Source organism: Apus apus, chromosome 1 (assembly GCF_020740795.1).
Source record: "Apus apus isolate bApuApu2 chromosome 1, bApuApu2.pri.cur, whole genome shotgun sequence".
NCBI lineage: Eukaryota > Metazoa > Chordata > Aves > Apodiformes > Apodidae > Apus > Apus apus.
In genome coordinates, this window is record NC_067282.1 from 82,167,941 (window position 1) to 82,240,029 (window position 72,089).

At 39.1% G+C, this 72,089-nt stretch overlaps 2 protein-coding genes across 5 annotated transcripts; one reads left to right on the forward strand and one right to left on the reverse strand.

Annotated features, from left to right (window-relative positions):
• The first annotated feature begins 30,234 nt into the window (after positions 1-30,234).
• Positions 30,235-42,838, forward strand: POU1F1 (POU class 1 homeobox 1). 4 transcript variants are annotated; one of them, XM_051626028.1, is made up of 7 exons: positions 30,235-30,376; positions 33,068-33,217; positions 34,320-34,437; positions 35,538-35,779; positions 37,606-37,770; positions 39,212-39,272; positions 42,584-42,838. In XM_051626028.1, exons 1-7 carry the CDS (start codon positions 30,235-30,237, stop codon positions 42,795-42,797), a joined length of 1,092 nt encoding a protein of 363 aa, XP_051481988.1. In that variant the 3' UTR covers positions 42,798-42,838. The 4 variants fall into 4 exon arrangements, with proteins under 4 accessions (XP_051481988.1, XP_051481997.1, XP_051482004.1 ...); XM_051626037.1 differs by having other exon boundaries at positions 33,152-33,217; XM_051626044.1 differs by having other exon boundaries at positions 33,152-33,217; positions 34,320-34,433; positions 35,534-35,779.
• Positions 42,839-46,463: 3,625 nt separating this feature from the next.
• Positions 46,464-59,557, reverse strand: CHMP2B (charged multivesicular body protein 2B). Its single transcript, XM_051644047.1, has 6 exons — positions 59,424-59,557; positions 55,415-55,506; positions 52,396-52,590; positions 49,551-49,653; positions 48,480-48,586; positions 46,464-48,327 (listed from the first exon to the last, which is right to left on the reverse strand). The coding sequence occupies exons 1-6, from the start codon at positions 59,455-59,457 to the stop codon at positions 48,214-48,216; spliced, it is 645 nt and encodes a 214-aa protein (XP_051500007.1). The 5' UTR covers positions 59,458-59,557; the 3' UTR covers positions 46,464-48,213.
• Between the last annotated feature and the right edge of the window lie 12,532 nt (positions 59,558-72,089).

Here is a 72,089-nt window from a genome sequence, read left to right on the forward strand (position 1 = left end):
TCCTCCTGGAAAATCTGCTAAGGTATATGGAAAATAAGGATGTGATTGGTGACAGCCAAAATGGCTTCACTAAGGGCAAATCCTGCCTGGCCAATCTGGTGGCCTTCTACGATAAGGCTACAGAGATGGTGGATGGTGGCAGAGCAAATTACATCATCTACCTGGATTTGTGCAAAGCATTTGATACTGTCCCAGGTGACATCCCAGTCTCCAAACTGACAAGACAGTCAGGATTTGACAGATGAGCCACTTGGTGGATAAGTAATTGGCTGGATGGCCCCACCCAGAGAGTGGCATTCCTCAGGGGTCAATAGTGGGACCAGTGTTGTTCAACATCTCTGTTGGAGATAGGGACAGTGGGATTGAGTGTATCCTCAGCAAGTTTGCTCACAATACCAAGCTGTGTGGTGTGGTTGACACCCTAGAGGGAAGGGATGCCATCCAGAGGGACCTTGACAGGCTGGAGAGGTGGGCCAGTGCCAACCTCATGAAGTTCAACAAGGCCAAGTGCAGGGTCCTGGACCTCGGTCGGTACAGCCCAGGCACAAATACAGGCTGGGGGGAGAACGGCTGGAGAGCAGTCCTGAGGAGAAGGACTTGGGGGTGATAGTTGATGAGAAGCTCGACATGAGCCACCAGTGTGCGCTGGAGCCCAGAGACCAACTGCATCCTGGGCTGCATCAAAAGAAGTGTGGCCAGCAGGGCCAGGGAGGTGATTCTGCCCCTCTGCTCTGGTCAGACCCCACTTGGAAGACTGTCTACAGCTCTGGAGCCCTCAGCCAGCACAGGAAAGACATGGAGCTGTTGGAGAGGGTGCAGAGAAGAGCCACAAAGATGACCAAAGGGCTGGAGCATCTCTGCTATGAAGGCAGGCTGAGAGTTGGGGCTGTTCAGCCTGGGTAAGAGAAGTCTTTAGGTGACCTTACAGCAGCCTTCCACTACTTGAAGGGGGCCTACAGGAAAGCTGGGGAGGGGCTTTTCGTCAGAGAGGGCAGTGATAGGACAAGAGGTAATGGTTTTAAACTGAAAAAGGGTAGATTTAGGTTAGACTTCAGGAAGAAATTCTTTACTATAAGGACAGTAAGGTGCTGGAATAGGCTGTTTAGGGAGACTCTGAAAGCTCCCTCCCTGAAGGTGTTTAAGCCCAGGTTGGATGAGGTTTTGTGCAACTTCGTCCAGTGTGGGTGTCCCTGCTCATAGCAGGGAGGTTGGAACCTGATGATTTTTAAGGTCCCTTCCAACCTTAACCATTCTACGATTCTAAAAACTAGCTTATCTTCTGTAAAACACCCATTTTGGAAGTTTTGCCACAGTATTTGCTTTTACCTAAGAAAATGTTAAGCAGAAGTTTAAATATTCTTTTATCATTATTTGTTCCTGGGTTTGCTTCTTTCTTTGCTTCCATGTATGAGAAGTGCATTTGGAGCAGGCGTTGATATAGCAGACATTTCATAGCTCACCTTCTGTTGTTTTATGACCCATCACAAGTCCATGAACTACATACTGAAAAACAATTTGACACACTGGGCTGGAGCCCTCTCCCTGTTTTACCATGTGGAGCAGTAGGACCAAATTTTGGCCTGATGTTCAAAGCTGGAGAGAAATAGAGGGAGAGATTTGACTGACCATATCTGTTAGTGTGCCATGAGTCCTGGTTTCTTGGCTAGAGGGTAAAGATAAGCTCATTCCTTGCAGAACTAGAGGATTTGCTGCTTAGCTGTCTTGTGCATAGGCTGAAGGTGCCTACTACAGAGTACACGCACTGTTCTGTATGTCCTTATGGATGTTTTTATATGTTTTAGGAAGCCTTTGATCCATAAGTAATAAACAATGTTTTATACTTAAGTCCTTATTCACAGACCTGGTCATTTGTTCTTTGGGGTATTAATTTATTTCTCACTCTTTCTTTAAAGCATTCTAGATACTAGTATAACTCCCTGGAATTCTAATTGTTTTCTTCTTCATGAGCAGGTCACTTTGCTAAATGACTGAGATATGAAAAGTGTTCCTAGGGCTTCAGGTATTGCTCCTCCAATATGCATATGTATTGTTTTGTTTTTAAAACTATTAAAACATCAGTGAATTTTCAGGTTATTAATTTCAGTTGAAGGTCTGTTTTCAGAGCTCAGAAGGGATAATAGTTTCTTACTGTGGAGCTGGGAGGTCAGGAAGGAGTTTACAGAGTTAATGAAAGCAGAAGTAAAATATATCCTTTAGGGAAAGGGTCAGGGGAAATAGCCATGGTTCAGTAGATTTCAAGTCTAGGGAAATCCTCAGCAGGGGAAACCTGTGGATCAGTATGGTAAAAGTAGGATAGTCTTTCTTATTTAAATCTTGGGAAGCTATGAATTTCCTAGCATCTATGCTCTTGCGATTGGTCTCTTCTCTGCCAAGCAATTTGTAATGCTTCCCTGCCCTGTAACTGGATATCACCATCATTTAGATGTTGTAGCCTTCCAACAGAAAGAAAACTGACCAGCCTTGCCTGGGAAAAAACAGCTCTTTGAGCTAGTCATGCCCTTTAAAATTATAAAGGTAGCCAGCTGGATGAATAGTCCAAGGAGCAGAAGCTTAGAAAGTTGTCATGTATGCTCACATCCTGTGTCATCTCTTCTGATTATACAGTCAACTCTTGCTGCTTCTGTGTTTTATATTATGGAAGTGAATCAGGAAGTTATGGGTTATTTTAAATCTGTATGTAACTTCTGTCAGTGTAATTGTCTAGCTGAGATTAAATAGACTAAATTGTATTCAGAGCACAGATGCTGGCATTTTGAACCTTAGACTGTTTAGGTCACTAAGAAGAGTTGCTTGAGCCGTAGTAGTTACTCTTTTCTGATGTCTTTCTAGATGGACTAGTATCTAAATCAATAGATGAATATCGGGTGAAGTATCAGTTGCAGGGAGACAGATAGTTCTAATATAGATTCAGTCATGCATGTGAAAAAATGTTATGGAATAATGAAGGTAAATGCAAAAACAATTGAGGTGATCATGTTTGTCTCTCTCTTTTTTTTTTTTTTTACAGTTCATAAATTCTGTTTTCAGTTATACGTGGTAAGATATCATACAAGGACTAATCATCTTCCTATGAACATCAGGTCCTTTCAGCAAGTATCTATAACTTAAATATACCTTGATGGGTTTTAGAAATATTAATAGTCAATCAACATGAGCCACAAGATTATTTTATCTGATGGCCTAAAAAAGAATGTAAATGAAAGAGTATCTCTAGGAATTGACAGAAGGAAGGTGCAATGTGAAGCTCAATGTAAATCTGTCCACTTTCTAGAGGAAGCTCCTTTACTATTAAGCAAAATACTTCCAGTGATCCCCACCCTGCCAACTCTGTTCAGATTTTTACTGCAAACCTGATTGTCTGCTTATAAATGTCTTTAAAGAGTCTCCATGCTCCAGCACTAAATTTTTGTATCTCTAACTTACAAACCTCAGCCCCATTGACCTCTCTAGCCCTGGGTCAAGCTCTGAGTAGCTTTTCCTGCTTTTGAACAACTCAGGTAAAAATTAAAATCTTCATTATGTTAGTAGGATTAGGTGTGGGTCTTATTTTTTCAGTCTGTGCCTAGACTAAATAGCATCTTTAAAGTTCTGGATATTCTTACACACACAGAAGGGATTTGGTTGGTGAACTCCTTCCCCTCAGCCCTCTTACCTTGTGAACCTGCAGAGGAGGAGGCAGGCCAGGAGTCAGCATCCCCAAATAGTCCTGACACCAGGGTCAGCCCTTTCCTGTCAAGACAGTGCATTTGGACACCTTCTGCTGGGTTGCTAGAAGTTTCTAGTTAATGGCTTGCTCTTATCAATTCTACCTTTCTGACCTCATCCCTATTCCAGCTTCCTCTTTCAGCTGATCTTCTAGGAAGCCCAAGATGGCTATTTCCTGAATATGACAGTTAATGCAGAGATAATTGAACCATACTTTCCATTTTCTCACCACAGATGAAATCAAAGCTTTACTTTTTTTTGCTCTGCTTACAAACTAGGGTTTGTCCATAAGATAATAGTTAGGAACTGATAACTGCTCTTTTTTCTTCCCCCTCCCCCAAATCCATCTTTTGTTAGTGTCATTTTGGAAGGAGAATGTCTTCGACTTCTGAAAACTCTCTTTCCTTGTATAACACACAAAATGACAACCTTTCTCCAAAGCCATTCAAGGCTTTTGAGTTAATGAGAGCCGTGTTGTTATTTTTTCTTTAAATCCTAGGGTTTAATTTATTAACTCTGAACTCTAGCGAGCACCAAGAACTTTAGGTTATCATTTCTCTATTAACAAAGAAAGCACACAGAATTTTGTGCATAAGAGATTCACTCAAGAGTAAGGTATTGTGGCTAAAAAAAGCCAGATCAGAAGACAGTAGTCCAGCCCTAGCAGTTAATTAATGTTGCAATACTTGTGAAATATTATCTCAGACTAATGATGTTTGCTATTGCTTGTTATTTATATTACAGATGTGACAAAAGAAATGCAAATTAACCTGGATGTTTATTGATGCAGAAGTTAGTTATGAATGTAAAAAAGTTACTGCCTTGTAAAATCTGCAAACCTAATGGACAAGAAAGAAATTAAAGTTTATTAATTTTGATGAAGTAAGCAAAATTAAAGGATTACCTGTATGTTGCATAAGAAGCCATTAACTGAATATCAAATTGTCAGGCTAACCCAGGTTTGAATAGTCTCAGATGCTGTAACTTCTAGTCTTCTAGCACAAAATAATGGAAAAATGCTTTTTTAAGTGTGGTTAGCTAGCTGGCTTTCCTAAAGAAATGAGAATTTGCAGTTCTGCTGGTTTAGTAGTTTTTGAGCTCATTGGCCTATTTCAGTCCAGTTCGGTAGGAGGCTGGTGGTCTTAGAAAACATAAGAATTCACTAAAAAAATTCAGATGAGTAAAATGGAGCTGCAGAGTTATCATATTTGGTGTTAAACACTGGGGAATGAAGGGAAGAAAAAAACACATAATAATAAAGGAAAGTATTCACACATGAGCGGGCAATCCATTGGGAAGCATGACTACATTTGTCTTATACAGGAAATTGCTTGCTTTTTTCTGAAGAGACTGTAAATGTTTGGAGCCACTTGAACTGGACTTTTCACTTGATTAAACTTGTGTGCATTGTGGTGGGTGAGAGGGAAATCCAGGTCAGGTATGAGATGAGGCCCATGCTCTTTTCCCCCCTGTTTACTCCCTGAAACTGTTAAGGCTACTGCAATGGAGCATCCCCTTCCCAAAGGCAGGGTGATGGAAGAGTACAGAGAAAGTCCTTGCTTGACTCCAAGCAGGGAGTTTCAGCACTCTTTGGATCAATCAGTGTAACCTGTGCCTCAAGGGTCTCATTGTAAAGAAACGTAGGGTAATGTATTTTCTAAACCCCAGCAGGCAGCATGTAGTGCTAGGAAAGGACTTGGAGAAGTATAGGTGACAAAATCTGAGTGGCTGTTATACCTTAACCTATACTTTCAAAATTGTCTTTTTAATGAGGAGAAAATTAGGGGCATTAGAGAACTCAGAACTGTACTATTATGATGTCCAAAATTCGAAGGAGCCAACTACCACTGTAGTATTTATGGCACCCCCTTAAAATAGCATTGTGATTCTTTCCAAATAATCAGCCATCTTAGAAATGTAATATGAAACACCTTTTTTTTTTTCTTTTCTTTTCTTTTTTTTTCTTTTCTTTTTTTTTTTCCCCCTAATATATAACAGGGATATTTAGACTTTTGGGTTACAGCCACTGTCATAAGAATCAAGCAGTGAAATTGCTGCTCATTGTTTTGAAACTGTGCTTTGTGTACCCTCTTTGTGTATCTGTGCGCAGATACTTAGCTGCTATCACCCAGTTTTCTGCCACAGACAGGCAGACATGAAGACAGGGATGTATTAAGAGTCGGAAAACAGATCTGTTAACAATAAAGAGGTTTCCACTTATTTGTGAAGTCCTTCTTCATATCTTGCCATGAATGTCATGATTCACCAAAACAGCTCTTTTTTTCCACATAAAAGACAACAGGACATTTGCAATTTAACCTGGTAAGCAGCTGTGTGTATGCTGGAAGCAGCTGCAGGAAGGTCTGTGTGATCAGAGGATGGTTCATAACTGATGTGAGAGTGTACAGATTCCTTTAAAGAGAGGGCAGTAAATGAAATTCTTGGACTTTTCCCCCACAAACTAGCACACACTGATCTTTGTTCTCTTTCAATGCTGGAGGTTTATGTAGGGAACAGTGGCACGGAGAGCTTAGTCTCGTAACAGAATCAAGAAGGTATCTAGTTGTCTTGAACATTATTACTGACCCTTAAAATAAGACATTGATTTAGCATGAATTTAGTAAAGTGGTACTGCGATTATTGCAGTTTGCATTGAACATAGTTTGGAAGTACTGCTATAGTGATCACTGTAGTGATATAGTGCCCCCTTTTTGGCCATAATTAAGTTTTATTGAGTATTTAAAATTCTCTTTCTGCCATCGATCTGTAGAACAATCAGTGCTGACCAGTGCTTGTTGATGTTTATAACAGCTGTCTTGATTCTTTTAGACAGTGAGGAACAGTACAATGTGAAAAATACCATGCTCTCCTTGCCTTTGACTCTTCAATATCAGAAGTCTTTTGAAAGGTTCACTGACACTTCCAAGACTTGGCTAGTTCTAAAGCATTTGATTCCTCACAAAATGAGCATGCACAGTGGCAGCACGTGAAATGATGGTCTGTGCAGAAATCTGATGGGGAGCCAGAATCCTGCCTGCCAACAGTTGTTTGGAAAATCTCACTGGTTATGGCTAAAGGCCTTGCTAAATATCTATAAGGGAGAATGTACAATTGTACAGCTCCCTAGCAGAAGTATCTTTTATTACTCTCTCCCTCATACCTTTCTAGGCAGCAAATGTGGAAGATACTACATATAACAATTTCCGTTCACCAATTGAACCTAAAGGAAAAGCTAGAGCCAGCAAAAATTTGGCTAAGTTAGCTGCACTGAGGATGGACTTACAGACACACACTGCTTAGGAGGAGAGCATAAGCACCATGTGCAGATTGTTCTCTGGGACTTCTACCTTGAAGTGATGATTCTAGCACAGTAGACAAGACTTTCAGTAACAATTACTGGGAATGTCCCTGACTGCAATAGAGCTGGGACTGACTTGGATCAAGTGTTTACAGGGTGCTTAGCTCATCTCAATAAGATGTTGCTAGGTGCTACTGTGATTAGAATAAATACTGTATTGAAAACTGAATGGACAAAGGGTTGTAATTGTGATAGGATTGAGATGTATTAAACTTTTCCCACAGTTTTGTCAGGTTATGGTCAATGAAAGAGAAGTGAATGTAATTAGCTAAACATCATGAATGAAGATACTTTTCTTCTCGGTGACCAATATACTTTTGTGAGAGCAATAATGACTTAGTTCTGGAAGGCACCAAGTAAATATAGCTTTGAGACCACTGATGATATTTAAGACTTTGGAGGATTGAACCTTTTGTATTCAGAACATCCTCAAAGGCTAAGAACTTAGGCCATGAGAAAAATCAGTTTGTCCCATTCTTTCACTACTTTTTACCCTAAATATGTGCATGAGACACTTCTATCAAAGTATTAAATTAAATGCTTAGAGGCTAATTCTCTCAGCTTTGCTGAGGTGGTCAACTTAATTTATTGACCTTGGCTTATACAGATGGCAATTCTCACCAGAGTTAACCTATTCTCTCAAGAGGTGGCTACATAATTAAACTGGTTTTTATTGCAATTAGGTACTCCATATAAAGTGTCGAGATTTGCCTGTTTGCCAGGAATCACTCATAATTTAAACCAGTGTATGAAAGCATTAAATGTATTTGATGGAGGGGAAAATGGCTTAAGATTGGTGGAGAGAAGTTTTATTCCTTGGAGCACCTGACCTCTGTACATGGGCAGTCCTGCTTCTTCAACAGTCTGTCACACTGAAGTCTGAATATTGGTTCCCTTGACATGTCACCCTTGTTTTGCCCCTGCTGAGATGATACTTCAATTGCACAGATAAAATAGTGTTGCACCGTATGTTCCTCTGCACTATTAGCCCTTCAAAAGTTGCAGCCGTGAGTCACTGTTGGCACTTAGAGTAACCATGAGGGAAGTTGGTAAAAAAGGGATAAGGACCTACTGTCTTAATGCACTGTGTATTTGTATAAATAACCTTTTAGTGCACATGAAGATTTCATGGAAAAGCTCTCAAGACAAATCAGGTACTCTGGGGATAGGAGAGAAATCTCCACCTGCAAGAGATACCTCTGACAGAATAAAATTATGGAAAACAGTCCTGGGCCTCTTCAGGCATATTGTAACCTGTGACAGTTGACCAACAGTACACTGGTATACCTTGAGTAGCTTCCTGAAACACCATGTACGTGTCCCAAAAAGTAGCATTAGGTTCACACTTTCTTGCTTTAAAAATACAGATGGTGTTTTCACATGCCTCTCCTTGTAACACTGCACCTCTTAAAACCTTATCTGAAAGATGCTTCTTTTTCTGGGGAGGTGGAGAAACATTTTATAGGCATGTGGCTGAGTTGCTTCTGAACTAATGATGTTAATGGTGCAGAGGAGTTACAATAGCTTCTGAGAACTCTGGCGGAGGGAAGGTTTCACTCAGCAAATGTGTATGTAGGCATATTATCTCTGACCTGTTTGTCCTGGATCTGCTTTATGGCCAATGGAGAGAAACAGGCACTTCTTGTTGCTATTCATCTCATCTGGGATGAAAAGTAATCTAAAACATCAGATAATTGGGCTCTAAAGTAGTTATTTCTCACTCTTGATTATGAAGAGGGTCTAAGATGACAGGCTCAGCTGCTGATAATTTAGCTATAAATTTATCAAGCAAAATAAGTCAGCCTTGGAAATAAATGGAAAAATTAATCCCACTTTGGACACAAACACAATTTTGTTTCTTTTCTTGACTCTTTGAACTTTAACATTGGACTCTTTTATGTACTTCCTTCCACCCTGAAGTACGCACCCAACACTAGCCAGAGAATTAAAGATGAGCAAGCTCTAGTGGCAATGAGATTTCCCACTGATTCTCTGGATTTGTAACTTTCTTACAGTCTGACAGGGTTTGGTTTTGGTTTTGTTGTTGTGTTTTGTTTTGTTGGTTTTTTTTTTGTTGGTTGTTTTTTGTTTGTTTGTTTTGTTTTGTGTTTGTGTTTTTTTATTGTAGGAGTTTGCGTTTTTTTGGTTGGTTGGTTGATTTGTTTATTTGAAAAAAAAAAAAAATTAAGAAAAAAATATCTTGAGTCCTGGAGATATTTTAGAGCTAGATGGATTTGGAGGTGATGGTTTTGCCTCTCTGGTTGGTGGGCATTGGTAAAACTCTTGCCTGTTCTGGAGGCTGTGGACTAGGAAGCATCAAAGGGCTCTGGGCAAAGCCAAAATGGTGTCTGCTGAAGTACTGATCTTATCTGACACTCGAAACTCTGAGACCTGAATGAACCTGCCAGGGTCCGGTGTGAATTGATAGACTGAGCTCTGTGCTCAGCTGCTTTAATTTTGTCGTCACATCTGGATAAATACGTATTACTGAGAGAGAAATGATGTGCAAACAGATGTGCACAGATGTCTTGCTTCACTGAGAACCTAAGCTACTTGTTTGTTAGCTCTTGCTTTGGGGGTTTTTTTGTTGCTTGTTTTTTGGGGGGTTTTTTCTGTGTGTGTATTTTGGTATTTTTCATGTTATTATGTTTTCCCGAGGAGAAAGCCCGGGGAGACGGGAAAGCAGCAAAGTCGTAGCGCAGTAAATGTAATCACATGGGGAATGCGATGCTTTAGAGCTATGGCTGCTTTCTGAACGTGACCGTGTAAAACGGCGTGTGCCCCTGGAGCAGTCTGCAGTGTTTTGCTGCCTGTTTGAGGTTGCCACCTGCTGGTAAAAATGCTGCATAGCTTGTTTTCTCTTTCTGGAAAAAGACAGCAGTACAAATGAGCTACAAAGTATTTTTTTTATTATTATTATTTTATTCTACTCCACCCTTCTTATTAAAATATCTCCTTTTATTTCCTTGGAAAATTGTTTTGAGTGTGGCTATAGTTATTGTGTTTCTCAAATACAATTTGTGTAGTTTTACTGCTTTTTAAATTATTATTACAGATTATCCAAATCTCGAAATATTCAAAGAGCAATGCTGAAGGAGCAATGCTGAAGTTATCCTGTACATTGCCGAGATCCAGTTCTTATTTGTTGTGGTTTGTTTTCAACCACTGTGACAATGGAGCTTTTAAAGGCAACAAGAGGACCTGAATTTTGTGGCCCTGTTAAGAATTTCAAATTGCCTACAGCAGCCTTGGAGAACACATCTGAAAGTGCGTTTCAAAAACTGGTCAGGACAAAAGAGCGTTTTTTGTGCCCAAAGTTGAATTCACATGCAAAGAAACCATATATTGCACAACTTCTGTTTTGCCCAAGGAAGATGCCTTTCTTGTTAATTTTTCAGGTTTTCAAAATAACATCCTCCAGAGCATGACTGAGATGTCATTAGGAGGTACATGCTCTGAATTTCCTTCCAGAGCTAAGTGTGACCACTGTTGGTTTTGTCTCAAGCTTAAGCACACAACTTGTGGTGATTTGCTAGTTGTCACATTAGTAGTGCTACTGTAGTAGCTGCCCTTGGAACATACTCTTGCTCTGCTGGCTCCCTCTGAGTACACAGCCTCTGCTAGCTTGAAGATCTTATGCACCACATGGTATTAAAACTTGCATCTCTGCTGTTTGAATTCAGAGATGTGTAGCAAATGTGCCAGGGGGGTTATTTTCTCAGAAAGGTGTAAGGACCCCACGGGAATTGCTGCTGGTGTGTGCTGCAGCTCTGTGCTGACAGCTGCTGGACGACATGGATCAGCTTAGGGTTGCCAGCCCTTTTCAGGAACTAATCTCATTGTTTTCTGCAGAACGTGTACTTTTGCACAGTACAATAATTATCAGCTATCTCCTGGCAGTTAATAATTTAAAACCCTGTGGAGTGTGTGCCATTTTCTGCTTGAGCAGAGATTTGATGACTTGTGAAGCAGGAGCTGTGTACAGGTGAAGTCTGAGACCTCTTCTGGCAACTGCAGGAAAGGGGAGACAATTCAAACAACTTGTGTAAGGACCTGCAGGTCAAATGCTTGAAGTGGACTTGCCATAGCAGAGCGGTCTTATTGAAGACCATGTGCTGCCTGGTCCTGTTCCACACCATTGTAGCTGCCTGTCATTTACCCCTAACAGGCACAAAAATAATTTTCAGAAGTATCTGAGCATTTAGGCTCATGAGGGTTCTGCAATGGGACCTGCTTTCCCTCCTCCCTTCTCTGTATAGCTACAGGGAGAGGGAGGACATGGGGTTCCCTCTGCATTTTTTTAATTATTATGATTATTCTAATAATAACAATAATAACTATTATTACTATTATCATAATAATCATAATCATAATAATCCTTCCTCTAATTTGTGAAAGGGTTGGTTTTGACTTCTCTCCCCTGATGAAAAAAATCAGTTGAGTTATAGCTAGGGTTTCCTATTTTTAAGGCTGTCTAGCCCTTTGTCTTACAGTATTTTGCTTGTAGTTATTTATAACTGTCAGGATTTGACAATTCAGGATGAAATTTTTCATGCATAGTGGAAGTCTCAAAATAATTTTTATGGACACTTTCACCACTTCACCTTATTGTAAGAGAAGAGCAATGATTGTGTTTGAAAACAAACAAACAAAAAAACAAATTAAGCAAAAAATCTCTATCTTGAATTCCTTCTATTTTTGTCCCCAAGATTAAAACTTGGAATCTGGATTTTATTTTGTCAGAGAGATGTGTTTTAACATATCTTTGAAAGCTGGTCTGTGTTTGGTCAATGAAATAGCACTGCAAAACTAGTTTGCTCCAAACCAGCAAACATTTTCTGGAGATTAAAAGGATGAAATAATGAATATTGATGAATCTTCTTGAAGAGAATGAAGTGAGTGCAGCAGATGAAGAGCCACAGGTATTCTGAATAATATGACACAGGGGCAGACTGGAGAAGATAAGTCAAAAAGGGTTTAAATGTATAAAGAACCGACAGTAGTGAAGCCTACGAATGTTAATGCCACTAAAGTCTTATTCAGGACATGTTCATTTTGAAGTAGTTGGGTGAAGGTATAATTAGTTTTGAGATATCTGCATTTTGAGTATTTGACTTTGCAGATGTCATGTGTGCCTAAGTGGATACTGGTTTTGGTTTGCTTGTAACCAGTAGATCTTATGGTAAGCAAAACAAGTTGATTCATTAGTATGCAAGAAAATTTACTCTGAACTTAAGGTTAATTTTTTTTTTTTCTTGAATATCTTTATTATTTTACAATATAGCCAATGCCACAAAGATTACTGTTCTGCCCAGAATAAAATGGAGGTGCATGTGAGAAACTGCACACAGAACTGGGCATAGCCCCAGCAGAACTGGAGGTCAGAGGCTTGATGTTAATGCAACTGCATCAAGCTACAGTAACATTTGTCACAGTGGCCGGTGCTTCAGCAGAGACCATAGACCCCTTACACTCCTCACTGCTTTGCAACGGAGGAACATGTCTGACTACAGAACGTTTCAGGTCTGATACATGGCACTGACTTTGGATAGATACTGAATATGCTATTTGATTGAGGAAGAGGAGAATTGAAAGAAAGGTGTAAGGAAAACCTTCTTGCTGGTCACAGGAGAACATTATGCTCTTGCACTTGTGTTTTAATTGGCAAATCTCCCTCTCCTTCACTAAATGCAGATGAGATACTTTTTAAAAGCAGTCCAAATAACTACCACTGTAAGCCCAAAGCTTTCAAAGATTATGTCTTGGTGTCCCCCTAAGAACTGTTGCTCACCAGTAAAATACAGTCATCCTCAGACTTAAGTCCCAGGCCTCTAATCCCTGAATATAAATGACCCAATTTTAAAGGCTACAGTGCAGTGAGTGAGACTGCAGAATCCAGAAAGCTGATGCTCTCAGCAGTTTGCTCGTGGGTCTGGAGCTGCCCTTGGGGTATGGTGGAACAACTACCAATTTCTTAGCTTTCAGAACAAATCACCTGCTCCAGGCATGCATGTTACCAGTGGTCCTGGATCAATAGGTAGGAGTAAAGGGTAACATTTCTTTATCTTTCTTAGATAGCAACCCACTTGAATTTAAGATCAAGTCTTTTCACCCTACGATCCAAAAAAATTAACAGAGACCATCCCTTACTTGTTTAGGATGGCAAAGCCCACTGTGGTAAACAGCACTGCACAAGAACATGGTTTAGTCTTACTCAATAGTGACGTGCAGCTTTATGCATGTCTCTGCTGTCAGGAGTGAGGTCCAAATCATGAGTGGTCCCTGTTGAAGGAGGTGAACTTGAGCTATGTCAATAGGCATCTTCACTTGTGCCATTAGTTTGTAGCTCTACTTTCTAAGAAGTGGAATAGCATGTTATGAGAGAGGTATTTAGATAAGACTAGCTTAAGTATGTATGATGTTGGGAAAGAAAAGGTATGCGACACTTGCTAAAGCAAGAGGATAAGAGTTGGGTGATCTGAGTTTCCATTTCTGACTAACACTCATTATTTTGTGAATCCTGACCTAAATTCTGTAGAGGAGCTTGTAACAAATCTAGGGTAACAGTTCCTCAAGTTGTGGAGTGGGTAGGTGTCAGTACAGCACATCACAAAGAATTTCTTGCTTCTGCCTGAAGTATTACACTAACATAAAAGAGAAGACAATGAGACTAGCCTATAATTTTTATGGTATCTGATTGAGTTTGAGAACTAAACCTTGTCACTCTATTTTATCCCCTATTGTTCTAAAATGAGAAGAGAAATGGTGCAAATGTACACCTAAAATCTCTGGGGGGTAGTATATCTGGCCCTCTATAGAAAAACTAAATGAAGACTACATGGAATCGAACATTGGATTGATTATGAGGGGGTTAATTTATGCACTGTGCTTTAGTTTGAATATAGATACAAAATGCCTGCTGAAACAAAGGTCCCTTACTTTTGATTTTCAATGTGCCAAAAATTCAAGCCAATGCTATGGAAAGAGTACAAATATAGAGGAGATTAGTGTGTGTGCACGTGTGCATGAGTACACAACTTTTCATAACTGATGTCTTTGTAACATCCGATTCATTTTTACACTATTTTTTCTATAGAAAGGATTCTGGGTTGTAAAATCTGGCATTCAAGGCATTCTGAATACTGCCAGCTACTTCTTTTTATGAAAGATGAATCTAAAATCCATTTTGTCCCTCCTTCATTTTTCAATTACTAAAGAAAAAAAAAAGCCAAGGAATTTGGTTTTATTAATTTAACCCTAATTACCGAAGTTTTTTCTAAGTATTTGATGTGAGTTTATCTGTTACATGTGTCCACAAGTCTATACTCTCTCAAGTAATGATCTTAATACTGCAGTATCTGAATATCTTCCTTCATTTTATTGACCACTGTGGCTGACTGGTGTTGTTAATCATCAAAACGTTGATCACTAGTTCATTAAAAAAAAAAAAAAAAAAAAAAATCTTGCAACTATTTAAGCCATGGAAGAGTAATTCTGAGGTGCTAACGGAGAGTTTAAATACATGTGTGGTTTACATTGGAAAACTGAAAGTAGATAGGTACTGAGTATACTTAGTGAGATTTGTGAGATTTCATTCTGTGGTAAACCAGTTGCTAAGGAAATTCTGTATATTACACAAATAACCTTTTTTCCTTAGTGAATTTCATTCAAAGGTTATACTTAGAGATCACACTGAACCTCAACCTTTGGTGATTTTTAAAGTATATTTTGAGATATTGTATTTAAAGTATGCAATAGCTCTCACTACGAGAAAATGCAAAAACCATTGGCTTAAATCCACATTTATGTACATATTCTTATATCACTTTTTGCTTTTCAAATTTCAGTTAAAAGAAGGTTGTCATACTTAGACATTCTCAAAAAATAGACAAATGCTCAAAAATTGGCATAATGTGGGTTTTTTTATAAGTTGGCCTTTATTAAAATTTTACTCTCTGTAGGAATTCAGGTTGACAGCTGAGGAAAGTGGAACTAGCTGATATGTTTGAACAGACTTGTAGTCCAGCTTTCACATAATTCACTTTTATCCAATTAAGGAAAGGGAGGGTAATTCTTTCCTTGTTATATACAGATTTCAGTGTTAACTTGACAAAAGCAAACTTTATGCAAAATGGTGTTTGGGGATGCTTGAAGTTTGGAACAGAAATTCTGAAATCCCCACTTCCTAAAGTGTGGCAAACTTTAAAAATGGAAGATTTCAACAATATTTTCTCTGAAAATGGTATTGAAAATAATTATTTTGAATAGTATTCCAGATTTAATTTGCATTTGTGTAAGAACAGTAAAAAAAGAGACTTGTGTGGCAGTTAACTACAAATGGATATTTATTTTCTGTACCAGTTATTGTGCTGGCCTCACATGCCCTGGTATCTCAGTGCTCTCAATACTTTTCAGATGTGTACTTAATGATACGAATGAAAATGTGTTAAAACATTTCTTTTGTTACTTCTACTATGTCATTTTTGCTGATATTTTTGTTTATTTAGCTTTTCTCAGAGTGGCTAAGATTAATGAAAATTATTAAAATATTAAGTCAGAGTGTCATTTCATGGAACTAACAAATCTCTTAATTTTGAAAGAGGCTGTATGGATATTAAAGTTTCTTTGTTTCAGCTGTTTTCATGACATAAGCACACAATCAGCTCCATTTCTCTGTCAAAAGCAAAGCTGTGAAGTATGCCTATGTATTTGTATATAAACAAATAGATACTGTAAACCTTTATCATTTTTGCCTATGAATTTCCTATGCTTACAAGATGATTTTTGATCACGGAAAAATTCTGATCTTGCAGAAGTTACCTTCTAGGAGTTGACAGGTCCGCAGTGAGAGCAAAGCCAAAACGATTATTAGAATAGTACCCTTATTTTTAACATGTGGTTTAATGTAAAACATGGAAAATCATACTGGATTATTCATATCTTTAAATCCAAACTCACACTAAAATGAAGTCTTGCCTACCTCTTTTATGGCAAGTAGTTTAGTGTCAAGATATATCTCCTTTCTATCACCGCTTTAGTATCTTTTGCTACAAAGGTGATACTTTTGAAACAGGCATCACCTAATGTGGTATTTTACTGGTTTATATAATTCTTAACCATTGAACAAATAGTGAAGATTTAAATAAGCAATCTTTACATAAGAATGATTATTTAAAACTAAGCTATTAATAAAATCCTCTGACAGGTGGAGGCACTTAGTAATATCAATTAGTTCTCTCTTTAGATATGAAGTATTCATTTTATAAATTTATTTATTCTCTATATAAATTTGTTGCCTCTTGAGAAATGGCTTGCTGTTGGGAATACATCATGCTATTCATATAGAAGAATATCCTGTAGATGATATGGATGTGCTTTCAACAGTTTTGGGAAAAAGAGCAAGTGGTTATGTTTTGCAAACATGAAGATGAGTCTGAGTGCTGGATTAAGAAAAAGATTAAGAGATGGCTTTGTGGAAATCTTCTGCTCAGGTACCGCATTTGCTATGTGGAGACAATAAGTTATCTTAGGCTTTACTAGCAACATATGTTTTTTTCTGTAGTGCCGTATTTCTTAGTTATATTTCTCTGTGAATGCTTTTGTGAAGTCAAAGGTAATTTGTTTCAGACTAGCATAAAACAGTCACTGAGAGTGGTTGAATTTCATCATATGGACTTAATTCATCATTCAGATTGCTCGGTTGATGATCTGCATGAAAGCTCTATAGCAGAATAAATAACAATAGCTGTGAATCACATCAACATGGGGATGTTAAAAAAATCAGATGTATTTTTTTCTGGGTGTTTGGAAAAGTCATTGTGCTTTCAGTGTGCCTGGATAGAGACAAGTGAATTGATTTTGTATTCCTTTTGCTCTTTGTTGGGGTGCATGTTGCAAATGGGGGGAGAGGGGAGGCAAACCCTCCAATAAGACTGAAAATCCAGAGATGGGGATTATACAGATCTAATGAAGTCTCTTTCCTATAGGGGAGGTAGCTCTTTAGTCAGCCTGAGACAATACAAAGGGAAGTTCTGGAAGAAATCAACTTACTGTGTATAAAACTAATGTTAAAGAAAAGTGATTGGAATATGGTCATATTACTATGAACGGCGTCTGGTAAATGCTACCTGTCAGAGAAAACCGTGATGGTTTTCACCTTTACTATGGTTTTGTGACAAGGGATTTGCTGGTATGGTTTTTACTTTCTTATTTTCGTTGAGGAAACAATAATGTACCACTCAAATTTGCTTCCAGTTAAACATAAAAAGGTTAGACTGTACCTAACAACTTTGCTAAAACTGGCTTTCTTTTGGACATGTCAGCTCTTTTTTTAGTATCTTGTGTATTCTTTTTTTCAGCTTTTAGTTTTAAGTTTCACTGGACAACAAGACAAAGGTGGTGTCCTGTGATGCAAGTGATTTTTGCACCATGTGTGGAGTCAACTGAGTAGTTGAAGGGAGCTTAGAAAAGGGAACTATAACCAGTTCCAAGCTAGAGGGGGAAAGCAGGGTCTGAAAAGAGGAGGAAACCGCAAAAAGAAGTAACAAGGTGAAAGAAAAGTGAAAAATTTCCTTATCTATTTGCTCAACTAAAAACCTCTAGTTGATATGCACTCAATTAGATTGTTTTACTGAGTAACGTATTTCACATAGATGCTTGGTTTTTTTCTTGTGGTTTATAATGGATTGTGTTATACAAAAGTTGGTAAAAGTGGCCTTTTCCTTTTTGTTTTTGTGGTTTTTTCTTCACTTGGACTGTTGATGTCCACAACTGCAAATATGTTTTGTAGTGCAGTGGTGGGGATATGGCACCATTATCAGTATGGACCTGAAGACCATGCTGAACTCAAAGATGCTGTTTGCAAACCACCTCCCTGTGGTTGCTTCCCCTTTGTTTCTCATTCATACTGATCTGAACCAGAGAGGGTGAACAGGAAGGGGATGTGTTAGTGATCTTCCTAGGCTGTGTTATATAGATAAAAGAGTTTATTTTACTTCTGTATATTCACACCTTTTGTCCAGGTAGCGCATGTAGGAAAGGTTAGTATTTCCTTTTGTGTAACACTTTCGGAGTACGTAGTCTGCACTGAATCCTTTGTATTACTGACTTCTTACGCAGCATCACACACGGATTGTTATGATCCAAAAGAAACCAAATAGTTTGACAGTGACTTATGAAGAATGTTAGTTGTGTTTCTTGGTGTTAAGTTACTGCAGGGACTGGTTTATGCCTTCCCTGCAATAAATTCTATATTGCCCCTCATCCACTGCAATATCATGGTGAATGGTGTAGAAGGTGTAGGGAATGGTGGTCAGCTTGTGCAGTCTGGTCCTTCCCTACCCTTAGCTATGCAGGGCAGGCTGCAATGGTGAATGGTGGAATTTTCCTGTGGTAAAATCCCTCCCATCAAAGGAGGGAGTGTGCCAAGAAAAATAATGTTTGAAGTCTTTAGGATGTGTGTATTTGGCTCTGTACTATGAGAGTTCTGTGACTTCGTGCATCTTTTGCAAGTGTGTTCTAATGGACAGTTCCTTAAAAGCCTAAATCCTGAGATGCTGTGCAGTCCCAAGATGGGAATGACTTGGCAGGTAAAGCAGAGGAGGTCACCCATATTTGAGCCACTGAGCTGAGCATCATGCTCCCTACCTACAGCCTACAACTGCTCTCCCCATATGGCCTCCTTGCATGGGAAGAAAGAGAGGATTTCAAAGGTCTAAATGCTGTTGAGCTAATTTTAGAATTTCATTTGTCTGGGGTGAATCTCTTTAAAGAAGAAGAATGGCTCCCTTCTTCTGCTTCCCACCTCTCACATACATGATTAAATTGTACTTGTTTGTTGTAACACCTGGCAAACGGCATGGTATTTTATCTAAATATTCAGGCCAACACACCTGCTGGTACAGTAAGAAGCCTCGCACCATGTGTTACATGTGTACTCTGTCAGATTAAAATGTAGTGCTGTGATTTAAAAGGAAATTTCCAAGCCCTGTTGTGCCTGCCTCCCAGCATGGTTTCCGTAAGGGCAGTACCAGTGTGGTAGGATATTTTAAAAGGATAACAAGGCCCTAGTTAGCAGAGCAGTGGTGTTGTGAAAGATCTGTAGATACACTTACAGTGAGAAGCATTAAAATACTTGCTCTGGGGAGAAAGAACACATACTGAGTAAGATTTTAAGAAGGTGTGTATATGAACAAGATAAGCTTCCTTCTCACTTTTAAAAAAAATAGAAAGCCTCCTCTCCCTAACCCCCATTCTTATAATGGGGGTTATTATAATTCTTATACCCTGCTTATAGTTGAAATGAGAAGATGGCCTCTCAGCTGTCTATTTGCATTGAGACTGAATCAGCTCAGATCTTGGACAACAGCTTTGGAATTTGAAGACTGGGCAAATACGCCCTTGGACACATCCCAGAAAGCGCAAGTGGAATTTTAAGTCATTATGTCCACCTAGTGAGACACTTCAGGCTTTTCCCTGTGGCACAGGAATTTATTTTAAAACTGTATAGTTTTATAAGTGAAGCATTGATCAAAATGTCATTGATAGATCTTTTTGCTACACCTAGGATGGCCACAGATTTTGTATTCTTTTAGGAAAGATATTTAACAAGTAATTTTTCTCACCCATACAATGGAAATAATACTTTTGGGGACAACAACAAGGCCTTCAGACAAGGAAATATTGAAGGGCAAAGTGGTGAGATACTATGATGATTATTCTTTTACTGAGAAGGTGCATTTTCATGTTTAATATTGCCTGGTGATGATTAATCAAGTTGTGTGGATTAAATTTTTAGTGAGAGTTATGAAATACTTTCCTAAAGAATAATGCATTTTAAATGTTGTGTGAGATTTAAGAATTCAGATTGTCTCCTATTTCAAAGAGTTTCAAATGACCCTCAGATTGAGCCAGTAAGTGGTTGAATATGCTAATGAAATCACTTTGCTCGCAAGATGTTTTGTTTGGTCATGAAACTCAAAACTACTGACCGTGTTGAGCTGATGATGTTTGTCTGTCTAATACACTAATATTCATCAATGCAGCATGTGCAGGCAAAGTTCAGGTATGAATAGAGATGAGTAGGGTTTTATGGGAGCTCATATAATAGTCTCTTTTAGGTCTTGATCTTTGTAACAAGCTGATGACCTTTATTTTCCACTGATAATGAAAGAAAGCAGTATTATTTTATCACTTAGCCCCATGTATTGAGTTCTCATCACTAATCATTTTATCAAATTAGAAAATCCCATTTAGCCCAGATATTACCAGATGTACTGAGTAGTGTTTTTGAAGTATTTTGGGACTGTTTACTGCTAAAGGTACTGCTCAGTGAGGATATAAAAGTCTGACCCTAGTATTTTGAATGTATTTCAGGGTCTGGTTTTAGGGCTCTTTGTTTTTTTTCCTTGTTTGTTGCTGTCATTTTAATTAGACTGAACCCAGATGAATATAGGTAAATTTTCAGGATGAGGTATGAATGTTACAGTTGTCTTTGTAAGAAAGAGCAGAATATAATTGTATAAGCTCTGATCTGAACTATTAAAACTGTTAAAAAAAATAAAAGGCAGCAACCTCAAAAGATTCAAAATAACTTCAGAAAAATTCACAGATTTATCTTGTGCCTTTACTACTGTAAATCTTACTCAGTGACATTGCAATCCTATAAATCATCACAAATTTGGATGAATCCTAAAAGAGTGAATGTCTGAAGTTGCAATTTGTCTGGAAAGCTTTCCTCCCGCTATTTATTCTGTATAAGATATGTGTACTATCTGCATTAAACAGTACTGGTAATACTGCAGATCAAAAATCTTTGAATATTTTATCTAAAACAACCTCAGATGATTAGAAGGAAAAAAAGGGAAAAAAAGCAACAAACAAAACAACCAAACAAAAACATTGAATTTATGAAGATTCATCAAAGATGCCCAGAGCATTAGGTAAGAACTTTGGTATAGTTTCTGAAATTCTGAATTACTTTCCATGTATATATATTTTCTTCATTTATTTTATGCAAAAATTCTTCAAACTTAAGAGTTTGCCTATAGTTTTGGAACAGCTTTACAAGTGGAAATTGATCATCAGCTCTGCTGGTCAGATATCCAAATATAATTGTCAATATATCAACCTGTTCCTCTTTCCCGTGCCATGTAATGAGAGAGGAGGCAGGTGAGTACGTCAGTAGGTACTTGTTATGCCAGAAGGAGAAGGAGGAAAAAAAAAAAAAAAAGAGAATTCAGTACATTTCCCTTGAGACATAACTTATCCTTGTCCCAAGTTTCCAATGAAGTTGAGCAATGGGCAAAAGTATGAATCAGTGTCCTAGAATGTGATTTCGATAGTTACCTCTTGCACACCTCTCACACTTCTCCTGAGAGGCCTGGGCGTATGAGGCACATGTTTGCCTCTGTCTGTGAACCATGTGAAATTGCTGGCAGCTTATAGTAAGCGTCTAGACTACCAAAGTGTCTTTGATGTCCTTCCAATTAAGTTAATTGTAAAGAGTCGGAGATGAGGTCACATAAAGAAAATGTGGTAAAACACTTTCTTTCACCATGTGGCATGAATGGCATTAAGATGCTCGTGAGGATTTTCCCGTGTTCTGCCAAGAGGTGGAGATGGGGCTAAACATAGATCATTAAATTCATATTCCCAGGAAAACACAGAAGGTGTATGTTGCTCAAAGAAGGCATAGACTGTAATGCCTAAGGTATCTTACTGTGATGAACAAGCTACAGAAGAACATTTTGAGCCTTTAAATGTACTCTGATCCTTTCAGGATTTTTGACGTATAGAAGAAAATTTCTGAAATCCTTTCAAAAGATATTGAGGCTAGTATTCAGTGCCCTCACTGGGAAGGAAAAAAAATTGCTTTTGGAGAAAAGATACTTTGAAGAAAAATACTTGGAAGTTTGTTAATTGTCATTGTTTGATACAATTGCTTAATTATATAAACCTAGTTTCTGAGAAAAAGATTGGTGAATTTTTGCACTTTGGAGGGGGGAAAGTTTGTACTCTCAGTCAGATTCTGGCTGTTCTAACAGCTCTTGTCATCGTTGATAGTAAATGGACTAATTCACAGCTAAACTGCAGAGATTAGGTCATGTGGTCTGTGGCTATACCTCATGTTGATGAATTTCAGTATTAGGTCAATAGCTACATGGATGGTGAATTTGGGTGGTTCCAAGGCATTTTCTGGGGAGAGCTTTAAGATCTCATGGATCTGGGATAGCAGCTTTACCCTGGCAGTCTCTCTATCTTAGTTCTGATTCTTCTTCTGTACTTTCTTCATCTTTGTGTGCTTACACTCACTCTTTATTATTTTGCTGGGGCATTTCCGTAGCATTTCAGACCTGGAGCCAGTCAATTCTCCTTCCTTCCATTCTTTTTAAATTTATTTTCTTCAATAAACATGATTTTTAATTTTTTTTTTTATTAACTGCATTTGGAGAGAAACGATTTTGCTAATGAAAGTATAAACTGAGAAGTAGGGGATGCACATGTCTGCAATGTTTTGGGGAATGTGAAGGGATCTTTAGAGTACAAATGAATGTAACTAATTTCTGTGCTATAGTAACTTTTAAATGTTAGAGTTTTCCAAATATTTCATGTTACCATTTAGCAGGCAAAAAACCACAAACATATCTAAAAATTACTTTTTGCCCAGCTACCATGTGGGTTGCTTTTCTGTTCTTAAGAAAGTATTGTGAAATCAAAGTCTTAGCAGGTGATACTGCTTTACAATGTTTGATCCTTAGGAAGCTACTCTGATTTTCTTGTTGTTTGTTTTAACTGAGTTTCAGTAAAGATATATTATATGGTGTGAATAAATTATCTAATCTCTTGAAAGTAGTTTTTTGTAGTTGAACACACTTGAATCTGAAAATATCAAGAAATATAGCTTCTGACTGCTGAAGTTTGATTCATAATTGGTAACTCAGCTTAGATGTAGCTAGATAATGAAGTCAAGTACTTTGAAGCTGCAAGGCCATGTAGAATTCGCAAGATTGACAGTACCATTTACTCTGTATTTAGTGCACATAGATATTTATAAAAGCTTTGTGAAAGCCATGCTTGTCTTGTAATATGGAAGGGAAAACTGAGAATTAATTAATGGTCTGGCTACTGTAGCAAAAGCCTATGTTTGCATGATAAAAGCTTTTGGGTGATAAAGACACCTTTTCTGAAATAATCTAAGAAAAAATGAAAGAAGTCTCTTGGACAGTAATAAGAGCACTCACTGAAAAGTTAGGCTGTTAGAAATACCACTGTGTGGATTTAAGTTCAAAACCGAGTATATGAAAATCTTATCCTGTGTGGAAAAGTTCAGATTTTCCAAATGAAATATTATGTGGAAAAAAAACAGACTTTTGCCACTGAAAAGGATGTTATATGGGTCCTGAATTAACTGAAGATGAGTTAAAACCTGGCCTTTAATGACTGTGAAATTATTATTATTAGTAGTAGTATTTTGTAAATGTTTTTAAAATGTTAACTATAATGTTTTTTCCCACATATTTGGCTAAATTGTGTCTGGTATAGATTCACTGGGTGGACCCATTCATAACTGTTTGCAGGCTGATCCTACGTTGGTTTTCACTGGAGTTACAGTGGAATGAGCTTGAACCATGACAATGAAGTGTCAGGGTCTCTCTCCAGCTGTGTATGTGCAATGTGTAACATTTTGAGAAGCACCAGCCTGGCTGGGAGCATGAAGCAAAGCAGTGGAACTTGTTTATCTGTGGTATTTAAATTTGTAGATTTTATCTATAATTTTATACATACTTTATGATGCTCCCCGTATGGGAAGCTGCTGAAAACAAGGTTCAGATTGTTTTTTGAGAGCCGTGGGAACAACACCTTTCCCTGCAGATAACAGATCATGTCTGTGCTGTATGTTCAGGGGCACTTTTCTGCAGAGATGACCTAACGTTAAGGACAGGTGGTTCAGAGAAACAACTAATCTTGAGTTCTTTATGATCTTTATCAAGTAGTCCCACTTGGTCTAAATTGGGATTTAAGGCTATTGTTTGCTCTAATGCAATTACACGTTTTTTACTCAGACTCCAACAAACCAGGCTTTGGCAGCAAGATTGGATAAGCCGTCTATAGGTTTTTAAAAGTGAATTGCATTGTGCTGATCCCTGGGAAAGTGTCTTCCTTGAAAATGTTTAATTGTCCCACCCTCCTCATCCTTTGTGGATGAAACCTTCCATGGCATATGCTAACAGTTAGTCAATTTATGTCTCATCTAAGAAAAAATATTTCTTTTCACCTGTGCACAGTGTAATGTACTTGGAGATATCTTTATCATTTACAGTATGGGAAGTAAACCATAAATCTATAATATCCCTCTGTCTTTTTAGTATTTCAATAGCATGAGCATAGTAATTTCAGTTAAAGAGCTTTCTGCATAGTAAAAATAAGGGAAAGTATTGTAGCAACATGCAGATCTTTAGAGAAGTTGTGAACTACTGAAAATACTAAATTGTTTCAAAAATGACACAGCATGTGAAATTTTATCACTAGTGCTTACTGCCATCCAGGTCACAGTTTTTGTATGATAGTTGTATCACATTTAATGCTTACATTCTAAGGTGTGCTGAAATCTCTCTCAGCCTTGCCTTTTTGTGGTGCTCAGTATTTCCATCTCCAGTTGATAACACCTTTGGGACCACTCACTCTGTGAAAGCAAGTCCTTGAAAAACAAAATGCACTTGTGACACTGAGGAGCAGCCCAAGCATTTGTATTTGAGAAGCTACCTCTGCCATTACTGTGGGCTTCACAGACCAGCTTTCCCATGTAGCCTGTGCAGCAATGACCGAGTATTTCTGCCTGAGAGCTGAAGCCCAAGTGTGCCACCTGGTTGACATGGGGAGACATGGAATGATGCACTTGCTGTTACAATAAGGATCTTCTGGAGTCTGTGTGCACGTGAAATGGCCTCCACCACCTTTTGCAGATGCTTTTGTTACACAGCACTGAGCGAGCAGAGCCTGGATACTTCATGCAGAACCGTTTCAACAGTCTGCTCAGCTTTGTGTGGCTGCTGGGCAGTGCAGGATGTGTCAGGTGAATTAAAAAAATACCCTACATAGAAGAATAACACAACTTAAAGCCCCAGGAAAGCTGGGACTCTGGAAATCTGGAATGCAGTTGGAGCGTGCTCAACTCATTGTTCTATTGTGTATCTGAAAAAGACAGTTACTAGCAAAATAGAAACAAGTCAGAAGAGAGTTTTCTGTTTTGACCCACTCAGTAAAGCTAACCATGACATTATGGAATTAAAACCTGGAAAGTTAGATATTCTATATAAAAAATGAAACATGTCACAGAGGAATTTTTACATACAAGTACATACAAAAATGTACAAGGGTGACAGCATGCAAGCTGTAGTGATATCAGAAACAGCAAGAGTTTAAGATCCCCCAACTCATATGCAGTAAAAGTAAAAGTGAAGCTTACTCCCCAAGGAACCAGAGATTCTCTAAGAAGCATTAGTGGGAAGGAGGGATGAATAGATGCATGTGTGTATATATATATCTGTGTATACACACTGCCTCTCTCCAGAGTGCAGATGTACATATGGGTGATTATTTGAGTGGGATATGTTTCAGTCTTAGGAGTTTTGTAATGATTATGCTTGTAGAGACTTCCATCTCTACAAGTTCTTTATTTGAACAAGCATTATATTGTAACTTATCTAGAATAAGATCTTGGAGACTTAGGAAAGGAATGAAGGAATGATGCTGCCAAGACCTACATTGTGCCTGGTTTCCTTTGCAATTCTGTAGTGCTGGCACAGATAAGGATGAAAAATCCATGTTGTTGGTCAGCATAGGTTCAGCTCTTGGGAACAGAGGTGCTGTGCTTCTGTGAGCATGGTGCTTTCCCTGGCTGTCTCACAGACAGTCTTGAGATTTCACAGTGAAAGGCTATCTCTAAGCTAAGAAAGCCATGTGAAGGGATCTTTCTGCCATGAAAACAAATCACTTTTGTCTGTCTAAACAAAATCTCAAATGTTTTTTGAAGGTTCTGTTCAGTGTGTTAGTATTCAATCAGAACAGTTTTAGGGGGAAAAGCATAATTCTTCCCACATAATGTAAAAAGTTGCAGATAAATTAAGAGAAGAAATTAAAGTGAGCTCAGCATTATCCAGTAAAGGACAGTGTGAAAAAGGGCTCAGTCATTAAAAATTTTAGTTTTCCCTGGCCCTGTGTGTAGAAGTTAACAACTACTTAAAAGCCCAGTTTCAATTGAGGATTCAGAAGGAGAGAGATGGGCTTTACAGTGGCAAGTACCAGTGTTTAAACAGAGAATGGACTCCGTGTTCAGGGCAGAAAACCTCCACTGAATTTGTGAGAGCACTTGTAAATAAAGGGAAGGGACAGTCCCTTTCAGTCAGTGGCAGCAGGTCTGAAATTGCTGACAGAAACCCTCAGCTGAATATTACTCTCCTGTTTTTAACTAATAGAAAACAATTCAGAAATAAAAGAGAGGGCTTTCTGGGTGATGATAGCTTCCATGCATAGTTCTTGGTCCACTTGAGTATGTTCAGTGAAGCCTTTCTCATTCAAAAGGTACTCTCACCAGAAAAGGACACATCCATTTGGCTTCCATAAGCTGTCCAGACTTGGGACACTGAATGTGGATATTGAGATGGTGATTGGGATTTATTAGTAAAGTCCTGCCTTTAGTTGAAGACCTGACCAAAGACTGCAGTTTGGAGGGAGGAGAGATTTAGATTATACAATGAAGTAAGGGGAGAGTATTTCAGCTCTAAGGCTGTAGATAAGCTGGCACATCCTGTTGATTTATGAGGAGGAAAAAAAGAACCTTGGGTAGCCCTTAGAACCCTGTAAGATTAAGACTTAAAAAAACCCAACCCAAAACAAAAAAACACCCAAAAACCCCAACAACTGAACAACCGAAAAAAAACCCCATTACTCCAGGTTTCCCATTAGTGGTCTACCAGCCTGGAACAACTTGGGTCTTCTGAGAATATAGTCAGAAGAGAGAAACTGCTGTTAGTTCCACCTGACTTCTCCAGTCCCAAAGTTTGATTGCTTCTTGACAAAGGAGAGTAGCATTGTGTCATCCTTTTTGTTTATGGTTAGCATGTTCTTATGGCTAGGATGGAGTGTCCTTGGACAACAACCTGGCACAGGTTCCTGAGATTTTAGCATGGCATTAAGGAAGGTGCTTCTCAGGTCCATGTGGGCACAGGACCTCCAAAAACAAGCAGAAGAGTTTTTATTACTGCAAGTCTAGCTGGAAGCTGGAATAAGAAGAGCAAATATTGGCAAGATCCTTGTGAAGCAGTTTTAAATGACCAGAATACTATTATCTACAGTGTCATAGGGTAACTTTGAGTAAGACACAGTCTGAAGCCCAGCTGAACTAGCTAAGTGTGGCTGGCATGCCACGGCTTCACCACCAAGGGATTCTTGGCAGAATAGAAGAAGTAATAGATTAGCAAAATAGCCACAGAGGGTTATAACAAAACTTTGGGAGAGATGTTATCTCTTTAGAAATGAGCTTAATTGTTGTATCTGATGAATGTGAAAATTGCCAATACCTAATATTAGTAACAAAGTTTGGCTATTTAGGATCCTCAATAGTGCAGCCAAATAACTTCATTTTAAACAGAATGTAACTAAAACCCCAGTCATAATCAAAATTAAAAGAAAAATAAGTGATTACCTGTAGTGAGAAGTAGGCAATGTGGCACAAATACATCAAAATAAGAACTCAAGTCATTAATCAGTATGAAACACAACACTAAACAACAATGGCATGAAAAACTGATTTGAGGTGGTGTCTGGGATGATGTCATAGAACAGCTTTTTACTGTACTCTGAGGAAAATTTCAATGCCTCAAGATTGCTAACTACACGTACTTTTCCAGTCTCTCTTGGTCCCATCTTCTGCAGGTAAACACACTTCATGAACCTACTACAGCCTCCTCTAATGAACTGTATAGGCCTGGAAAGCTTGAGCATGTGGAAAAAAAAATAAAAATAATTAGGGAATTCTCCTGGCCTCAGGGAGAAATAAAAATCTGGAGTTGAGCTGCCTCTTGCACTTGAGGTTGGGCTGCAACCTCTTTGCATCTAGCTGTGAGTTTGCAGTATAAATAATATAGGTGGGGATTTCAGAAAAAGGAATTGTCAAGGACAGAGCTGTAAAGTTATTTTCAGTATTTCTCTTTCTCCCCCGGCTCTAAGGCCCCAGTAGGTAGGGGGGAAAAAGCCCTTCGTGGATGTACCATGCTTCTTGCTGAGAAAGAAGAGGTCACCAGCGGTTAACATGCTTAAAATATTAATTGAATTGCCACTCAACTGTCTAAGAGTTTATGTGCTTACTATGAGGTATAGCGCTCTGGCCAAGTGTGCTGCACATCTGCCATTGGAGTTAACAGAGGTTTTTGTGCCACAACAAAGATATACTATTTGAGAACTGTTGATAGTCTGTAAGGCGTTATAAGGCAATGTCATCATTGTTGACTTCTGTCCTAGTTTACTTCAGTGCTGTGCTCTGAGCTGAGAATTACACGAGTTCCAAATATACCCTCAGCTGAATGAAGTGTCAGAGTTTAAGCCTCAGTTCTCATTCATTAGTGACTGCACTTATGAATCCACAGACTATAATTTATATTTAACCAAGCCCTAAGTAATATAGGTGGCAGTTCATTTCATGGTAGAATCTTCCATAACATTACAAGGATTATTTTAAAGTTTTTGTATATTTTGCAATATGAATATGCATATATGGAGAGCAGTTATGAGCATAGAGCCTCACCATTGCTACAACACGTGCAATTTGCCATGTGCAGTACTTCTGAAATTTCTCAACAACTTCAGGTGCAGCCATCCTCAAAACACACCTAAAAATAGAATCAAGAATTCTGCAGAATGGTTCAATGTATTACCACTTTTCTGCAATAATCCATGAAAAATGGCAAAAGAACATGTGTGATTGCTCCCCTATCACGTATTTGAAGTCTATGCTGTCAAAATCATAATTCAGACATTTGAACCAGTTTGGAATTCCAAACATGCAGAAATTATAATAATCTTTATATAAAATAAATAAAAACTGGAACCCAAACATCTCTGTTCACAAAACACCAAAAATCCCACCACCCCCAAAAACCAGAACACAAAAAAACTCCTCATAAAATAGATCATCTGTCTCATTTTTTCCTTTAAAATTTAAAGTATATACATAGAATATGTGACTGTGGTGTACTGCAGTAATGTTCACCATTTTTAGGGTAACCTGTTTGCTCTTTACTGCTCCCAAGTAATTTCAGCTTTTACATAGTGTGTAGCACAATAAAAAACAAGACCTTCTGGATAAGGCTGTAGGTGCTCTTGTAGTATAAATTAATAGTAGGAAGTGTGAATGAATTTTATGTGATGCTACGGTCTCTTTCAAGATTTACCCTAGGTAAACACTTAGCACATCAGGCTTATGTAAAGCTCTCTGTTCAGAAACTTCCTTCTGGGTACAGCTGCTCCATGTGACGCATCTCTGATTTATACTATTATATGTTAAGACAAATGATCACTTTACAACTGCTGGGCATGAGGTTAATTTAGAGTATTTTGCTATAACTTCTTGACTTCTGCAGACTTTCGATTGAGCTCTCAGCCGGGTCACCTTCCAAACAATTGCCCAGATTAGATTTTGGGGGCAGGTGTTAACTGTGGAAACCTACTTAGTATTAAACGTACCTGTCTCATTGCTACAGACTTTGGAGACTATAGTCTTTTTTTTTTTTTTTTTTTTTTTTTTTTTGTCATTGTTCTTCTCAAAAGACCTAATTTAAAGTATCTGTCAAATCATGTCTCTGGTTTCCCTCTTCTTCCCTCTCTCCCCATTAATTGGACACGTATTGTGTTTGTGCGGGAAGGAAAGAGGCTTTATAGCCTTATAGCAATATTGCTGGGAAAATAACATTAAAATGGATAAAGGGATTTCCTTGTGGTATAAATACCTGCACACGACCTCCCTGTGCTCTGGAGCCCTCCTGTATATGTATATGCAGATGAAAGCCTGGAATAGAGCTTGAGCTGCTGTTAATCACACAGGATCTGTTCTGTTAGGAAACAGGGGCAAGTGGCTCTTCTGCCTGCTGGAGGGTATGACTTGCCAAGCGTTTGCTTCATCTGACACCTTTGTACCCTTGAATTCTGACTCTTCTCCCTCTCTGCCTCTGATAATGCATCACAGCGCTGCAGAGTGCCTGCCGGTTTCTAACCATGCCACCAATGTTGTGTCTACAGGTACTTTTTAAAAAAGAATCTTGCTCTCAGTAACTCTCATTTGTAATGCTTTTGGTTGAACTCATTCATTGAGTTCTGAAATGTTTGAAGTGTTTGGTATGAATGCTGTGTGTGATTGGGATGACATTAAAGTAGAAGCATTTTCACAAAACTCTGCATGATGAGTGAATCAGGAAACCCAAAATGTTTGTGTTTTAGCTAAATTTGTAGCTTTCTCTAAGCTTGTTACAAGATTAGGCTCAAGTATAATACCGATGCATTAACTTAGAAGAGGTTTGAACACTGTTACTGTTGTTATAATTATATAGTCTTCAATGACAAGTATGACAAGTGTCATGTAAATTAATTACATGTTTATTATGTAATAACAATTAGAATAATATTAATTACTTTAAATAGGAAATGTATTTAACAAGCCAGGTAACACTTGAGGATGCTTTCAGGAAGGAAAAACATTGCTTTACAAAGCACATTGCATACTGAATCATGACTTAGATTTAAGTTTGATATTCAAATTGGTGGCGGAATTCTCATCTGTTTTTTTGAAATTTGTGTTTCTGTGTATAGAGTCCAATTAATTGTATTTAAATGCTAGATCTGTGTAGTCACTGGATTATCTGAGAAAGAAACAGAATTTTCTTGCAGCCTTAAACCTGCAGGAGTGGGATTCTAGAATACAAGAATTGTTGATGGAAAGCTGCCAGGGATAGAAAATGAAATAATTTTGATTTATTTGAAATTGCATTAAGGTAAGAATCTTATTTGGACTCTTAACAAGAAACTAACCTACTCCTGAAATGCTAATAAAACATTTCAATAAGAAGAAAAAGCATGTAAGGAAAACTGAGCATTGGTGATAGGTAACAGGGACTTATACATTAGGCAGGAGGTTCGAAATGTCCTAATACATCTGTTGGCTAGTGGTGGTAGTAGGAAATATGATAATTTAATTTTTATGAGGGAAATTTTATTTATCTCTCTCATAGTATTATTTTCTAGATTAATCTGGTTCATAATTACAAGTATAGGGTGAAAGCCAGCCAAAAGCAATTGCTGGTCCACTTCAGATTTGTTTTGATATTTCATAGCTACCGTGGTTTGCAGTTTGAATTGTTTGAATTTTGTTTGCAGGATCACGTCTAGTAGATGACCTTGTGAGAACAGAAGGAGTGAAAGAGGGTGCTAACTATAATGAGTAAAGGTTTACAAATTTCATACATAGTTTCGGAAACTGTAATAAACAATGCCATTCTGGTGAAAGCATCTAAGGAAAATTTGTGCGCAAAGTGGACTTGAAAGGATTTTGAATAATGGCTTACATTGAATGTAAACATTTAAATGCACATATGAACTCTTCACCACAAAATAGAGATGAATTTACTTCTTTTCAAGTGCTATACCATGTCATACAGTTGATCTGCAGTATCCTCAACACTTTAATCATTATTATTTAATTTAAATGACATCATCGTCACTATTTAATTTAAAATCTTTATCAGCAAGTTGATTTTTTTTTTTTTTGCATAAATCTATAGTCTGTGAATTATGAAATAATAAAAAACCCATGAAACACTGAGATCTTATCTAAACAGAAAAGTTGCATTTCTTTAAACGTGTACATATTATTAATGCAATCTTCATTTTACCTGCATTTATACTAGTGTAAGTATGTTTGTTTTAGTAGATTTTATATCTGTATAAATATACCTAAATAGGATATTTCTCTGTTATGATTACTGTTGTAAAAAAACAGAGATTCTAATTACTACTTAATTATACCCTTTTGAACAACCGGAATGTGTGCATTAAAGTGCAGTTTTACATATCTGAATGTTCACAAACATGATTCTTTAATATTATACTTTATAGAAGTTGTTTGAGGGAACAGTACATACATTTCTGTGCCTATTTATGCATGAGATGTATCTCTAATTTTGCATTCAGTGAAAAATGTTTGATTCTTCAGGCACTGGTGATTCCTGAGTACAGATCTGAAACAACCCTGTGAAAACACTAGAGACAGATTGTGTTTGTTGGTGCTGGTGATGGAAAATATTGATATAGACCTAGCTTTTTAGAAGAGCCTAGAGTCTATCATCCTGTTTCCCTACAACCCTGCCAAAGAACGTGGAAATCTTTTTGGTGACTTGGCACTTAAGAAAATTAGACTTCTAGATGCTTTGAAGCAAATGTCCCAAACTGCTGCTTTTGGAAACCCAGGTCTTTAGACATGCATAAAATATTGCCTTCCTCAGTGCCTGTGTTCACTGTGGGGTTTGCACAATAGTGAAGCAAATCAGTTTTGTGGGAACATAGAGCAATTTTTAGTGCAGGATTAAATTAAATGAGGTGTGAAAGTTGGATGGGGAGAGGAACTGGCCTTCTGGAGAGTTCAGTAGTTTCCCTGCTCCGCAGTACACATAAATGGGGTTATGCCCATAGATTATACTAATGCATTGAGACCAAAGCATGAGCATTTCTGGTCTTGGCTCAGAGAGTTTCTCACTCTTTATACTGACAATCTCATATGTGACCACCTGGCCAAGTGTCTGGACTTCCAAAAGTGTTAACCTGATGGTTATGGCTCAGAGTTAAATGTTTACAGAATGCACATGAAAACCATGTGCAAGGGTACTGTCTGCCTCCAAACTTAAAGGCTGTGTCTTGAATCCCCACCCATTTTCTTACCAATCCTGTCTGGTTTGTCTTTCTTCCAAACTCCTTCATGCTCCTGTATCTGCTTTGCCATGATGACTTTGGGAAACACTTTGGCAGGACTTCATTACTCTGTGCCTTCCTGTCACTATGGAAATCAACCGTCTACATATGGGGTGATGGCAGGTAAGATACATACCTTCAACTGGGTGAGATATTAGCATATTGATCTTGGACAGTTTTCTTTTAGAAGGACTGATTCGAGACAGTGGCTTAAAGAGGACAGGAAAGAGGTTAAGGCACTAAATAACAAGTTTGGAAAATAGGGGCCGATGCCCAGTATTTCCCCAAACATCTCCATCTCTCAGGGTGTCACTCTATCTTATTTCTCTGGGACTGGGACAGTGCTTCTCTTTTTTTCTCACCTATGCCTGCTTTCCCTTGTAATCATCAGTTTTTGAAGAAGGAGGAGTAATGCATCTGGTATACCTGTGTACTACCAGTACCTGGGATAATGCAGCTCTGACTATAGCTATAAATAAAATAGAGGCATAATGGAAGGATAGCTGAATTCAGCAGGCAGATCATATATGTGATTGTGGATTTTTACACTCATTATTATATGTTAGCAATTCAATTTTCCATGTCTCAGGCTGAGTAAGAAAGATCGGTTATTCCATGCAAGTTCAAGTAGCAGTCAATGAGGTAATGCCATGAACCAAATTAACACAACTCCCAAGAAATAATTGTGAGCCAGAGCTAGTCCAAAATCAAACTCAGCATTTTATTTCACTTAAGAATGAAGGAAATATTAGACTAAATCAGCATAGATTAATATACTTGCATAGGGACTTGTTAGGGACAGAGAGTAGACTCTTTTCACAGTATTCTTGAATCCTTGGAGGTGTTAAAAAAACATGTAGATGTGGCAATTCAGGGCATGCTCTACTGGCTGAGGTTGTGGGGTTTTATTTTGTGGGTGTTTTTGGTGGAGTGTGTGTGGTTGGTTGTGTTTGGGTTTTTTTTTTTTGTGTTGATGGTTGGACTCGATGATCTTACAGGTCCCTTTCCAACCACGACAATTCTGTGATTCAAATGCTCAAATGCTCCTATTTCATTGTTCATTTATGTGTCTGTTGCAAACATGCCTGACATTGCTCAGATCCCTGGGAAAAGGTAATGGATATTAAAGAAAAAGTGTTGCTCAGAAGCTAGTTGTGGTTCATTCCAAAGTAAGTCCCTCTTCATTTTTCTCCTTTCTTCTTTTGACCTTTACTTTTTTTTCTAGGCATCAAGCCTGCAACTCCGGAGATGCTATCAGCAAGTCTCTCCCAGAGTCGCATCTTGCAGACATGCAGCATGCCACATCCCAATGTGGTAAATAGTGTCAGCACTTTGCAAAGCAAGTCATTCTCTCTTTTAGTCTTTTATTCTTATAATAAGTTTGTGGGTTTTTTTGGTTTGTTTTGGTTTGGTTATTTGGGTGTTTTGCTTGTTTGGTTTTGGTTTAATTTTTTTTATTTGGTTGGTGTTTTTGGAGGGTTTTTTTGTGGGTTTTTTCTCTTGTTTGTTTGTTTTGTGGGGTCTTTTTGGGGGGTTTGGTTTGATTTGAGGTTTTTTGTGGTTATCCTGATGTTAGAACCTCCAGCGCTGGTGAGAGCAATCAGAGCAGTGAAGACAAGAAAACCAAATGGAGGAAGGGTGGGAGGTTAATGAAATTCTGAGTTCTGCTACAAGGTTTTATTTAATTTAGAAAATTGAAAAGGATGTCCTGAGAATCTGGAATTTACTGGCTTCTTCAGATACACTAAAGAGTGTTAATATATCTCCAATGATTTTTTCTTGCCCCTTCAGGTCAGAGACTCTTTAACTCTATATATATCTAGTGAAAAAGCAGCCTTCACACTTAGCTGAATCTGCTTGTTAAGCCTGGTATTTGTGAACAAAAGTTATCATGACATAGTTTTTTGGGGGGTTGAACAATTTCTTTTTAAGCCAAAAGATCATTCTGAATATGTTTGGCTTAAGTTTTATTCTTTGAACTCTTTCCTGTGTACTTTCCTCAAACAAATTTTACGCCAGAGCTAAACCAAGGTAGTATCTGGGCATCAAATTGTATTTACATGTAAACATTTGCTCTACCAGAAAGTAGAGACTGACACATTTTAGGTGACTCAAAACTACACAGATCCATCAATCTTATGGTGCCACTTAATTCCAGCTGAGATCCTGGATTATTGTCAGTTTAAATTTGGACCATTCACCATCTTTTTTAAGTGCATTGCGGTTTGCTATGAAAAGGGTTGGCTCGGAACAATGTCTGTTTTCATGTATGAGGACAAGAGAGAGACTGTATCTCATAGGGTATCCTTACGCTCAGATACTTTTGCTTGTGTTACATAATAAATATTACAGACATCAATTATGAGATGATGAAGGCAGGTTTTTATTTGGTAGCAGCAGAGAATAACTGTACTAAGGGGGTTCTTTGGTGTTGCTCAGGTAGCCTGACTCCTTGCCTTTACAAATTCCCGGAGCATGCCTTGAGTGCCAGCTCCTGTGCCCTGGGCCACGGCTTCACACCCATGCACCAGTCCCTCCTCGCAGATGATCCCACCACTGTGGACTTCAAGCAGGAATTCCGCAGAAAAAGCAAGTCTGTTGAAGAGCCTGTCGACATGGACTCCCCTGAAATCAGGGAACTGGAGAAATTTGCTAATGAATTCAAGCTGCGGAGAATAAAGCTGGGTATGTGCTTTGTGTCCACAAACAAAAGGCTGAAAAATTCCAATGGAAGCCAAATTATTTCTGAATGTTTTATGCTCTAGTCTCTGCAGTTGTCTAATCATAACTCTCACCCTGCCTTGCAGTGCCAGACTTTCTCCATTCCTAGAAGACCTGCACAGAATTAATGACCTTCAGCTTTTTGCAGAACTCAGAAAGTGACTTTGAAGTTTCCTGCCCTTAAATTATTTGTCTTAAGAAGTGTAGTGAAAATTGCTGCTGTTCATTAAATTGCTCTCAAGTAGCAGGTACCTTATTTTGCACAACCCCAAATTTTCTGCAACTGAGAAAATGAGAGCACGTGTTCTCACCTCTTACATCCATTGTCTTCCCCATGAAGTGCTCCATCTCACAGGATGGTGCAATGTCATTTTTAGTATACAAAACAGGTGACATTCATGGTGAAACTTTCATATAAGTGGGAAGCTTCTCTTACTGATGTATTTTCTTATGCCAAGACACAGGTACAGCAGCAGTGGGTATGTTTGTTGCTGCCTCATAACTACTGAGGCTGATGCGAGATGGATTGGTCTTTGGTGATCTGCTTTGCTTTCACTGGGCAATCTAAGCCATGGGCAAAGGTGAATTGAGTCTTGTCTTTCTCATCAGTAGAGAATTCCTCCTTTCTGCAGAAGGACTGAGGTACATTGTAAAGTAAAAGCCTATCTCCTTGTTTGAACTGTACTGAAAAAACCCACAACATTTGTTGCTGCAGCTTCATCCTGCTTATGAACATTTGGTACACCAAATGAAGAGCTGCAACATTTATATTATCACAATATTACGTTGTGTCATTGCAAAATAAGGCATCCTACAAAAATCCAGATTGATATATGTAAACAAATTATATAGTTATTACAAGTTTCTATGCATTATTTCAACAGACAGCAAGCTAGTGTGTACCATTTGCAGTGTAATAATAGCACTTGACACAAAAATTTAGGGTTTAAAATAGTATTTCCAACTTAGTCAGTTTTACTGTATGTGATGCATTTAATGTCAGCCACAACAACAGAAAGGTTTTCTAGGCCTCAAGCTATTAATCCCTGTAATTATTACTGCATCTTCATCCTGAATTTGTGAGGGAACAAAACTTCCTCTGATGCAAACAAATGGCACAGAGCCCATAAGACTGGGCTTAATGCTCTGATGTGAAATATGCAATTTGCACAGGAAAATTAATCTGAGGTTGAGCTTTACAAGGGAAGACAGAGTTAATATGGGCTGTGGGTCTGAGGCTGAGGCTCACAGAGTTAGTGTAGTCAAAACGGAGGTTAAAAGCTGTCTCCTAAGATACTCCGAAACTAAAGACATGGTGCCCATTCAGAGCAGAGGCAGAAAGGGAGGATGGTGAGCCAGACCCCTGAACGTGGCAGATACACATTCACAGCACCTAACAGGGAGCTGCTGTTACAAAGACATTGTCTGCATGGCAACTGCAACTTCAACTTAGTTGTCACAAAAAATAACGGGAGACCAGCGGTGCCACCAGGGGTCAGTTTATTGCTGTTGTTCCCTTTATAGAAAGAAAGAAAGATACGGGTCTGTATCCTTCTTAAATCCCTAATCTTGGAGTGTAAAACTACACTAAATCAGTTTATGATCCCACTGAAACCAACAGGAGACTAAACACATCTCCAAGGTGAGCTTGAGACCTCTGCAGAAAGCCCATCCTGAAGACACAGAAGTACACACCATTTGTAAGATTCAGCAATGAAGGGTTAAGTCTCAAGGAAAGTAATGTTTTCTAGAAAACTCCGAAGTGACTTTTTTCTCTTTGTTTTTGACAGGTTATACACAAACCAATGTTGGAGAAGCACTGGCTGCTGTGCATGGCTCTGAATTCAGTCAAACTACTATTTGTCGGTTTGAAAACTTGCAGCTGAGCTTCAAGAATGCATGCAAACTGAAATCAATACTGTCCAAGTGGCTGGAGGAAGCAGAACAAGTAGGAGGTAGCAAATTGAAATCCTCTGAATATTGATTTGCACTTAAACCAAAATCCTCTATTTATGTTGAAAGACTAGTACGTGCCTTCCATATACTAAGGTTTTGTTTTACCAGCTTCAAATACTAAGGTGTGCTTACATTAAATTGTGGTTGTCTTTTTTTTGGGTGAGAAAGGAGGGTACAGAATAGCAGAAACATCACTTACTGGATATAATGTGTCAAACACACTTAGTGGAATTATCTTTCAGTCCCACTCCAGCATACTAGCTCCACTCCTGTAGCCTAGGTCAGAGCTGTTAGTAGCATCTCTAGGTAGCATCTAGGGCAGCCCATTTAGCAGGTTATATGGACTCTTCTCTAGCAAAGGACTTTTCCATCCAGCTTCTGGTGTAAGAGGTGTGGCCATGGGTGAAAGCATTTGAGTTCAGTTATGACAGAAGCCTTTAAATCCTGAAGAAGAATAACATGGTATAGAGGTTTTTGATGCAGCCTTTTTGGCTGCAAAGGGGTTTCCATCCTTTTTCCCAGTTACTTTCCAGTTGCAAGAAGAGTCACGGGGTTCACTGGACAAAGGTACTTTTGAACAGGCTGGTTGGTTTTAAGGAAATGGGTTGTTTAAAAGAGCAGCCTTTTCAGCTGGATGAATTGTGAATGCTAGGAAGCAAAATGCCTGGAGGTGACAGAGAAAGCAAGGACTACCACTGTTCAATATCCACCTTGCATGGGAAGAAAGGTGACGATCTTAATGCTACGTTTTGGATTTGCCATTGTATTCAACAACAGGAAATGCTGTGAAGTAGCTGCCTCTGCCACACACTTCAGTGTCCCTTGAGCCAAATGTAGAAAGCTTCCTTCTCTTGTAGCTGCACTAGAACGCAGAGACTCTCCTAATGTGGCCAGCATGTCGCAAGAATTGCTTGCAAGGGGCTTGGCGTGGGTGGCAGCTGGTGACTGTGTAAGCAGCATTGAGCTGCAGGGTAAGATCACATGTGCAGTCAGAGGCCTCTGAGAAGTCAGGCAAGACAAGTCCATCAGAAAGTGGAGTGAAAGAGGCAGATGAAAAAATGGGGTTGGGAGCCAAGGCTGGAGAAAGAGGGGGAGCCAAGGGGTATGGAAATGGACTCCATCTCCCTCAACTGTACCCTGCAGGGTATGCAAAAGGAGGGGGCTGAAGTACAACTCCACAGGTACATAGGGCACAGAGCCAGCTCTGTTTGCAGCTCTGCTGGTGGGACACCACTTCTGCTTATAACTATTTATAGCTGGAGGTAAAACAATGACTAACCATCTTAAAGAAAAAAGTGATTATATGTGTGGTGCTGCTTTTATTCAGTGGCATTATCTGACAACTTTCTTCTGTCTTCAAAGAAAGGGAATTTTTTCTAGGGATAACTGTGCTTGTTTTCCATTCCCTGTGGAAGGTAACTTGTTTTGTTTTTAATGCAGCTTTATACAATGAAAAAGTTGGAGTGAATGAGCGGAAGAGGAAGCGCCGAACCACCATAAGGTAATAAATATTTAGGTTGTTACATATTATCCCTAAGCTAAGATGCTTCTCTTGGGGTTGAAATCAAAGCATTGTTTGCTATTAAAAACAACTATAACTGTTCTCTATAGTTAGTGTTTCAAAATGTTTTACTAGTTTGAAACATTCCACTGAAAAATAACAGCATAACCCTCCAAACCCCCAATTTGCTCCAAATATACTAAGTTTCCCAATTAAATTTTTTTTTCAACATACAACTTACTTCAATATAAAAAAAAAAAAAATAAACCCCAATTCTACCTAAATTATGTCATAGAATGGTTAAAGTTGGAAGGGACCTTAAAGATCATCAGGTTCCAACCTCCCTGCTATAAGCAGGGACGTCTCACACTAGACCAGGCTACAAAAAGCCTCATCCAGCCTGGCCTTAAACATCTCCACAGATGGGACATCAACAACCTCCCTGGGCAACCCATTCCAGTTCTTCACCACCCTTATAGTGAAGAATTTCTTCCTAATATCTAACCTAAACCTACCCTCTTTCAGTTTAAAACCATTACCCCTTTGTCCTGTCACTGCCCTCTCTGTTCAAAAGCCCCTCCCCAGCTTTCCTGTAGGTCCCCTTTGAGCTTCTCATCTACTACCACCCCCAAGTCCTTCTCCTCAGGGCTGCTCTCCAGCCATTCTCCCCCCAGCCTGTATTTGTGCCTGGGGTTGCATGGACCCAGGTGCAGGACCTTGCACTTGGCCTTATTGAACTTCATGAGGCTGGCATTGGCCCACCTCTCCAGCCTGTCGGGGCTGGATAGCTATACAGTGAATAAAGTATCAAAGCATCCTTTAAAAAATGTATTAATTTTTTTAGGTTTGGTTTTGTTGTTGTTTGTTATTTTTTTTTTCTTTTTTGGGAGGGTCTACATTATACCAAATTAAACTGCATTATTTTGCCAGAGAATTGAGGTCTGAGAAAGTTGAGAGCAAGCTATTAGTTATAATATTGGATCTCTATGTTCTGTCATTACATTATTTGCAATTCCCAAAGACGCACTTTAATGAGACACATGGAAAAAAAAGGATGTTGTTCTGGGAACCTCCTTCTCCTGCTTCTCACACCTTTGGTGGCCAACAGCTACCATTTATCTTGCCTCAACTCTATATAGAAATCAAGTAGGCTGGTAAATCACATTACCAAAAAAAATCCCCAAATAAGTAAAATGAGAACACGGGAGAATGAGAATTCTTTCTGCTTTAGATATCCCAGACTCTTAAAATCTTTGGTGAGGAATTCACTCAGAAAGCCTCCTAGGAGCTGTAGCATTCTTTTACAGGAAGGGAATTTGGCTGTCTCTGGGCACAGCCCTGGCGCTGCCAGGCCCTGGTTGTTACAGTGAACTGCTTGTTCTTTGAACAGGGGTCATTCCCAATGTACTGTGCCACTTCCCGGACACATAGGCTGTTCTATTGTCCTGCAGCCTCCAAGCCCCACAACCACAACACAGCCCTTTTCCTTTCACATTCAACTTGAGACTTTTTAGTCATATTGCCTGTGGTACAAGGAAAAGGAATAAGTGATTTCTCTCAGACTTCTAAAGTAAATATTCCTCCTATGGGATGCTCCCCGGTTAGGGGTGAGCTGGGGATGCGAGATGCTTTATAGCTCATTTGCTCATCACAGCACCTCACAAGGGATGAAGCTTTATTCTTGGGAGGCTAATTTCTCATCTCAACTTCTTTCCAAGCCAGTAAGGACTTGAGTGGCAGAGTCAAGACCTTGCCCAATCTGTGCAATATGGCCTGAATGAGAGCTGTGAGTTGAGAGCATCTCTATCCTAGGTGTTTTCTCCTGGCGAGAGAAGCCCACTGAAGACTGCTCATCTAACAGTGTGGGGTTTGGTGGTGTTTTTTAACTGCCATTGAGGAAATTGGTCCTTATATTAAGCATTTTTTAATTATTCCTGCTCTTACATCTAACTCCACTGCACTGGGAGTATCAAATAGGGCAGGTTGTCAAGTGCACAGATAATTGAGGGGAAGTTCAGGACCTAATCCGACATAGTAAGAAAATACTGACTGTTCCTTTGAAAGTATTTAGGACCTCAGTTTGAAGACTTCAAACAGATCAAAGAGATGAACTTCAGCTTTACTCTTAGTAATTCTTAATGAATGTTTGAAGGTAAACTAGACATAAAAGCCTCAGTAACTAAATTAGGTTAGGCGTACTCTGAGAAAAACTAAATAATTTGAATTTTCAGAATCTATTTTCTTTTCTCCTTTAATCAGAAAGCCTAAGAAACTGTTAGTCAAAACCAGTGATGTTTCTATACCTCTGTGTGTGCAGAACACCATGTTACTAATTAGGTAGTTTTGGTAATGTTACTAAATATTGCAAAATAGACCTATAAATGAAAGACCAACAACATATTACAGATGAAGTAATGAAATTAACCAGAACTCCAGCAGATACTTTGTCTTTTTCTGTAACGGAAATCCTGCGCCTCATTTCCAGACTAATGCACGAAGTGCCCTCTTGTGTCCAAAGACATTACAGCTACTGCTGAAGCCGCTTTTGGATGCGTCCTGGAGGCACACAAGCATGTCACATATACTCTTCATTTGATGAGAATATGTAGTGTGAACAGGAAGCAAATTCTGTCTGGCAATAAGTCTTAAATTATTTTGTTTATTGAACCACTCCTGCCTGTGAGGAGCAGACTAAGACAGACTTCTAGAAAATGTTAGGATTGTTAAACATCTTTCTGTAATCTCTGTCAGTTCGAGAAATACTCTAGTGCTCTCTTTATAACAAAATGAGGTGCAGAACTTGAGACAACATACAATATTTCCCAAATTGTAAGTGAAGGAGCTCTTCCTCTTTGTAAACCCATTTGATTTGACACAACCAGGTAACTCCAGTAATGTTCATTTGTTGAACTCACACGACACTGCTGTGACTGGGGCAGAATGGGTGGTCACGCTTGCTCCAGTTCCTGAGATCCCATTCATGTGCAGCTAGTAGCTGTATCTCCTAGAGAACATCAAGAAGCACAAACATTTAATGATTACCACTGAAATGCCACCAAACTTAATGCTAGTTTTGCCTTTAAATGATTCTGTGCTGAAATTCTGCGTGACGTGATGCTGTCCATGTCAGCAAGTAGCTACAGTGTCCTTCAAGCTCTGTGGGTTTCCTTTGCATAAAAAAAAAAAAAGGGAAAAAAGAAAAAACCCAAGTCACTATCTTCAGTGCTCTTATTTGACTCTTCTGAACTAGTGGTGAAAGCCTGAATATGTCAGAAAAGTTTTTAAAGGTGACATTTTCTCTCTTTATCCAGTATTGCTGCCAAAGAAGCCCTAGAGAGGCACTTTGGAGAACAAAGTAAGCCTTCTTCTCAGGAGATCATGAGAATGGCTGAGGGGCTCAATCTTGAGAAAGAAGTTGTGAGAGTTTGGTTTTGCAACAGAAGACAAAGGGAAAAAAGAGTGAAGACAAGTTTACATCAGAACACTTTCAGTTCTATTATTAAAGAGCATCACGAATGCCGGTAAAGCTTTTCCATATGTAGATGTGGATTTCTGTTTTGCTTTTTGTAAATATTGTAAATACCACAGTGTTTAAAAAAATAATCAGTATAACCGGTTGTTTCTTTTACAAGCTAGCCAGCTTCAGAGGTAGTGTGTTGTTGAAATGCCTGATTTTAATGTAAAAGATTGGAAATAAATTAAATGCTACTGCACATATTTAAAGTGGAAGTCTCTGCTTAACTGCAAGGAACCTATCATGCATTATTCAACTAGAAATGCTTTCCAAGTTGTTCCCTGTGCTGTGCCTTTCTTGCATCTGTGATACATGTAATGATTAATGGAAGTCCCCATGTGGGTACCCTAAATACCAGGAAACAAAGCCTTTGTGTTGTATGTGTAGAAAGGTTACAAAGCCTGACATCAACAGCTATAATACTGGAAGTATTTTGCCTCTGTATGTCCATACATGTGCTCTACCACCCCACACTAACTAGCTAACTGCTAACCTTGGCGAGATTGTAAGCCTCAGGTAAGCAGAAGGGTCCCACTGAGCATCAGTGAGAAAAGCTTCAAAGAAGAGAAAGTGAATAAGCGACCTTAAACAAGCCGTGGTGACACTGTAGAATATTTAAGTAATGGCCAAAAATGGGACACATCCGTGGGATGATCTGAGAACCAGGTAGAGGAACACTAGCTGAAGACCTGTCTTTCCAAAGAACAGCTCAAACTGAGCTACCTGCTCACACAAGCTTTACACCTCTGAGGGAATAATTTTGGTTAAATTCCTTGTGTAAGTTCAGGACAAAGCCATTAGAAATGTGGTGTCATTGCTGTCTTTATTTACAGTAAACTTACCAGTATGGAGCTGTCAACACTGTTCCTACTGTGTGCTCTGTCTCAGCGTACCATTTTACTGCCTTAAATGAGTGTCAAGTAGAAGTGACTTTTTAAATGCTTGTTATCAAAGGCAATTCTTGCTAATTTATTATATGCTGTAAAGCTTGATTTCGATAGGCTTACCTATAAGAATTAGGATACAATTAACCTTACCTTAAGACTTTGTGACCTGAAGGGAAAAAAAATGATAATTATCAAGGGGTTTATTACTTCAGGCTTTCTCTGCATTGTATCTTTTTCTTTTTCTGATTAAATCCTTGTGTGGACATATACCATAGACAGTGTGTTAGCCTAAAAAAGAGAAGGTCCTTGTACTCTGAAATAAGTAACCACACAAAGCATTAATTGCACTGTACATTCCCACCCTCTTACACCCCAGTAACTGAAAATAATCCCTTGTTTGTCATCCTCTAGCCTAGAGATAATCAGGGCGGGGGGGAGAATAAACAGTGCCAGAACTCCACCTATCAGGAAACCAGGCACTGAGAAACTGGATTAATGACTGTAGTACTCGCTTGGGATAGATTACCCAGCCATCTCATCAGCCCCGCTCATCATTATTAAAATAGCCCATTACCGTATATGTGTTTGTGACTGTTTTCCCAGGACTGAAATGGAGTACATGCAAGTACTAATGGCCAGATACATTTTATCTTTCCATAAAATAGACCTGATGATTTAGAAAATGTCTAGATAATAGGCCCACAGAAAGCAAAAGGCGTTTAATGTTCAAGACCACTTAGAAGCAGTGTGTACAAGTTAAGAACTGTCTCTCTAGTGTACATTAAATTATCTCTAGTACCTGTGGCAGTGACCGTAGGCATATTCGACTATGGAAATTAGGCTCCTAGATTAAAAAAAAACAACACCATATTTTAATGGATGAATGCATTGCTATAACCCTTTAATTGAGAAGAAAATATTAATTTAATAACTCAAAGGGGAGAAATTGTGCTAGGTACTCTCTTCAGGTTGTTCTCATCACTTTATATTCTAAGTTATTATTTTTAAAAGGCTTCCTAAAAATGCTAAAAGCCTGTACTTCCCCCCTCCCAATAAATTATTCTCATACATTTGGCATTTCAGGTAATGGTTTGTAGTTCTCTTTTGATAATACTTTACTATTTTAGTCGCATATCGTGTCGATGTCTTTTCTCATTTTACCATGTGGTACCTACTAATTCAAGAGCAGATTTACCATAACATTGTGATTTGTAGTCTTACAAAAAGTCTCACAAGCGAAGGCTAATTTCAGAAGCATAGCAAAATAAAATGAAAGGTGACACACAATGCTATTTTCTTGCAAAAGAATGAGGAAAGGCTAAGTAGAAGCAGCACATACCATTTAAGCACATCTAGCTGTTGCCATAGAAGCACAAATTCCAGCAAACTTGTTTAAAGAAAAAAAGCTGGATGAAATCAAGTGCATGTGCTGCCGCTACAGCTATCAGACCTGGAGAAAGTGTAAATTCCATATAAACAACTTCTGGGTAATTGTCATCGATCCCTCTTTACTGGGGAAAACCCCCTAGATAAGCCTCCTGAGTGACAGTTTTATAAACCTGCAAGTTAAGAGTTTAGTTGGCCTTTTGATTCATGGGCTACACTCATTTCCTTTGAGATGTTTTGTTTTTTTTTCTCTTGATCTTACTTTTCCCATTGTAACTTTAGGCAGAGTGTTAAAACTTGAATACAAAAAAAAACCAAAACCAACACACAAAAACAAAACCCACCACCACCAAAACAAGACAGTATGACAAATCTGTGGCTCACCTGTCTGAAATAGTGTGTAGCATTCTGTCCCCGCCATCTGAAAGATACAACAGAGAAAAAGCCCCTATACAGGCAAGGCTGATGATTGAAAGTAAGATGACTGTTTAAGCTACAGTCTCTGTTCTAGATTAACGTGTGTGTGTTGTATGCTGTAGAGGTCTACTGAATTATGAGCTGGACCTGCTAGGAAGCAGATCCAAGGAGAAGGATCTTGGAGTCCTGCTAGATAGAAAATTATCCATGACCCAGCAATGTGCCCTTGTTGCCGAGGTCAGTGGAATCCTGGGGTTCATAAGGAAGTGTGTGGCCAGTAGGTCAAGAGAGGTCATTCTCTCCCTCTACTCTGCCCTTGTGAGGCCACAGCTGGAATCCTGTGTCCAGTTCTGGGTTCCCCAGTTCAAGAGACAGGCCAGTGGAGGCCAACAAAGATGATTGGGGAATTGGAGCATCTCGTACAAGGAAAGGCTGAGAGCTGTGACTTTTTAGCCTGGAGAAGAAAAGGCTGAGGGGAGACCTTATTAATGCCTGTAAGTATCTAAAGGGTGCAAGGAGGATGGAGCCAGACTCTTTTCAGTAGCTCGCAGTGACAGGATGAGGGGCAACCAAACATTGGAAGTTGCATTTAAATATGAGGAAAAATTTATTTACAGTGAGCGTGACAGGGCACTGGAACAGGCTGCCCAGGGGGGTTGTGGAGTCCCCTTCTCTGGAGATATTCAAGACCTGCCCAAATCCAGTCCTGTGTGATGTGCTCTGGACAATCCTGCTTCAGCAGGGGAGTTGGACTAGATGATCTCTAGAGGTCCCTTCCAACTCTGATAATTCCATGATTCCATGAAAGACTGGATGTAGGCATGCTGTAAGAACTAGGAGTAAACATGTGAAGCTAGAAAGAAGCTTAAGAAAAAAAAGTGGTGAGTCTTAATGTGGTGCTTTATAGCTCAACAGAGCTAACAGGAGTCCAAAGAAAACCCACTAAGAGACAGATGTGCAGGACTAACCCTACAGAGGACAAGGTCATTGCAGAATAAAAAACCTTTTATTAGATTTTTACAAAATAACTTTAAAAAAAAAAAATCACCTCGTATCAGATATATGCAATATATTAACTTTCACATTTCTAGCCACCACCTCACAGATTCATCATTTGTCCATTACTTCCTTCAAAGAGAAAGAACACCTGCATTTCTATGCCAAAAATCAGATGAAGGTTCACCCATGCCTTTTATTTCTCCACTGACTTCAATCCTAAAAAGCAGATGGTGTGACAACAGTAGATTCACAGTGGTTACAGTTTCCTGCTACACTTTCTCTAGCAGCAAAGTCTCCTTGTAAAGTTTGTCGTTCCCCCAAGTTATCCTGGTTTCACTCTTGGGAGGGACTTTGCTTTTCTTGAAGCCAAGATTATTTTGTTGTTTCTGTTCAATGAACAGCCACACTTAATCAGCACAACAGAGGGGCAAATCATCTTCAATAGAAAAAGGGCTGAGGAATTTCACACCATCTGGGAAGTCATAATTGGGAACCCCATTCTCAGACTTCAGCATCTATTTAAGGTATCAACAGTTCTGATTAGCCCAATGCATTCCACTTAAAGCTAGAATCCTGCTGATGCAGTTCTGAGACCATAGAAAATCCTTCACAGAACACTTTTATTATAGTGCTTAGACAAGTAATGATCAGGTATCATCCAAAGTTCTTCTCAAAACTAAAATTTAGATTTAGGCTATCAATGTGATCAATTGCATCTTAGTAAACAATACAATTATGCACAGTTATCTTTCATTACGAAATACTGTAAAATATATACAAATGTTTTTTCAGGCAAATGTCCTTTTTGCAAGTGTGCAAGTTGCATTTCTGAACAAGTGCATTTCTGAGCTTCAGCACTGAGTCCTATCAAGTGCACATGGAGGTCTTATCATAGTGTTTTGTGGAAGCATCTTAATTACAAGTTTACTCATCTTTCAAAGACTCATTTTGAAAAAACAAAAAAAAACAACAAAAAGCCACAAAGGTACAAGATTTATATACACAAAGGCACAGCAATTCTCTTGAAACCAGCTATATTACAGTACAATACAGTTCAATCAGTGCCTTTCATGCAACAAAGTTCACTAACAAATTTAAATCCTCTTCCAGTAAAATTAACTGCACAAGGACTGTATCCTTCCCTTCTGTTAAAAAGAATAACCAGCTATTATTTAATCAACTCAAAGTTACTACAGAAAGCCATTAAATGCTTTTTCTTTCTGCCTAAATTTGCTACACTTTCAAGTCTACTCCTCAGAAAAAGAAAATAGTTTCCAACTAAAAGCAAAGGGAAGCTTCATTTGTGCTAAGATGACAGACTAAGAATTCTCCTATAGCAATAGTTTTATAAAAATTATATATATTGTATAGCTGTTCTCCTAGGAGGCATCACTACCAGCTACAGAACAGCCAATTCTAAAGATAGATGAGGAACTGAGATAGAAGAAAACTTTGAATTCAGGACAGATTCACATCAGGTGTAAAATAATTTATGGTTAGAAATACATCCCTTGCTGGCCAAGTGCTCAAAAAGACTCCAGGCAATAGACATACCACGTGTATTCTTCCTGTAAATTGATTCAAAGTATTCTCCCCTTCTTCCCCCAGTACCAACTTCAAGCTGTCATTTCTGAAGCTTCAGTTTTCCTAGACATCAGTTGCATTGAAAGAGCATTTGCACTTTTTACATCTGTCTGCAGCTGAATAATTAGAAAGCAGACTGTATATTGCCATCAGGCTAATCAACTCCCAAAGCTTTGAGCTGTCGTTCAATCTCTTCATCTGATATGGTAGCAGCTTTTGATGTTGATGCAGATGGTAAGCCTCTGCCAGCTGATGGGGCTTTGGCCATCTAGAAGAAGATAAAAGTTTTCTTAAATCAAAACAATATGTGTTATGACAAGCTGACTTTAAGACTATAAATTAAAAGCTGCTAGAAGAAACTATTTTTAGAAAAGGGAATTAGGGGGGAGAAGCAGATGAACTGGGTAAAAATAGCCATACCTTCCCAGAGATTTCAATTCCTATCTCATCAAGCACTTGGTTAACAATATCTTGGCTTTCTTCCTCTTCATCAGAAGCATCAAAAATATCATCCAGAGTATCATTAACTTAGAAGAAAGAGAAAAAAAAAATCCTCATTGCATTAAAGAAAAAGGTTACTAAAATAACTTAGTACCATCCTTCTACCCTCCAAGAATGTGGTAGTAATACCGCTGTATGAGCTAACAGCAGAAAGCAGCTGTATATTGGAGAGGCTTTCTTACCTCTGTCTTGCAAAGCCTGTAAGCATGGACAGAATAATAACAGGGTAAGGAATGGCTGCTTTTATCAAATATTTACCTTCACCATAACAGTTCAGTTGTTCCACCTTCTGCTCCACTAGCTTTTAACTTTACTTTAAAACATCCTCTCCAATTCCATGAAAATCCTTTTCCTCCTCCAAGTAAGTTGTGAAATTGTTAACTACTCAGCTAATTTCTGAATTGCAACAATACAGTTCTGTGCAGTTGAGGTGTTCACATCTTGCTCAACACGGTTTCGAGATCACAATACTTATTATGGCCAACACAGGGGAAGGGATTATGATATGAAGGAGGCTGTGCTAGCAACACCAGCAAGTTTGGTATTATTTAGCTGACAGTGGACAGATGCAATTGAGACCAAGAAACCTGCCACTCCCCTAGAAGTTTGTGGCTTAAAATAAAAAAGGGAGACAAAACCATCACCATGTACATTAAGCTGATATTATCAATATTACCTAAATTAAGAGTCCAGTCCCAGAAGAAAAAGCACATGCAGAACTATCAGCTACAGAAAGGGCTATTTTTCAAGTTCTCTACTACTTATGTCAACAAGGTTTTGGAGTGGTTTCAAACCGGTTTCCCTTCAAGCATGTTCTTTCTAGGAGTATGATGGGTGTTTTGCATGAAGATGGGGAGGAATTCTAGATTTACTATCTAGAGCTACTAAAAAGCCTAAGGCTCTGCCTTGCATTGTTTTGTTTGCTCTTCAACTTTGCTGTCAATTTCATTGTGGGCTGCAGCTCACTGTTCCTTGCAGTACAGAACTTACTCATTTCTTCAGTCATTTCCATCTTCATGTTTTCCTTCTGGAAATTCTGCATGGTTTGTAGTGTCTTTTGTGGATCCATTTTCTTATTAACTGCTTGCATTGTCTATTAATATTGAGGGGGAAAAAAACCCAACCTTAGTCACTCAATGAGGCATTAGTAAACACCAATATATACATTAAGAAAGAATAAGTCTTTTCTTATAGAAAAACCTTCAGTCCAAATTTCACTTCCCTTGTCTCTTTACCTCTGCTGAGAACTGTAGATACACAACAGATGAATAGTACAGTCTGCACCTAGTAAAAAATATTACTATCTACTACTATAAAAGATAGGGTTTTTAATGCATATGTCTATCTTGCACCACAAACTTCTCCTGAAGAAAAATCTTGTCGGGAAAAAAATCTATTAGGAAAAACTGTCTAATCTAGATGAAAGAATGGGACAGGAAGTCCTAACATGCAGGCTATACACTTTAAAGAGGTAAAAGGCTGCAGGTTTTTTATTCAATAAGGAACATTTACTTGAACCACCACTAGAGGCCAAGAATTAAATAAAAATTGTTTCTTTATGTTATAATTTAATGGGAAAATTACTTTTCTCCAAAAAGCAAATATCAAAGTGTTCAGGAAGTACAATATTAGCTTAGGGTGAACCTTTGTAACAAGTAGAGATCTTTCTGTGACAGGGTAATAAACTTCTGCTGTTTTCTACAAGTATGCATCACTGCCTTTGCAGGTAGCAGTATTTAATACCTTCTTCTTTCCTAAGAATCAAGTTACTTTATCTCTCATGGGACATCAGAACCTAAATACAGACATGAGCAATTCAAACATAAATCTAACCATATCTGGGAAGATTAAAAGGTTGGTTAATTAAAAGGGATGCTATCAAGCATCTGTCTTGTTGAGACAACTGATCCCATGCAGTTTTACTTACGGTTGTATAGGATTAAGAATAGTATATAAACTTCAAAATTAATGACTGCTTTCCTTTTTTAAGCTTCCCATGTTGATAAAGCAAAATACTAACTTTAAAGGTGATCAGAAGAATTTAACACCTTTTTCTTGAATAATATTACACAAATCAGTCCAGAAATAGCGTGGCCAGCAGAACTGGGGAAGTGATCATTCCCCCTCAGCACTGGTGAGGCCCCACTTTGAGTAGTGTTGTTTTGGGCCCCTCACCACATAAATGACACCAAGGTCCTGGAGTGTGTCTGGAGAAGGGTAACAAAACTGGTGAAGGGTCTGAAGCACAGAAGAAGGAGCTGCTGAAACAACTGGGATAGTTTAACCTGAAGAAAATGAGACTCAGGGAAGACCATATCAGTCTCTACCACCTGAAAGAAGGCTGTAGCAAGATGGGGGTTGGTCTCTTCTCCCAAGTAACAGGCAATAGGACAAGAGGAAATCACCTCAAGTTGTGCCAGGGGAGGTTTAGATTGGATATTAGGGAAAATTTCTTCACCAAAATGTTGTCAGGTGATGGTACAGGCTGACCAGGGAAGTGGCTGAGTCACCATCCCTGAAGGTATTTAAAAGACAGGTGAATGTGGTGCTTAGGGACATGATTAGTTGTGGAATGGGCAGTGCTGGGTTAACAGTTGGACTCAATTATCTTAAAGATCTTTTCCAACCTATACAATTCTATGATTCTACAGAAGTACCTGCTGTGTTTCAAAAAACACTACTTTTCTGGATGCTGCTTTTTTTTTTTTTTTAATTATTTTGATTTCCACTGACTTGACCTTCATAATTAGTCTACCGACACTTTTTTTGTTTTGAGAAATTTAATCCAAGGCATCTCATAGATAAAAACAAGTCAACCATGTTAAAACAAGAGCAATGTGTTCACATACAACACTGTTGTAGGAATACTGAGTAAGCTGTTAAGTTGATCAGCTGTACAGTCAGACAACCCATCCCTTTGTGGGTTAGTCATGGAGGACTGGAAGGTTGCTACACAGCCACAACTTTGTATCAACAAACAGCAGGTACCTACCAACATACTTTCTGAAAGACACACGACAGCACAGCCTTAGCAGTAATTACTTTCTGCACTAAGTTGCACTGCATTACTTTATTTAACCGGCATGTATCTGGATTTAACTTACAGCACAACTTGTCTACAATAATGTTTGCTAATTCTGTTTCCTACACCCAAGGCTGAACAATCCTGCCTGCAAAAAGCAAACTCCTTATTTACCAGTTCAGGGAAAAAATGGAGTTCAGAACTAACTCAGCTGATCTTTAAGGTTCCTCTGAACCCAGACAATTCTACAATTCTCTTATTTTTCAGGCTCTCTTATGAGATGAGATTTGTGAGAAAACTCCACACAATACTGTTTCCTTAAAGAATGGAGAGTGAGAATGACAGGGAATTCCAGATTATATTTCCTCAGGAACTTAAGATCAGAAGCAATAACCTACTTTTCGCCCAAGCCATAAAGCTACTGTGACACACTGCCTTGATATCTTGATGGTACATGCCCTCGTTTTTCCTAATAAAAACTGCTTGCAACAAGATATAGAGGCAAGGCACTCTAGCAGTTCGGTTTGGGTTTTTCTGATATACTTTAAGAGTTCTTCCACTGGCTTTAAGAGTTTATTTTTATCATACACACCTTGAACAGATGTCTAGCCCAAAAAAACATGCTTAGTCAAGTGCTAACTCGCTGGAGTGATTTATAATGTGAAACAAATTACATTTCCTTACTGTATCCTCAACATCACTTGGGGTATTAAGCAGTAAGTTTTATCCCTTCAATTGTCTTATACAAAATAACACAACTTTTGCAACCACATGCTGCATTTTATTGCAAAAGAATGTCTTGTAATGTCTTACTTTTGCTGTAGTTGACATAGCTCCAGCCATCTTCATCTGAGAGTTCATGACCTTTGTTTGAGTTGACATGGAAGTGACTTTAGAACTAACAGCATATGTTCGATTTTTCTGCTTCCGCAGCTGTACAAGCTGTTTTGCTAGCACTTTACAGGCATCTTTGTTACCAGTCTTAGCCATTTTCTTTATTTCCAGTTCCTATTAAAAAAGGTATAAGATTAATTCTACAGAATTTTCATTCAAATAAAGACTATAATTAAGCCTTTATGCTAATAATTAAATTCCCGAAGTAAGCCTATTGATTATTTTTAAGACATTTAAAGTTATATAAAGTCTTCCTTGCTTTCTACCATGGCTATTTAGCAGAACAAATGCAATGCTGTCACGGTTTGACCACAAGAAAACAAAAACCACAGTAAAACTGAATTATCATATGATAGCAGAGAGTTCCCCAAAAGGCTTCAATTTCTGCATAACATCACATTCACTTACATTTGCACATTCAATTCCATATCTGGATAGGCAGTAACATAAAAAAAAAACAACAAAAAAAGTGAAGAAATTATTACAGCCAGGCAACTATTTGTGCCATTACTCTAATCATCTTTGATTTCTTACATTCATAGGCAATTAAGTGACAGCGCCTACGAAAGAAATACGGAGTTTACAGTTTCTTTTTAACAGTTTTTCAGCCTCAAGAGAATCTCATAAGCTTTTTGGGGAAGAATTAGATAAAGTTAAGTTTGCCCACAAACTTTAGCTAGACTTAACTTAGCACATAATAAAAGCAATATAATTTGTCTACAACATGTGCTTATACTTTAATACATACACTTCTGGCTTACAAAAAAAAAACCAAACTCCAATCTATCGATTCAAGGAGAAAAAACAACCTATTTAGCTCTGAAGTACCACAAAAACATTTGGAATAAATTATCTTGTCATGTGGGATTTTTCAAACTGTGCCTTCTGATGCTGAGAGTTGTGGTCAATGGCTCAATGTCCAAATGGAGGCAGGTGACAAGTGGTGTCCCTCAGGGGTCAGTACTGGGACCAGTGCTGTTTAACATCTTTATTGGAGACATGGACAGTGGGATTGAGTGCATCCTCAGCAAATTTGCTAGTGATACCAAGCTGTGTGGTGTGGTTGACACCCTAGAGGGAAGGGATGCCATCCAGAGGGACCTTGACAGGCTGGAGAGGTGGGCCAGTGCCAACCTCATGAAGTTCAACAAGGCCAAGTGCAAGGTTCTGCATTTGGGTCAGCACAACCCCAGACACAAATACAGGCTGGGGGAAGAATGGCTGGAGAGCAGTCCTGAGGAGAAGGACCTGGGGGTGGTAGTAGTTGAGAAGCTCAACATGAGCCACCAGTGTGCGCTGGAGCCCAGAGAGCAACTGCATCCTGGGCTGCATCAAAAGAAGTGTGGCCAGCAGGGCCAGGGAAGTGATTCTGCCCCTCTACTCTGCTCTGGTGAGACCCCACCTGGAGTACTGTGTATGGCTCTGGAGCCCTCAGCACAGGAAAGACATGGAGCTGTTGGAGAGGGTCCAGAGAAGGGCCACCAAGATGATCAAAGACCTGGAGCACCTCTGCTATGAAGACAGGTTAAGAAAACTGGGGCTGTTCAGCCTAAAGAAGATAAGGCTCTGGGGAGACCTTACAGCAGCCTTCCAGTACTTGAAGGGGGCTACAGGAAAGCTGGGGAGGGGCTTTTCATCAGAGAAGAGTGATAGGGCAAGGGGTAATAGTTTTAAACTGTGAGATGGGAGATTTAGGTTAGATATTAGGAAGAAATTCTTCACTATAAGGGTGTTGAAGAACTGGAATGCGTTGCCCAGGGAGGTGGTTGTTGTTGTTGTCTCTCCATGGTATTTTTACACAAAGAAGTAATAAAAGTAGGTTTTCTCCAAGTAGTTACCTCGTAGTTAAGAGGAAAAGAATTTCTGAAGAAAGCACGTAATAAAACATTGAGATTGACTGACAAGCCCTTGGTCCTTTTTCACCTAATCGGACTCTAAACATTAGTATTTACTGTTCATTCATTATTTCATCCTAACAGCAAATTTTAACTTTTTCTCTTCCTTTCTTCTTCTCCCCTGAAATCAAACATTTCTGAAAGAATTTGCTGTAGTAAGTAATTAAAACTTCAACCCAATTATTAACGAAAATTGAGGTTATTTTGAGAGTCAGAATATACTGAACAAGTGCCTTACCTATGAGAAAACTATTATATCTTATATGTTCAAGGCTTCCAGAAACCATTTCTATGACCTCTTGTAATATATTATTCCCAGCTCTTGGTACACATGTGCCCTGCTTCCATGAAACACCACTGCAGTAGCTACTGAAACACTGGTTGGCTTTGCAGAGCTTTTCCCACAGTCTGAGCATGTCTTCATGCATCAAACCCCACCATCTGTCTCATCCGTTTATCCAATTATTCTGCCACACAGGTGCAGCACCCATTCACAGAATACTTGATAGCTCACACACATTAAGTTTTAAATAAATCTTAATTTAGGCAGATAGTTTTACTATTATTAGCTAGCTTTAGGGAAGTTTGAGATGAATGAAAATAAGAACCCTATAGGGATATTCAAGATACCCTATGGTTTTTTAAGCACCCTCTTCCACTGGAGAGTCATGGTAATGTATGATAGCACTGACATTTCTTTCATTTAGAGGTCTTTTACAAGACCACCAATTTACAAGCCTGTTCGAAAAATATTTCTGAAGAACAGAGAATGCTAAGAATGGAAGGGAAAAATTAATATAGGTATTTAATCTAAAAGCATAGTTTCAGACTTTTCCTATGTTAAAGACCGAGAATCACTTTTAAATAGTACATTTTCTCCAAAACGATTTTAGTAACTGAAAAGTCAAAAAGGGCAAGACAACTTATTTAGTGTTTAATTATTATACATTGAGTTGTATCTTTAGCATTTTACAAGTTTTCTGTTACATTGGACGTGTGTGTTTGTTTTTAAAGAGTAAAATAAAGTCCCCTGCTCTACTTACCAGTTGTTTTTCCTGTTTTTCAAGTGCTGCTCTATCTCTGGTTATAGCCCTCTGTGTACCTCGTAGCTCTCGATTTTGCTCCTTTATTATATCTGGAAAGAAAATATAGATGGAAAATTTTTCAATACTACATAAACATTGTATCTGCTAAGCACAGGGCAGACATGCAGTGTATGTTTGACAGCCTCCCTTTTTCAGAATGAACTATCAGCTTGTCCTGGTTTGTAGCCAGGATGAAGCCAATTTTCCTTTTACTGATTTTTTTTTTCTTCAGTGAACTCTCTTTTAAGCAGCACACTTGCTGAAACTAGCAGTGAGTTTTCCAGCTAGTGGACTGATAACGTTCAGTGTTTATAGATACTGCCAAGAGACCAAGGACGCTTTCCTCTACTTGTCAGATTTGCTACACTAAAGGAGCAGAAGAACTGTATCTACAACCCTCCCATAGGGAGGAGCAGACTAAACAGACGGCAAAATCAGTGAACAGAAGTATGACATCCATATCTACGTATAAATTCTGGATCATAGAAGTCAAGACCTTCTTCCTCTTCATCTGTTCATGGCTGGCATCCAGCTCCATCTATCCACTTCCTTTGATCCCTAGGCTCATTCGTTCCTGACCCTCATAACTCTCCCCTCAGCTCCTGTCTGCTCTGCCGCTCTCTCCAGCAGCTCTGGGACAATTTGGAACTGCTCACAGCTCAGGAGATGTCGTGGGAGTTGCTGGGGGAGTTGCTGGGGGTAAGGGGAGGCAACAGGGGTTTTGCACATTCCTGAACATACTTCTTTTTTTTTTAACCTTAGTATTTCATTAAAGCTGTCTGGATTAGTTTTCAATCCAGAAAGTATCTCTCCTTTCCCTACCTGGGTGAGGGGGATCAAGACCATTATTGTTGCCTGTTTAATTGCCGATCCATGACACAGGTATCAAAGAACAGTCAGCATTTCAAATATATGAACTACTAACATAACACAATTTTATGTGTAATACATGATTATGTTTCAGCAGCATAGGCCACATCTCTTTTAACAAAAAGGCTACTTTACTTTGTATGTTTCTTTGCACCTGTGGGGAGCAGTCCATAGCAAGAGCCTTAACCACGCAATAGGAGTTAGGTACACACACTTTTATCCAAGTTCAACCGTAACTCAGCAATAACATATTCACTGTTTAGCCCACTGCTTTTCAACCAGTCAGGCCTAACTGCAACAGGTAGATCAGCTGAAGAAACCTTACCTATGTGATTTCAGAGCAGTTAAGGACTTCCCAAATCCATTAAAATGCTGAAGATACTCAGTTGGCAAGTCCTGGACACTGCTCTTCTCTTTCCTTATTCTAGTTTGACGAAGATTACTCTCCTCCACAAATGTATCACATCTGCACAGCCCAACTTCAAGCCAGACTGTAAAGCAATAGTGATCTAACTTTTTCAATGAGCAGATGCTTAAGAATTTTAAGATATGAAAGTGGAGGCCTTTATAGCAAATTTAAGCTTCCTGACAACGGACATGGCCAGAAGCTTGAAAACTGCCAGGTAAAAAGCATCCTGCTTCACAGGAGTTTTGTCCACTGTATTATTTTAAAATTATTTACTGGTAACATCCACCTATTAAAGCAAGTATTACATACAATATAAGCATAAATCAGGCTAGTTGCAATTAACTTTTGTTAGAATTCACAGCACATGCTTAGGCGTGATTCAGCTGGGCAAAGGTAGGGAGGTCTGCATCTGACTCAGCATCCTCTGACCTTTACAGAGGAAAGAAGTTAGCACTTTTATTCATCTAGTAGATTCATCTACTCCTAATGTGTGTGATTACATGACATTAGACAAACTCTGGGTGGGAGTTTCAAAGGATCAGACTGCCACAAACTTAGTTTTGTGCTCTTTCCTCTAATCCACACAATTAACAACACAGCTGGGCACGAAGTTGGAAGCACACGAAAATCAATACAAATAGGCTGAGCTTCTAAGAGAAATACAGCATGAAGGATAAATCTAGAAATTACAGCCACCCTCTTAATTATTTTTTTTAAGGCTTGTAACAGTTTTTCTACAAACAGGAAGAAGCATTTACATTTTTCATTCCCATGATCAGGAATACTGTAAAACATCAACTGCTGAAAATTATTTCAACTTTAATACGTTTGAATCAGTAAAGCCCCAAACCTTCAGAGGCATTTTAAAGAGGGCATAAAGACTACTCCCTCCCACCAGTTGTTTTTGGCCAAATATATACATACTTCAAACAAACTCTCTGAAAGAGAGACGTGTTTTTACAGTGCTACTATTGTGGTTCCAAGAACTGCACAAAAAGCATCTTCAGAAAATGTAGACTTTTCAGTGGACAATAATGAAGAGCTGAAAGATGACACAGAATGTAACACTGAGTTCTTCACACCACTAAAGCAGCAGTGGAAATTATTCTGGAAACTCCTGAAGGCAAGAAATTTTGAAGGCAGACAGATGTGTACTACATACACAGCTGCACTTGTAAAAATGAAAGAAAAAGCTTATTAGCTAAATACACAACTGTCTTTTCTAACTACTAACAAAAAAACCCACACCATCCATTAGCTAGAAGGCTTGAGAAACAGGAATTTCAAGACATTAAGAACTGTACTCAGGAGACAATAAAGGACAATGCTTCTTTCTGTTGTTTTTGATCTCACAGAGTGGCTCTAACTAAGGAGAAGAATAAACCAAAAGCAACTATCTGCAGTTACAGGCCCTCTCGTTTGTTTTTGGAAGTGAAGGCCAAGATCTTTAAGGACCCTTCCAATCCAAACCATCCTATGATGATTCTTCAAGAACTTGCTTCTTGTTTCTCTGTCACAACTGACGCCCATTCCTAGCTTCACTACAGCAGACAGAAGACAGGCTATTCCTGAGACAGCCTTTTGCCAATAGCCACCCCTGTGTGTCACACTGCTGCCTCACCCGCAAGAGTAAGGAGGAAGCACCTCCATTCCTAAAAACAGGTTGGACAAGAGTCACCCAGCAGGGTCTGACCTGGTTCCTACAACCTGCCTTGGTCATGGAATCTCCCTTCCTCCCCTTCTCAGGTGTTGCACCAAAAAACGGGGAGAGGCAAGCGGGAAACATACGTGTTCTCCCTCGGCGACACACAATTGGTCGGTGCACAACGTCATTTTGGGGCCGCCGTTGTGGAACGAGGATCCACCCGCCTAGACCCAGAGCAGCCAAGACGCCAGACACCCAGCTCCGGCCAGCCCTGTCGCACCGCCAGGCGTGGGGCACACCGAGCAGGAGGGTTCACGGCTGCCACGCTGCACTGCGGTCAGGTAAACCATCTTTTCTGGCTTCAACTCGGAGAGCGCTATGTCTCTGTTAAGTTCAAGCGTCTCCAGAGCAGACCCGGCTACAAAAACATCAAGACTCAACTTATCTTAGGAAAAGCCAAGGGCGGCAAGCGGCGGCGGCTGCTCCCTGCGCAGCCGGGCAGCGGGGTGGTTCCCGCACGCCGCGGCCACCCCTTCCCTCGCCGCGGAGAGCAGAGCCCCGCACAGCAGCCCCCCTCACGTCCCTCTTCCATCCCGGCTCCTGCAACTCTCCGCGGGCCCGCTTTGCTCCCTCGCTGACAACGACAGACGTTCCGCCTCCTTCACCCGCAGACCGCGATCACTCGGGCCCGGCTCCCATCACAGCTTGTTCCCAAAGAGCCCCGGGACCCCGGAGCCCTCCCGCCTCGTCGTCCCAGGGGGCCAGCCCGGCCCAGGGACTCTCCCTGCCGCCCCGCCTGGCCCGAACGCCGCCAGTGAGTCACCCTGCCGGGGGCTGTGGCCTCCTCGCTCTCCCGACCACTTCCCGCTCCGCCGGGACACAGGGCTCGAGGCCGCCCCGCAGCTGCCACCACCAGCTGCAGGCTCCCTCTCCCCTCCGGGCCCGTCTCCCCGCCCGGCACCGCAGGAGGGCCGGGGGCAGCCCTCTCCAGGCTGCGACAGGGGCGGCGGGGCCTTCCCACGGGCGCCCCGCGCCCCACTCACCGTCCACGGTCTTTTTTTTGAAGAGCGAGGCCATGGCGGCAGCCAAACCCGGAGCCCCCCACGGCCGCCTCAGCCGGCTCTTGCCTCCTCAGGTGACCAGGAAGCAGCCGGGCCGCCGAGACCCGCCCAGCTCCGCCTCCCCGCCGGCGGGAGGCGGGACGGGCAGGGTGCGGGGACGGTCCGGGATGGGCTGCGGCGCTGGCCCCGCCTACCCCGGGGCGGTGGCGAGGGATGCTCGGGGCGGGTGCCCGCAGTACGGGGGGGGACAAGCCGGAGTGCCCAGCAGCCCCGGAGAGTGACTGCCCCGGGAAGGGACGAGGCAGGCATGGAGCCTCCCTGCTGGCTTTCTCGCCGCACCGCAGGTTCGGTCACCCCGAGCCGCGGGGTGAACGGCTGGGGAGAACGAGTCTGGGACCTGGCGGAGCCAGGGTGGGGAAGCTTGCCCGGCGGGGGTGTGCGTGCCGCGCCGTGGGGGCTTCCCGCTCCGTGCGTCGCTGCATGGTTGAGGTTTTCCTGATGTATACTCAAAAATTAATTGCATCCAGCCACGTAGCGCTCTTCGGGTGCAGCTGCCCCTCCGCCTCCCAACGTGCGGCTTCGGGCGCGGGGGGCTCCGGGGGGCTGGGGCGGTGCCTGGGAAGGGGCTGGAGGTCAGTGCCTGCGGGCAGTGCGGGGAGCGCTGCGGGGGCCGGGAGCGGGACACGCGGGGCTTCCCAGCTCTGCCCCCTGGTCCTGACCCGTGCTGTGCCCAGGACACTGATCTAACGACACGTGAGTTTCCTTAGAGAAGCCTTTGTCTGAGGGTCACAGCCGCCGTGGTGCACAAGATGCCAGAGAACGGGAAAAGGAAGAATAATGTTCTTGGTTTCCAGAGTATAATTACAATCCTTAATTTTTAATAAGGTAGTTTATGATGTAGGTTTCATCGTTGACAATTACCTTAGAAAATAAAATAGGAACCATATTAGAAAATACAGAGCTGCTGGTTTGAATACTAGCTCCATCTACCTTCCCTTACTTTTGGAGGGGTTATGTTAATTTGCAAGGAAAAACAAATGACTGGAAAGTAGTTATGCATTTTGATAGCTAGATATAAATTTAACCTGAGGATGAATTGGAAGTTTATGGTGGTAGTACCCTAATAAACCACACTTTTATAGCCTTGCATGGAAAAACAATCTAGTAGAATATTACAGTAGCAGTGCAAAGATGTATGTGGATATAGGAACGTACAAACTATGTATTTGGTGTCAGTATTTCTTGATTTTCTGAAAATATTGATTTAATTGTTTTTCACATGGCCTTTTAGATACTTTTCACCGATTTTGCTAGACTGAAATCCAGATCAAGTGTGATGACACTCTAGAAGTTTACCAATTCACTGTAAGTTAAATAAAATACCCTTTACAAGTTTATTAATAATAAATAATAATGAAAATAATAACAATAAAAATAAATAATAAATAATAATAATGAAAATAATAACAATAAAAATAAATAATAAATAATGCTTAAATTTCAGTGTGTCTGTTAGATTCTCAATGTCCTGTTTCAGGATCTATTTGTGAATCAAAATATAAAAATAATCTTAGTCCTTTTGTGCTACAGGCAAACTTTATAAATCAGCCAAGTGGAATAAATAGCTTTTACTTAGTGACTGCATGTAAATATAGCTAGCAAACAAAAACAAGGACTGTGTATTTCCATTTGTTGGATATTTATTAAAGTGGGACACAAAAACCAGTTCAGAAGAATGATACAATTGCCTGTATTAATTTGAAATTGAGCAACTTCAAATCAAAATATGAAAAATAGATTTGGATAAGAAAAGCAGACTAATTGCAGGAAAGCTGGTCTGTGTTCCATATATGTACTGAGAAAAAGGTGATGGTTGTTTTTAAATACATATATAAGCTACTCTAGCATTAGTCCATTGGTGTATTTAAGCATATTGTTAATTGAAATCAGGTGATTAGGTTCAGTCTGCTTAAAGCTAAACGTGTTCAGGTGCTTAGGTGAAATGGCTACTATGAAGAGACCATTGCAAATCTGCTCTTTCAGGTGCTGTTCTGTAGAACAGTAGAGACAATGACTTTTGCAAAAAAAAATTAAAGAATTTCTGATGCACTCGCAGGAGAAAAAGGAGAGGTGAGCTTTCAGGCATATGAGTCTCGAAGAAACTCTCAAGGTTGTGCTTTAAATCTTTTCAAGCTTTCTGGCAATATTCACTGATCTAATGAAAGTTATTAGTCTTCCTTATCTCCCCTTCTAGGCTGAGGGAAACATTGCAGGTGAACTTTAGCTGACAAGCAAAGGCAGACTGTCTTGGGATGCTTCATGGATAATGACCCAAATTTAGTACTCTGTTTGATCTATTCTGGGCCTGTCTAATTTCTCATGTGCAGATATAAGGAAATGAAATGAGGCCATGTGTAGTAAAGAATGAAGTAGTTAAGTTGAAATTTACAGGAGCCTGAACAAGATAAATGATGGAAGACTGGTATAAATGTATTGTTGTATGAAATGTACAGCACTTGATGTGTAAAATAAGGTTATGAAAAGTGTACTTGGGGGCCTCAGCACCTGGCTATTTTCCAAATCCTGCAAGGACTCGCTAATGCTTTGCTGTATCCTGCAGGTGCTCCGCTGAAACCAAATGACACAGCGCTTGGACATGTAAGAGCTTGTGAGATTGTGCTGTACAGGCTACATGATCTTATACCTTGTATGAAGGTAGGCTGAGTTAGGAGGGGAACAAAAAGGAAAAGACAGTGAGGGAGTTGCAGGCCCTGTGGAAGCTCAGGCTGCAGTTAAACTCAAGACCTGAGTTTCTTTTCCTGGGTAAGGATCTGCTGTTGGCGTAGGCTGAACATTATGGCTGTGTTTAAATGGACAACCCTACCCTTTTATGTGAGAGGGGCTCTGTGATGTGCATGTTTTGCCCAAATATCCACTGAATTCACTTGACAGACTTCTGGGTAAGTAAAAAATGGCAAGAATAAGTTAAAGAAAAACTAGTATCTTACATGTGAAATGTTACTGTAGGGTTTGCTGAAAAGCCTTTAGTGAACCGGAACTCTGGATGTTTAAAGGCTGTTATCCATATCTTAACTTTTTCTTTCCTGGATATGTTCCCAAGCTATTCTGGAATAATAGCTAACAAAAACCCTCAACTGTCAATATATATGAGTAACTAGGCAAGTAAGTTTTTTCTGTTACATGGAAAGAGTGTATCAAAGTAAGATGCTTGTGTATGCAAGATTACACCTTAGTTTCAGTCATTTTCAGCATCCTAATAAAGTGTAAGTACTTTGCACCATTTACTATGTGCATGAAGTTAGGTATTTTGTAAAACCCTCTAATTACCTAACCCTTCCTTACAGAAATCTGGTGTTAATTATTACATTGATTGGTGATAATAAGATACTTTTGAGTTGCAGGCTACATCTGTTATAACCTTCACATCTGACTGTAAGGTTCTTCATTGGTTAAAGAACTAACACTTTATAATAAAACTGTGCTGTTACTTTGTATAAGCAGATTTAATTTTGCTTCAGTAGTCAAGTACAGTAGGACATCATACTTCTGTAGGGCATCCATGAAATCAAGGGTTATAACTTGAAAAGCATTTGCTTGCAAATATCATATCTTTAAATGACTTTGCCCAAGGAGAAAAGGAAATCTAGGCTAGCAACAAAATAGGTAAATACTGTTAGCATTTTATCACAAGCTTCAAGAACTCCTCAAGGCATCAACTTTAGAAAAAAAGAGGAAGAGATTATGGGGAGGATATTTATTATTACAAACCGTAAAGTCAACAGGGACTGCTAAACGTTCTTACAGTCATAATAGCCTGTCTCATGTTAATTCTAGCCTGAAGCTCTGTGACTTTTTATGTGCAAAGATAATAGGGGGTAAACCTGTATTTTTAGTTTAGCAGCAGATTCCTCCCAACCATGGAAAATAAATTAGAGAGCTTTGCAAACTAAAAATGACTTGGGCTTTGAAGGAATTCCCAGCAATAATATACAAGACTTATTACCCTGGGTAGTTAGAGAGTCTCGTATGTTTGTGGCTGATAGTAGTCAACTTGATTGAACATTGCCTCAGTAACTTGTTTTCAAACAATTTGCCTTTAACTCAATTCTATTGATCCTAAAAAGAGGACCTTTTGGTAATGTTCTTATTGTTTGTATTTCCTATGTGTACCTTAGGTAAAATTTAGTGTATGTTTCCCAGGCAAAGTGCTGCATTAATGGTAAAGTTGTTACATTCACTTAGATGGAATTCACGGCACATCAAGACCTGTGTTAAATAGGTTTGTATTTGAGAACATGTATACTTTTTTTTTTTCCTCCCCAAATAAGATACACTACTATTGTTCTAAAAGACTGTGTTGCAAACCTAGGAAATTCAGTTTAAGGTTGTAATTGTTCATTATTTGTTTTACGTTATTATCTAGGAACATGACTGCTTTGGGCTAGGGATGCTATAAAGGTGAAAGAAGCCCACTCCATCCCCTAGATAATGTATTGTCCCAATACAGTAAGAAATAATATGTGAACATCAACACACTGGACAGTGCAAAAGAGACCAGAAGCTCCCTCAAAGGTTGTATATAGGTGTTGACGTTAAAAGTTGATAAGCATTTGAAAGAAGACCTTTGTGTCAATTTGTGAAGTAGCCTTTCTAACAGTGGGAAGTAGATAAGGAGAAGACAAAAGATGGTTTTCAGAAGCAAAACTAATAACTGCTTGCTAAAAGTAAGAGTTAATGCAAACTGTAGGAAGGAGTCACTGTGGACTGTGAATGGGAAGTGGTACAGACAGGGATAGGGAAGGCATAGGATAGATACATGCTTTTTGTGGTGAATAAGTGAAGGAACCGCTTTGAAGAAGGCAACATGATTGAGTTGATGAACTAAGAACGTGGCATTTTGCAAAACATTTTGAAAGAGCCAAATTGGATTCACCAGGGACATGAAGGAAAATCTTGCACTCACCTTGTACTACAGTAACGAGTGTGTGATCTAAAGCTTCAGCTTTGTGACTTGATAGAAAAGGCTGGCCTAGAAGAGCTTCTTTGCAAGCAGAAGTGGTAAGATTTTTATAGAGCCAAAATGAGCATCTGGAAATGACACTAGGCTGACCACTGTCAGCAGTGGAGGTGAAGGTGATGTAGATCATACTGATGAGGAAAGGAAAACTTTGCAAGCACTGGGTAGGTGAAATATTGGAAATACTGCCCTATGGATGTCAATATCTGAAAGCTAATAGTGGACAAAGAGAATGTCATTTCAATTCAAACAGAAATCCAGAGCAGAGAAGCAGAGGTATAAATAACGAGAATAAGCGGGATAGTGGAGGTTTTGTGCTAACAAATCAGACACTTCAGAAAGAGAATAGAGAGAAAGGAAACCCAGGGCAGGGCCTTCTGAAAATAAAAGGGTGCATCCTTAATATATGCTATTCTATTGTATTTTTTTTTGTATTTTTGTAATTATATTTATGGAGGGGATATTTTTAGAAGCTTCATAATGCAGAAGTACTTTAATATTAATTTTATTAGAAATAAAATTACATTATATTCTTTATCCCTTAAGAGGCATGATTGTTTTTTTTCACTTATGGTGATTCTGAAATACTTTGAAACATTATTTAGTCTTTTGATAGCTGTGAGAAGAAGCAAATGTTTTTTTTTAGTGGAGTTGTAATGATACTCTTGCATCCACATATGAAGACAAGGTTAATTTTAGTATATTTAGAAAAGTCATTGTTTCTTTTAAGTATAAAAGGGATTAAAAAATACCTCTTAACACTGGAAATGTCAAATCAAGGATTTCTCATCTTGATCTTTTTGTTAATGATTTATATTTTCACTGGGGTTCAGAAAGCATGTCATTTACACTGTCCTTTGAGAATAGCTATAGCTACCTAATGGTCCAATCCAACAAAAAATATATTCGGTTCCTGTATCACCAAAGTGTATATAAAACTCAAAGTCACTACAATCTGCTCCCAAAGCATATACTGCCAGAAAGCTAGATATATTTTATATCGCATTGGGCCCTAAAGTGTTATAAAAAAATGGCATATCCCTTTTCTGCATAGCTTTATGACCAGCAAGACAGTATCATGCAGTTTATTGCAGACCCTGTTTATGCCTTGCAGGAGTGCAGGATAGTAGACCCTTGTGTATGCTTTGTTTTCAGCACCAACTCTGGAAGCAATTTTGAATCTCATTTGATTTTAGTTGAATCTATGTTCTCTTTGTTGTCTGTGTGTGAATCAGTATTGAAAAAAATAGATCAATGTTATTTTCACTGTTTAAAAAAGCATTCTGTTTATTTTAGATTAGTTCAAACTCTATTTTTACATTATTCTTAAGGATTTATTTCTTATCTCTTTAATGTCATTCTCACTTTGTTCAGCTAGGGTGAAACAAGTGCCATTTCCAGAGATGGGGTGGAAGGGGTAGAGCTCAGTCACATGTAAATGAGGATTCAATTCTACAAAGCCAGCAGAGACATTTGACCACATTAATTTCAGTGAGAATTCACCTGGATAATCCCTTTATAAGTTAATTGGGATGCTTCTTTGTTAAATGAGGTAGCCAGGATCCACATTCAAGTGTCTACAGCCTTCTGGGAGATTCAGCTGTCACTGAGGGAAGCAATATTGAGCAGCCTCTCTTTTCCTCGTACAACATCAAGTCATCTGAGCTGAGACTTTGGATCTAATTAGATCCCTATACAAGGGACTTGTCTGACTTAACCTTTAACTTTCATCTGAAAAAATATGACTCTGTGTTTTTGTTGTTGTTGGGTTTTTTGGTTGGTTGGTTTTTGTTGTTGGTGTTTTTCCACAACTTGCAGTAAGTTGTTGAAGTGACTAACTTAGCAACTGTTTGCTTGTAAAATAGTATCAGTTAGTTAACTTACTCCTTACTCTGATATGGCTGTAGTTGCCATAAATGTTTGTGACAGTTATGAATCTTGGTCCAAAGTTAGAGAGAGAGCACAGTCCACAGGTGGTTTTGATGTCCCAGCTCAGCAAAGCCCTCCTGAACAGCTTGTCTGTATGCAAGTGCATTCTCAGCAGGAAAAGCTCTTTTATCAGGACTTGCTCCAGTTTTGGAATGGAACCAGAGATATGGCTGTTCTTCTGAGAATGAAGACTTGGTGACTGCCTCTGTTTTTCTGCTGTTTGTATAATGTCCAATGAGCTGTAGTAGGAGGAAATGGTGCTGTGTGTAACAGAGAGGAAAGAAATGCAACTGATTTTTTTTTTCTCTGATTGCTAGGAGAGCCAAGTCCCTCCAAGTAGAAGGGGATCTTGTGGTTGTGGGAAATACAGCTGTCTGGGAAGTCCAGAAAGAGCAGCTTTGTGTGATAAAATTTTTTTGCAATGGTGGTTTCTGCTTGTAACTGCTCCTGGGAATTACAGATATTTTGGTTTTTGGAACAGTCTCCCTGTACAACAGGATATTGTACATGATGGTGACGGAATTCTGAAATGGGCTGTTTTGTTCAGAGTTCTGTTGACTATATCACTTAATAATAAAAGATCTCATTTATTAAGTACTTGATCAGAACTACTGAACTTTAGTTAGCCAAATTCACCAATTTGCAATTTAGCTCTTCCTGCAGTATCAATTACAGCTGGTTCTTGTGTTCATTGTTGCCATTCATGTTTACAGAATGCCTTAATAAAGAGAATAGAAAGAGGATTATCATGTGCTTTCCTGCTGTACAGAAATAGATTATAAAAGCACATCAATTTTGTCTCACGTCTTATAAATAGCTTCTGGAAACAGTGGTCTATGAGGGAATACAGCTGATTGACTCATACATTGTGAATGATTTAGCCTGAAAAATTTGCATATTTGTACATTTATTATCTGTGAAGAACTGAATATAATTAATCTATTTGTTATTCATAATCTTCCATTTAATAATTTATGAATTTGTCTGATATTTTTTCAAAGTGTTTATTTCACTGTTTTGTTACACATGATGTGTGAGGGTGTTCTGAGTCATCCTGACATTTCTTGAATCCTCCTTGGAGGACTGAAACTTTTAACTAGAGAACAGGTACAGTGTCTGTGGCTCTTTGTGGTCACATGAGAAGATGGCTTTGCTGTATGAAGAGGACTTGTGCCAGCATTTTTTAGGAAATGGACGTGGTCAAGGGAGACTAGCAGTGTTTGTGAAGTCTGTTTCACAGTGGTTTTTTAATTCAAGTTTGTGCAAGACCTCTATCTGGCTTTATTAGCAGAGCAAATTCCCTTTTCTTTTGTGAGAGGCAGGATAATACAGTCAGTGTGGGACTGGGAAATGTGATGTCTATAGCTACACATCCCAAGCATGACATGGTGTATGTGGAGGTGATGCAGTGCCTGCTGAGCAAAGTAGTGCAGGTGCCAGAAACAGACTGTGTACATTAGCATGGTATTCTACCTACTTAAAAATGGATAAAAACTTAAAAGAATGTATGAGGAATACGAGGAATAATCAGGTTTAGAAATTTCTTGGATATGTCTTTTGTATGTGTATTTATATGTGTGTATGTTCATTGTATATATACACACCCCCCCTATAAAATGTACCTCTGTTTCACTCATTAATTTCTGTGTGTGAGTGGCCTTGCACAGATCTGATCTCATCAGCAAAAGGTGATAGCAACCATTTCCCACTTCCTTATCAGGATTACTCTGTTTTATTATCCCATGTTTTTGAGATGCTGTCAGCATGCTGACCATTTATATGGGAAACCCAATAGTACTGTATTGCCAAGGTACACTAATGAGTGCCAGGAGGAATTAATTTTATAATCATACAAGCAAATGTAACAAAAAAAAATTAAAAATCTCTGAATGCTAGTTTTATGCATGGTTACAACCGATGTCAGAACTTTAGGATGTTGCATAATCAAATAATTTATTAGACACAGCTGGTTAACTGCTTACAGCAAAACAACCTGTAGCTTAATTGCTCCTTCTACGGTACTGGTTTTATGCATGGTTTTTCTGTCCCCAGTACCCAAAGCAGAAAACCCTGCCTTGGGCTTCTTGAGAGTTTTGCAAGAAACAGTGGGTCATAACTCATCCATGTCAAATTAATGTTGTTGTCATGGGACATCGATGACAAAATGAAGGGAGAGTAAGGGCATTAAGGAGAGTTAGTCCTTCAATAGACTTCCCTTCTGATCTCATTGATATGCTAAATGCAATTGTATCTTCTTCCTCCTCCCCCAAGATACCATGAAAATGTCTTTAAATAATTAGCTATGGGGAAAAAACCGTGACCCTTATTGGTTTTAAACACTGATAATTTTGTTTGTTTCCATTCAAAATTGCATTGTTTTATACATTTAGGAATACAATAAGGGAAGTTGCTACATTACATCAATTCTAAAATATCTTTTCCTCTGAGGTAGTTTTTGGCAGTTTAACTATATAAACTACAAAGTTAAATGTCTTGCTCTGACCCATGTTCTGGAATGGCAGTTCACTATTTTGATTTTATTTTCAGGATCTCTCTTTTGTAGCCAGGTAGGTAAAAGATACCAATTCTTAATTACTTGCATGCTTGGGCTGTCAATTTTAATAAAGTCAATATAGTTTCTGTGAGTCATTGATTGTAAATGTGAGAATCTGAGAAACAGTGCTTCATTTAATCATTGAAGCCTTTTACATGAAGTGCTGGAATTTCAAAATAATCTCCTTGGTTTAGAAGCATGAGTCTATTGGGACAGGTGATGTTCATTGACACAAGGTGTCTATGTTCAAGTGTTAATTTACTGTATGAGCACAGCTGTTGAGACCAATGTTACGAGTGTAGATATTTGCTAATTCCTGTTCTGAAGAGAAAATGGACTATTTGGCTGCTTTAATGCTGTCCATGTTAGATTATATCAGTTTAACTATTAAATACTTCAGATCTGGTGCTAGATACTATTACAAATGTGTTCATAGGACTTCATACTTTCTATCTTGATGTTTAGATGTGGTGACTTCTTAAATAAATAGAACAAAATTCAGTAGTGGCATAAGTTAGTCAATCAAGTAAAACTCTAGAATTTTCATCACTGTTCTTTTTATTTATGCGGTGCTCAATCCTGGGAGTCTGTACTAATTCAATGGGATTGCAAAGTCCTAGTGCTTTACAAATAAAGAAATACACAAATTGGCATGGGTATTTCTTCTGCTATTGAACGTTGTGATTGGGCATAAGCAGTTTTCCACCTTTCTTGCCTGTACTGTATTCTCTGTGTCTTTCTGTGAGCATCTTAACTATACCAAAATTCACCCCCTGTGCAGACCATTTAGCATCTTCTTCTCATGTGTCTTTAAGTTACCATGTGTGTCAAGGCAGCTGCTCCAGTGTAATTTTATAGTCACATCAGTTCTCATTGTCTGCTTTATTTGTAGATTTAGAGGTGAGAAGCCATAAACTCTACTGTATCTCAGCACTTGTCCCAAATAAACCCAACCTTGAAATTCCACTTCATACCTACTGCTCTGACAGTGGTGTCTACTTGGGCAGAATTTACCTGAATTTACCTTGAATATTTGAAGGGTTCTGAATTTTCACATACGCATTTGAAGGGAAGGAAAAGTAAGTAGAAAATAAGTTTTCTGTTTTTGTTTTTGGCCACTGGCTCTTGCTTAAACTGTTGAATGCTGCTAATGTACTTTCTATATATTTTTGTCTGATAAATTCTTCTAAGATAAGTAACCAAATTAACTTTTGGCTTTGCTTTTGGTATTGGCTTTGCTTTTGGTTTTGCCTTTGCTTTTGGTTTTGTTTTGTCTTTAACTCCTGGCAGATTTGGATATATTTTTTTTTTAGTCAAGGGCAATGGGAAGCTGGAAAAAATAAACAAATCTGTACATTTACATGGTGAGCTATCACTGGGGTAATTTTGTCAGAAAAAACCTAGACAATCGTATGTAACGGTTTCCAATTTATTCTACAGAGCCCTCAGCAAACTGAATGCCTGTTTCTAACAGGTTCATGAAAAGTCAGTCAGAAAATAAGCTCTGCATTGGACTTAAATTGATTTTGCAGATGTTCACACTTGTGCTGTAAAATTGTTAAGGTGACATCCGAACAAAAACTGGTTGTAAACCAGTGCTATAGGGTGATGATGCACACAGAAGGCTGCATGTCTATTATTTATCTGCAACTAACTGAATGGCAACATGAAACAGGAATAATTTTCTGTCACGCTGTTCTTCTTAAATCTTGAATCTTTCTTATTTGGTGACTCAGTTGCTAAGTTTTTCTAAGTACTTTTCCAAGTGTAATGATTTCAAGGAAATCACAAAACATTTGGCCGTTATTCCTCTTTTCTAGATAGGCAGATGGAGTGCTAAACTCTGGGTGGCACCACTGCAGCTCCATAAAACCGCCTTAAAACCCTTGTGAAAGGGGAATCGAGCCTATTCACTGTATACGTCAACCCACTATAAGTTGGGAAGAAGAGACAAGGCTAACAAATAGTACAATCAGTTCTGAGCAACAATCTCTGTGTTTAATGATCAGGGAACTAGACCAGAGAAACTAGAAACTAGATCAGAGAAAACACGGGGAGGTAAACGAGCTAATGGGAGCAATCTGCTGAGAGGGGGGGAATGGGCCACATGATTCTTCCTCTCCCTGGTATGAATGAGTTTAGAAACGGTGCCATATATTCAGTGCACTAACATTTGCATTACAAATGCTTGTCCTGGGTTTAGAAAAGAGCTAACAGATTGTCATTGCCCAGAGCACTGGCATTACAATGATCGCTCCAATATAACATGCTGTTAAACTTTTTCTTAACCCTTGTTTTACCTCCACTCAGCTTGAGAGACTTTATTTGCCTAGAGTTAGCCTTCTTAGACAAATGCACATTTTAATGCCCATGGAGACCTGGAGAAAACGGTTATCTGTTTTAATCACTAGCATTTGAGATGTTGAATGTATCAAGATGTGTGGATTTTCTAAAGTGTTGGAGTAATAGATGATGCACTGTTTCACTCCGCAGAGCAGCGCCAAGATTGCACCCTCAGCTGGTGGGAAAATGAAGGATTATGCAAGGCTTTTCACAGATTAGTTTTTCTTGTATACTCTACAGTTTTCTGAAAGCTGTGGGCAATAAAATTAATAGCCTATTTTCATCTACGACATTATTGCAATGCTATCATTCAGTTTAGTATCAGCTGTCCTAATTTAGATTGGTGGAAGTTGGAAGAGAATTTTGTCCTCCGGCTGCATAGTGAAACTTTTATAAATTGGGAGATCTGGAAAATTGAGAGGGTTTATTTTGTGGTTATTTTAAACAATTATTCTGTAAGTTTAAAAAAAAAAAATCCTAAATTTAATTTGTCTTGAAGTTCCACAGCTAATTGAAAAACAGTGAATTTCACAGTTTTTTTAACTTGCCTTTTTGGATCTAGGTTTTGATATCAAAGTTATCTGTACCCCTAAAACAGCATTAACATTGGGAGCGTGATAATGGGAACTCTTGAAGGAAAAAAAAAAAGACAATGATTGTCATTCTTTTGCTAAATATAATAAAACCTACTTGTATGACATTTGAGTTTTATTGCATTCTTGTCTGCTTATTTTTACTTGCTCATGGTCTTCTGTTGTTATCCTGTCAACGGCTCAAAGCTTTT

What these genes read in the sequence shown, in the direction of transcription:
- POU1F1 (XM_051626028.1), top strand. Translation starts at nt 30,235, where the DNA reads ATGACTTGCCAAGCGTTTGCTTCATCTGACACCTTTGTACCCTTGAAT. An exon ending in CACCAATGTTGTGTCTACAG is followed by an intron (nt 30,377 to 33,067) that starts GTACTTTTTAAA and finishes TTTTCTTACCAA; the next exon opens with TCCTGTCTGGTTTGTCTTTC. An exon ending in AAGCGCCGAACCACCATAAG is followed by an intron (nt 39,273 to 42,583) that starts GTAATAAATATT and finishes CTCTTTATCCAG; the next exon opens with TATTGCTGCCAAAGAAGCCC.
- CHMP2B (XM_051644047.1), bottom strand. Translation starts at nt 59,457, where the DNA reads ATGGCCTCGCTCTTCAAAAAAAAGACCGTGGACG. An exon ending in CTATGTCAACTACAGCAAAA is followed by an intron (nt 49,654 to 52,395) that starts GTAAGACATTAC and finishes CAATATTAATAG; the next exon opens with ACAATGCAAGCAGTTAATAA. An exon ending in GAATTGAAATCTCTGGGAAG is followed by an intron (nt 48,328 to 48,479) that starts GTATGGCTATTT and finishes ATCTTCTTCTAG; the next exon opens with ATGGCCAAAGCCCCATCAGC.